At 40.5% G+C, this 72,089-nt stretch overlaps 1 protein-coding gene across 1 annotated transcript; it reads right to left on the reverse strand.

The window, feature by feature from the left end:
- Nucleotides 1–508: 508 nt before the first annotated feature.
- LOC124555461 (transmembrane ascorbate-dependent reductase CYB561) lies at nt 509–50,388 on the reverse strand. Its single transcript, XM_047129384.1, has 5 exons — nt 50,262–50,388; nt 49,388–49,596; nt 12,056–12,264; nt 8,899–9,059; nt 509–919 (listed from the first exon to the last, which is right to left on the reverse strand). Exons 2-5 carry the CDS (start codon nt 49,590–49,592, stop codon nt 760–762), a joined length of 735 nt encoding a protein of 244 aa, XP_046985340.1. The 5' UTR covers nt 49,593–49,596; nt 50,262–50,388; the 3' UTR covers nt 509–759.
- Between the last annotated feature and the right edge of the window lie 21,701 nt (nt 50,389–72,089).

Raw genomic sequence — 72,089 nt, forward strand, 5'->3', positions numbered from 1 at the left:
CCAACAATGTCAAAGTCAACATCAACAAACAGTTCACTGTCTCTAATACCTCATTTTTGTTCCTTTGTTAGAAACACTTACCTCAGCAAAAATATTTATCAGCTGCATTCAGTCTAAAAAAAAGTGCTGCTATAACACTGCAAGAATTTTTACACGAGAGAGAGAGAGAGAGAGAGAGAGAGAGAGAGAGAGAGAGAGAGAGAGAGAGCATATGTCTAAATACACATGTGCACTTTAACATAACAGTTTCATTGGAATTTGCCAACAGTAGTGAATAATGCACCTCTCTTAATAATATGCAGCCTCACCAGATCTGCAACGACTCCTTTTAGGCAATGGTTGATTGGGTCTTCTGCAATCCTGTTTCAAGCATGATCTAAATTTGAATTAATTCTGCAATTGGAACTGTAGTTTCACACATGGTGTATTATCAAGCCAGTTATTTTAGCAATATTGCATTTTTAAAACTACTGTATTCTGAGCACTACATGTCCAACAAAAACTTCTGTACAGCATTTTATCTCTGTTTTATTTCTGCTTTAATGTTTATACAGAACTAAACAGGACAAACATCTGTATTATACTTTCATACTATTTGTTATACAATAGTCAAAAAGTACACAAATAAAAATGAGGTAAAGACATATAAAAAGTAATAACTTAAGTACATGGAATGCAACAGCAAGCACTGTACATTTAAAATTACATAACAGAAAATATCACAAGGTTTAGGCCAACCACGAAAATGTTTACTGCAGATTATTCATAACCTCCACCAAGAAGTATTTCATCTTCAGGTCGTGGCTGGCGTTTGTATTTTGACTCTGTCAAAATAAACATTACCAGGCATGCAAACACCACAACAGCAACACCGATGAAGTTAATTAATAATGTTTCAGATGTCAAGTCACTGTATTTCCTGGAATGAAAAATGAGGTAATTAGAGTACTTTTGTTATTTCAAGACTACTGAATTGAAAAAAATTCAAGCAGTAATAGTTATAATTTTATTACTTGCAGATATGAAATACTCAGGATACTCAAGACTACATCACAATTTCTTGGCTCAAAACTACTAACACTTTGGAGGGAGAATATTAAGTACATGGTAATCTTACATTCAGGTATCTCGGTGCATGGAAACTGAAAAATAAACAACAATCCTGTCTCAAGTTAGGAGACAAAAGCAGATCAACTAAGTTCACTGGAACAAATGAGAGATACCCTTCACCTGTATCAAACAGGCCACCTTGTATAGTAAAATATGTATCTTACTTCCATGAAACTATACTTAGTAACTGAAGGAGAAAGTTTGATACTTTCTAAATGAGCGGGCTGGTATGCAGGAGCAAGCAGTGAAGTATCAACTAGGTTGAAATTCGTTCTACAGTGCAGTGTAACGTAAAGGAGTGTTGGTGCCTTTACTTTGGATGTATACACACGACTCGGGGATCTGAATGCACTGGACATATGTTCCATATTGTTAAGAAATACCTCTACCTTTCGAGTTAGTATTTATTCGTGTGACTGGTTGTCTTGTCCTCTTATTTTTACCTCCAACAGTCATTTTGCTCTTGTGGATATGCACAGAAATTTGCCTCCTTAGGATGCCATTAAAATCTCTGATAAACTTCTCTGCCTGTAGAAGCACAATTTCTGAAGTGTGTCACTGCATTTAATATAATTATACAACTACGCCATAATACTACCTATAACTGAGTTGTGCTAATTCTTTTCACATTTGCAGACCATAATCTTTTCAGGGTAGGAAACTATTAACTTAGAATCACTGAGGGTATTGAAAGTGAGGTCACTGAACTGAAAAACACAAATGTTCAAAACTAAATGGAAAAATGAAGATGATGTAAACCAGTGAAACCAGATATGTTACTATAATTAATACAAACGAGACTCTGCATTTTAATTGTGGTCCAAATTCACAACATGCTCAAAGAAAACATTTTATTATAAACTGAGATAACAGAAGTTTTGCATTAATATTTATTAAAGGTAAATAACAGACTGAAAAAGGATTTCAGTTAGAAGAAGTAACAAATACGCAAATGTCTAGTTAATGCATGCAATTACGATCACTTATACAGCACACACAACTGTTTTTAATATCATTTCAATTTGTTGTGACAATTGTAAAGCTACTTATCAATATATATTATTTGGTATCCAACATGTGCCTCATGTATCATAAGGGAAATGATTACAATGACTTGCCAGAAAATTTGACATTACAGTCTGTTTTTTTAAGCCACAATTAAGATTTAGTATCATGCATCTGGTATATTGAACCTTATCCTCTTAAAAATAGTGTCACATCCTATGCCCACACTAAGAATGCAAATTCAAATGCAGGATTCTATTAAATTTTGAATTTCTTGAGGACATGATGCAAATCTTGATAACTGCTTCAAAACTGTACATGACAATTTGTTCCATTTTCTGGGAAAAAAAGAACCTTCAAGTACTGTATTTAATGATTTGTGTGTAACTAGTCAATGCCAAAATTGCAACTTCGATAAGGGAAGTTAATTCACACAGCACGTTTCAGCCTGCCTTCCCATTACTAAGCATGGATGCAGAATACAGCACAAACTGCTGAAAAAATGTTTTGCACTTTCACGATCTGCAGTTGGCTTTTTATCAGAAGCCTCACTTTCATTATTCTTTTGACGCCACACAATTACTATGTATGGATACCCGAGTAGTTGGGGTAAAAGTAAACCAGCACTCACTGTAGTTTAAACATATTGGGGCATGGACTGCAAACTGCTTCCTAATTCACACATTCTGCAGAAGGATGCTTTGCATTAGTCACATTTTTTATGAAGTTAACCTGCCTCACAGGTCAATAGGCAAATGGCAAATATTTCTGCACTGCCTCGTATGCCTTATCTTCACGACCTCCGATACTCTAACCAGCATGAGATAATGAGAAATGTAGTTGCCAAAATTCATCTTCCGGCATGCTCTGAAGATTGAAGTCTGACACTTGTCGCTGGACCCTGTTTGGTGTAGTGATGGCGACATTTCAAGCACAGTCTGGTTAAGACTGTTGCAAGTGCTAACTGTGCATTTCATTTGCGAGTCATTCATGGTTCTTGTTTTTCAAGCACAATTTCTAAAACTGCACGAATTAGCGGAAGCTTTCCTGGACCCATTGCACTAAGGGATGGGCAGTGTATAGCACACAGAGGCTTTGAAGGGTGCTGAGAGAGTGAGCAGAGGACAATTGAAAAGCCTGCGTAGTCGGATGTACTCTATGCGAGAATCGAAAGCAAACTCCAGGAGGTAACAGACAAAATGGACGCACCCAGTACAGGAGATCAAAGGAGTCATCAAAGAAGGAAGAATAGGTTGGGTGGCCACACATGGCAGACAAATGGCACGCAAACCTCCTGCGGAGACAGTCACTGCAGTAGGACAGTGGTAGTTCAGCAGCTTCTGCATACATATGCTCAACCACACTAGTGTAGAAGGTGTCAGTGACCAAATGGATGCCACAATGGTGGATAGTATAGGGACAGCGTAAGAGGGACAGCGTAAGAGGGACATATGTGCAGATGCATAAACAAACCACCCATAGCGTAGTTTTGAACAGACAAGAGACTGGTACAAACTGAGGAGGGTGACGCAATCTGCACCCCAGGAAGCATCATTGACAACACACAAGATGTTGAGGGAATGCGTACATGGGATGACCAAGGAAGTTTCCTATCAAGCATGAGCCCCACGAATTTCGTAGTTTCAATGAATGAATGAATGAAAGAAAGAACAACAGGCCCAAGATGTAAAGATGGTGGGAGAAACCACATGTGCCACCAGAAATTAACACACAGGGTTTCGACAGTGGAAAAAACTAAAGCCATCATCAATGCTTCACGAGTAAACACAATCGACACATTGCTGAAGGTGCCGCTCAATGAGATATCTGGATAACTGCAATAGATGGCAAAATTTTGAAATGCAGAAGCTTCAAGTGGTTGTGAGGATACAATTTTATTTCCTAAAAGCAGAGTACAAGTGGATGCTGCGATTCTAAAAGCAACTGTAAATCCTCTGTTGGATCAAAGGCCGTGAATGTTCCATTGGAGGAGAGTCACAATGAGAAAAATGGAGGAGTGTCAGATCAGAGGCTGTCGAGACGGATCCTACTCCTTGAGGTCCACAGAAGCACCAGCTGTCTTGTGCTGTCTGTCTCACTAAGTCCAATGTAGAAAAATGGTTGGTAGTGCACACCAGCAACATGGAAGTTGGCTGGGCAAAGGTATCCCGTGGCGATACCGTCAGAAAGGATCTTTGAGTCAGCGACTGAGAAGACCATTTGCCTTTGTTGGACTACTTTGATCCTTTCGGGTAAGCAGAGGAAGACTCAGGTGTTGGTTGGCTGGCTGGTTGGCTGGAGGAACGTAGGAAGTCTTCACGGGACTACTGCTCCTGTCCTTTCTGGCATGCTGTTTGTGTAGCAGATGACCTCACCCCTTGTGACGAGAGTCTGACGGACTTTTTTGCACAGCAGGACGAGGGAACTGTGATGCTACCATGACACTGGACGATTTCACATCCTTTCACATCCTCTGAGCTGAATTTGATGTCATTTTTGCTTGGCCATGTCCTTCATAGAGTGAGATGTAACAAGAACAGTACTGTAAGTGCCAGATTGTAGAATGCAGGGTTTGCGACTAGCCAATAACTTGCAAGTGACTGGGTAAGAAATTTTTTTCCTTTACCCAGATCTCTTTGACAGCCCATTCATTGAGATGCATGAGAAAATCTTTAGAGGTAGCGGCATGGTCAGCACTGCAATTGATACATCGGGTAGGAGGAGGTGGACAATCTAACTGTTGCGCATCCCTACCACAGGTTACAGATTTGGCCCGGTGTCAACTAGACATTCAAGTATGGCTGAAATGACTACACTGGTAGCAGCACATCGGGTTCAGAATGTACGGGCGGACTGTGACAACTTCATAGCCTGCTTTGATCTTTGACAGAAGCACCACTCAAACTTCCTGGCAGATTAAAACTGTGTGCCGGACCGAGACTCCAATGCGGGACCTTTGCCTTTCGTGGCCAAGTGCCCTATCAAAACGCACTTTGCCGCAGAGTGAAACCTCATTCTGGAAACATCCCCCAAGCTGTGGCTAAGCCATGTCTCCACAATATCCTTTCTTCCTGGAGTGCTAGTTCTGTAAGGTTTGCAGAAGAACATCTGCGAGGTTTGGAAGGTATGAGATGAGCTACTGGCAGAAATGAAGCTGTGGGGACGAGTCATGCTTGGGTAGTTCAGTCAGCAGAGCACTTGTCCATGAAAGGCAAAGATCCTGAGTTTGAGTCTCGATCTGGCACACAGTTTTAATCTGCTAGGAAGTTTTGTATCAGCGCACACACTGCTGCAGAGTGAAAATCCCATTCTGGAAGCAGCACTGTATAAAAAAAGTGTGTGGGCACTAAGGAGTCATCTACCTTATTTCCTCACCTGATGGACGCCAATGACACCCTCACCAGAGAGGTATCTTTGGATTTCGGCCTTGGACCGTTGAGCAGCGAAGCAGCAAGCAGTTTTGCCTGAGAATCAGAAGTAGTTTCCAAAAGCAAAGTTCCATTCTGTGAACGAGAGCAGGATTTCACAGGGCTGGCAATTGCATCGACACCTTTCCGAATAATAAACTGATTTACCATCACAATTGACTGTCTTCAGTACGTGAAACCACGAGGTATCTTTGTGCAGCTGGAAGGGTCTGAATAGTTATCCCACTTCGTTTACGTTTTGTAGACGAACTGTGAAGATGATTGGCTCATTGCGAGAAAATCCCCACAATTGCCAGCATTTCTGATGGTGTATTCCTTGCAACTGGGGGCCCCCTTCACAAGGGGGCATACCTGCTGTAAGTGATTGTTCATACTTCATGTCACACCTCCCAAACACCTTACAGAGGGATCATCGGCAATTTTGGAAGCTCAGGCAATCAGCTCTCCCTGGACCTGGCCTTTACCAGGGGGTACATGTGACCCAGGGCTGGGAAGTATGTGTTATCCAGTCACCTGTTATGTGTCAGACATGTTGCCTGGCCTTCAGAAGTGCACAGAGAGGAAGAAAATGAGGAACTTCAAACACTGAAGCAGAGGAAGGCTAGGAGAAGGTAAAAAATGAAAGGAGCAAAAACCAGTAGTGAGATTGTTCTTATGTCAGCTACAGACAATGCAGAACGTTCCCAAAAAAACAACACATGTTCCCAAGGGAGAGGAGAAAGAATAGCAAGAGGATAGGCATGCAGCACGGAGGGGAAGAAAGATGCTGCAAAGGTTGGGGGCCCCGTGTTAGCCAAGCACGAACCCGCCGAGGAGTGGCGACCCCGAGATGCAATTTTGAGTAGTAGCTTAGTTTTCAAGTCTATTACAGTTCATTGCTTAGTAATTTTGAAGTGATAGTTATATAACAAGCAGTGAACACATTTACCTCTCAAGAACTGAGCCTACAAAGCAAGATTTGCCACACTTTTGGTATTTGTTTAGGCATCAAGTATGGGTGGTATTCTAGTGGTGCTAGTTTGGAATGCTCTGCACAAAACAAACCCATCTGCACTTATGAATGTGGTATCATGTGTTTATATACAACAGTGAGATTTCAGGACACTGGAGATTCAGTGAATAATGCATACAGTCGTTTATTTTAGTTGAAAGACCCATAAATTTTAACAAAATTTAAGGGAACATGATCTAATGTCTGCTGTTTGAAAAATTGAGATAAATATAAAAATTAATTAAACCTAATTACAATTAAACAAAATACTCATGACTTAACAATTTCAGAAAGTTATAAATTATTTGGTACCAAAGTTATTGCAATGTTTCTTTGCATTTCATGGGATAACCTTTCGATTTAGTCATTGCCTCAATCCCGCTCAGTATCAAGTCTACCAGGTGTCCAAGATCTTGATAGATAACTATGAACCCTGAAGTGAGCAGTTACTGTACCAGTTCCCTCTTTACTGGGATTCCATAATGTAACCGATTTTCAGCCTTTCAGCCTCAATTATGTTGAGATCAGGGAGAACACAAGCTACACATTTTGAACAGTCAAGATTGCTTTTCTGACAGTTCTTAAAGCAGATTTTGTTAACTCAGTTTCTTCATACCGCTCACAGACTTTTCTCAACCCGACTTTGTAGTGCCTCCATCCAACCCCTCTGCTATTTCTTCATACGTGTAAGATTCTTCAGAGTGTTACTGCCTCATTCCTTTTACTGTTGTGACCAACGGACACTTTGTGGTACAGGAGATATTGTTTTGAATATCTTCTCCTGTCAGCTCAGTTCACTTTAAAGAAACAAAGCAGCAGCAGCAGCAGCAGCAGCAGCAACAGCAACCACCTGAGTAGTACAGTTTAAACAATGACCAGAATTCTTTTCCTCATTGGATAAAGCAATAACAATACTCACACATCGATTTGTCTGGACAGAATGAACTACCTGCAGCTGCACGAGCATGTAAAATAGTGAAGTTTTTAAACCACTGTCAGCTAAATATATTTATTTATAATAAAAATAAAACATATTGCATTTTCTGAAAGTGATAAATATTTCATACACAAATTGAAAAGAAAATTACAAGCATAATTAATTTATTTAGTATACCACAACCCATTTACATCTCATGACATTTGATAAAACTAAGGGGTGAAACTTCAAAATTTATGTGAACTTGCATTAAAGCTTTTACAAAAGATGTGGTATGCTTTCATAGTTAAGAAGATTGTATCTTGTCTAATTGTGAATGATGTAATACAGCTTTTGCACATTGTGCTTTGAGGGGTCATTTCAATTTTGGATGTGCAAATATAGTTGCATAATGACAAGAAGGATTGCAGACATTATGTTCACCCCCCCCCCCCCCTTTAATACCCTTTATTAGTATTCCTAACACATTCATCTCTTCTCAAGAGACAGTAATCATACCATTCCAGTAACTTGTGCCACACCATCAGTCGTGCATTATTTCATTATAAAGGAGTGTTCAACAAATTATCTGCTTCAGTGTCTGTGGGAAATTAACTAAGCTAAAAATCTTCTTTATCCATAGTGTCAATAGATATCAAAGAAACATTAATGTATTAACGTTTCAGATTTCTTTTTGTAACAGGAAAAGATCTGAACTTTTGAGTTAAATTCCCACAAGGAGTCCAAAAATTTCCAGTTATTTACAGTTTTAGTTTTATGTAGACTAGATTATCTTGCAAAATAATAATAATAATAATAATAATAATAATAATAATAATAATAATAATAATAATAATAATAATAATAATAATACACTTCCTGTAGGAATACACAGTATGGATAACACTTAAATGTCCCACCACTAACGTTGCCATTTGATAGCAATGTTTAGTTTATAAAAATGAATAAATCTAAAAGCTAATGTTAAATAATAAATCAAATTAAAAATATATTTACAAAATAATTAGTGACAGCAACAGGTGTTCATGTGACAACACAACAGGAATACTTAGTTACACACCACTTTTCTTCCTTGCATTTTCAATTCCCATGGCTCTATATAAATCAATATTTTTCTTCAGTCATCAGTAACAGTGACAAGTCACAGACTACTAAAAGAGCAAAATTATATGCACATTATTTTTATTAATGAATTTCTCAGTCAACTACTTTTCACTGATATCAACTTTTGTGAATGAAGACTGACTGTCTTAAAGTAACCCCAAATACAAGCTCTTCACATGCCAGACCAACCAGTGAACCTTAACACTCCCAACTCAAAAATATAAATTTCTGCTACTGTGTCACCATGCTCTTTCCCTGGTGTGCAAATGCAGATTTTTAAAAATCATGATTTACTTAACATTCAATACAAAAATTTTACTTACGGAGTCTGCATGAAGAATGCCTTTTCAGTCATACCAAGAAGAGAAGCGGCGACAGAACATACAAAGGCCATATTTCCAAAGTATACATGTATAGGCAAATATGCCGACCTCAGTGATATTTTTAAGCCAGGGAAAAGAAATGTGACGAACCCAGTTATAAACTGAAACAGAATTTGTTAATTATTTGTAGGAAGCTTTTTACTAGTTTGTGTTGTTAAGCTTAGAAACATAAGCTTTATGTTTAAATACACACACTCTTAATTTTTTTTTAATACAAACTAAGCAAGATCATTAACTTCTGACTGCTAAGGAGAGTGTGCAGTATAGATACATTGTGCTGTCATAACCCCAGCATATGAAACAGCCTATACGCAGACTTCTAACAATATGTTAAAATGGACCAGTCCAATACTTTACTTGATAATGTCACCTCATATACATGAAAGTACGTTGCTCTCAAGCCCTTTATATAGTATGCCATAGTAGAATATAGCTTCTTGAATATTAGTAGATGATCATACAAAAGTGAAACTTTATTGATAATTTAAAAGATTTATTCTCTCAAATATGACATCCACAGATGATTCTGAGAGAAAGAGGTTAACTCTTAATAATTCTGTGATGTAGTAGTCTTACTGGTGTTTACTGACAGGTTCTGATATTTAGTTGCTTAGATCACTTCCCGTTATCTTTACTCACAAGTAAAATTCTTATTGTGCTGCATCATACAGGTAAGAAAAACTCTTGTCATTTAATGTTTTATTTTTGCCTATCAAACATGTTTCACCTATGTTCTGATATGTAAAAATACAACTCAGTTGCAGAAAGTGGAAGTTTCTCTTATTGATATCATCATGGGCTCTATAGTAAGAAGTGTGGGGTAGAGGTTAACAATGCTAGCTGGTGTGCTGCAGGTCACTAGTAATTTTTTATGTAGTGTTCCTCAGTTCTGGAATGTTATTTAAATACCTTATGAACGTGATGTCTAAATATTCAAGGTTGGCATGAACACCAGCATTCTAGGATGTTAATAAGAATAGTGGCACTCTCCATGCAGGAGTTCACTTCTGTTCTGGCTGTGTGGGGGTGTCAGTCAGCAGTGCATGTGCTTTCAGCACTAAGTATATTACTTTATTAACAAGTCTACCCTTGGATTTTGACTCCGTTGTGGTTCTGACGTAGAAAGATGATTAAGCATAATTTAAGTAGCAACTGAGTAACAATGGTTGCAAATAATAATATTATGTATAAATTCTTTCAATGGTATGTTTTTTGCTTTTTCTTTATTAATTATATTTTACATTGTGAGAACTGGAATGAGGGTGATTACATATCTACTTTGTTTTCTGGAGGTACCTGATGAGACTTTCCCGTCAATTGGTTGCACTTTAACTGAACATCAAAGTAAACTGTGCATACAGCTGTGTGGAGATATTAACATTGTTATTTTAGTAATATATACAGCCAAAAAATAAGCTTTTATAAATGTCCCACAATGGACTCTAGAATTAGCACAGTTCATGATCTTCCTTCACCACCATTACACTGCTACAGCAATTTCCAACAGAAATCAAACCAGGTAGTTGAGGCAGGAAGGTATTAATCTAAACAACCAATTAGAGGAAGCAATGTATTTAGTCCATCAAAGATGACTTATACAATCTACTTTAAGTTTACAATGTAGAAAGCTGACTGCAAAGGAACAACTGTGTGTTGCTTTCAATTCATGGAAAAGGAAATGGTTGGGGAATCAACAGGAAACACAAGCCAAGGGAAATACATGAGCCATGCACCCAAGCAATATGTTGTTGTTGTCAGTCCAAAGACAGGTTGATGCAGATCTCCATGCTACTCTATACCGTGCAAGTGTCTTCATCTCCAAGTAACTATTTTAACTTGCATCCATCTGAGTCTGCTTACAGTATTCATCTCTCCCTCCCTCTGATTTTCACCCTCCACACTTCCCTACAATATTAAATTGCTCATCCCTTAATGCCTCTAAACATGTCCTGCCAACTGATCCCTCCTAGTCAAGTTGTGCCACAAATTCCTCTTCTCCGAATTCTGATCATTAGTTACATCAACTACCCATCTAATCTTCAGCATTATTCTGTAGCACCACATTTCTAAAGCTTCTATTCCCTTCTTGCCTAAACTGTTTATCATCCATGTTTCACTTCCATACATGCATACACCCCATACAAATACATTCAGGAAAGACTTCCTGACACTTAATGCTACACTTTATGTTAAATTTCTCTTTTTCAGAAATGATTTCCTTGCCATTGCCACTCTACATTTTATATCCTCTACTTCCACCATAGTTATTTTGCTTCCCAAATATCAAAGCTCGTCTACTACGAGTGTCTCGTTTACTAATCTAATTTCTTCAGCACCACCTGATTTAATTCAACTACATTCCATACAACAAAAACAAAAGGAACAAATAACATATGAATGGTGAAAGCTACTTTTTTTAAGTGATTCAACTGAGGATTCTTTGTTAAACATTGTTTATTTTAATAACTAAAGACTTTTAGCATAGTTTCACAAACTAGCATGAAGATAAAGGTGACATGCAGGTGAAGGAAGAACCACCTATGAATTCCAGAAATTGTCATATCAAATGGAATAATTCTAATAACTATCTTTGACTTGCTTATCAAGGTGAATTACCTGTGAATTCAAAAATTTAACAATTCTACATTTCTTCTAACACAAACATACACAAGATACACCTCAAATGTTCATTGTGGAAAGACAATATTGTTCATTTAAAAATAAGTTATTTAGTTTTTCTTATTGTTCAGTAATCTGTTGACAGTTTCACTTTCGCATCGTCTTACACTAGATCAAGCTCTTGCTCATATATCTGTGCCTCTGGGAACAATTAAAAATGACATTTACCAATACCATTCAGTCTTTTTCACAACTGACTGACTTTAAGATTAACACACACTCAACAAACAACTTCCACAAATTTTATAGAAAAAAAAAAAAAGATTAGAAACATTATGTCCATGTTTGAATTCACACACAGCAGTGCTAGTTAGAACTTAATGTGGAAGTTTGCAAAACTGATGACAAATGTTTTGTTACAGTTAAGCTCTGTTAACACTACAAATGCTTCTACGCAAAAAAGTTTATTTTCTAATACCTGGCAAGCAAATAGTATAACAGCTGTCAACCCAATCCAGCTGTGAAGTGAGTACATATTAGGAATTGGAGGTGTAGCAAGGTTGTGTGAATCGAAGACAGCCTGAAGGCCAATCACAGATAATATAAAAGCAATTATCTGCATCACAGCATGGGTCACCTTCAAGTGGTACTTGCGGAAATTTGGATAAGCACGATACACCATAACACCTGTGAAACAAAAAATAGGGATAACATTCATTCATATGCATAAACTGCATCTTAATAAATATTGTTTTATGCCATACAATTTGCACTTGACAGATCATCCAACAGTAGAGAGGTCTAGTTCTTTTTGTCCTTCCCATTCATTCCAGAAGTCTAGACTCATTCTGAAAATTTAAAGTTTCATCATATGAATGAAGCTATGATTCTACTGTTTTTCATTACAGTCTTCTGATCTAGTTGAGCCCTTTCAGAAGTGCAACCAGCACAAATGTTCTTGTGCACTACTAGCATCTAGAAATGCCTTCCAGTAAATAACCCACTGAAATGTTTCAAATAGTTGAAGAAACTGCTATGGCCATTAGATGCCCAAAGGGTTGAACACTGAAGGTGACAACCAATAAATGAACTTACTTCAGAAGTCCACAACTTTACATCACATGTATCTCCTTTTGTTCTGCACATTTTCTGGTGGAGCACAGTGGCATGACTGTACTGAACTGCTTGTCCATTGCTACTAAGTGGATCTATTCTGACGAAGCTTGGTACATTATGCAAAAAAAAAAAAAAAAAAAAAAAAAAAAAAAAAACAGTTTGAGACATAGCAAGTTGGAAACTACTCCATTTTCTGTGTGTTCTGCTCCCATGAATAACTAAAATGTTTTCACTCTTATTCTACATTTAATACAGCTGCACACGCAATATGAAATACATAGAGGCATACATCAAATTGTTACTCAAGATAAACTCCATTTGAATGTATAGTTAATTTTTTATTTTACCTTCCTGATTACAAGGTTACAATTGGTTTTAGTATAAGCCTGAGCAATTTAAAGTTATGGTTAACCTAAATTACAATGTCATCTCATTAGAAACCATTTTGAGCTAATAGGCATCATAAGTGGTATTGTTACCACTCATTAGAAAGCAAACATTTCCAGTTTTTTGGAAACATATTTTAAATTATTTGAAAATAATTTACATATGAAATAACTGACATTAAAAGTTTGAATCCTAATTTCAAATTCCTGTAAGATTCTTAACTTAAAAGCATTTTATTGCTATGTTTTCTGAATCAGAAAACATTTCTCACTAATTAATTTAGTCACTATGATTGAGAAACTTAGGATCATAACAGACTGATTTCAAGCTGGATGCCATACTTGTAAATAGGGGATGTCACACTGCAGATTAATAATAATGTTCTATGTACTTTTATAATATAATAACCTGCAACACTTACCATATACCATATAATAATGATGTATTAGAGTCTGTGCAAAATAGTAAAAACTAACGATTTTCAAAGCATTGAGGAGTTTCACAAATCTCGCCATATGCTTACACCTGTCTAAATAGTCACCCCTCCACCAAAATCATCAGTCTGCCTGGCAACATGTTAACTCCTGTGTGTGTCAAAGTGAAAGTTTGCTGTTGGGAATAACACTGAACATCTATGCAGCTTTAAGCCTGCAACAGGCAAACAATGATGTAATGAGAACCCTGAGCGAGGTATACAACACACAATGTCTTAAAATCTGTGCTGTGACATGTGTAAGATGTAAGTATTGTGTGTGTATCCTCAAATTGTTAATATTTGGCCACTATTATTTCTGCACAGTGTATTTCAGATTGGTGACTGTACAGCAAGTTTTGTTATGTGCACTTATTTCCATGTTTCTGTCACTGTACATTAGGCCATTGTAAAGTGCAACAAATACTGTGCCTCTGACTAATGGTTGAATTAGTTCTCTTCTGGATATGTTTATGAAGGAAGAGGTATGCTCCTCTTTACCTGTGCAAAACTTATCTGTAAAATGGGAACTGACCAACAACAAAGTTATAGTTCAAATAAAGGGGAAGGAGCCATATTTAAAATTCACTTATTGCATAGTCTACATCAGTGGTCTGCAACTGGTGTGTTGTGGCACACTGTTGTGCCACCACAAACTGAAGGGTGTTACCTGAACATTTAAATATTACTGTAATAAATTAAGATAAGTCTATTTTAGACACTACAAATTTTTATGTTTGGAAAGAAGTTTAAATTAAATTATTTCTTTCAGCTGTAAGTAAAAAGGTACTTTATTCTTTATTTAATACATGCAGATAACATACTTTCACACAAACTAAACATTTTATTTATTCAATATTGTTGTTATACCTCGCTTAAGTTGATTGTATTCCTGCCTGTATCAGTATACTGGCTATGCCATTAAGATTGGAGTTCTTTGTAATACCATATTTTCCCCTAAAATTCTGGGTATTACACCCTCTCATTTTTATTGCCTTAGTGCGATATTTGTTCCAGTTTTTAGCCAATTCTTAAACTTTATTGAGCTTTTCATTCACTGCCAAAGGACCCACAAATTGTCAGACAACAATACAGTATTTCAGTTTGACAATATTGTTATTACATTCTGGACTCCTCACAGAGCATTTCAGTTCAGTTTTATTACAGCTGTGCTCTGCACTAATGAATATTGTGATTGCTACACCAGCATTTTATATTACAGTCTTAAATTTTTTTCGATATGGATAAGTTCATTGTATGGTGTCATCTGACCTTGAGTGCAATTGCTGAAACCATTGAGCCCAAAGAAAGCAGTTCAAAGTCAATACAGTAATGATTATCACTCTTATCAGTTTCTTTGATGTGGTGATAAAATATGCCCAATCACAGACAGTGTTGTCTGTTAAAACTAATGCTGCTGCAGTTCCCATTAAATTGAAACATTTGTCAAGAAAACATTCCTCTCTTTTAAGCAAAGATATGAATCATTTTTGTCGGTTGATACAACAAAATGAAAACAAGTGAAACTTAGTGCTACATCAGCACATGTACAGGATCTTACCTTATTGTAAATGCCAAAAAGAATCACACAGTAGCAGAAACACAGTAAATGCCCACATATAAAGAAATGGTAAAAATAGTCCTTGGTTCAGAAGATGCTAATGAAATTTAAAAACCTTTGTCTGCTGACACCATCAGCTGCTGAGCGAGTGACATGTCCGGAGGAATCAAATTATGAAGAAGAAAATAAAGACCAGTTTTAAGTTCTCACTCCAGATCATTTCAAGTAATTTCTTTTTGTGACTAATAAATTTGTGGTTTGCAATGAATTACTGGGGGAGGACTGCATTATAGTTAGTACAGAAAGAGTTGCCTGTATGACATGCTGAGTGAAAGGATTTGTGGGTAATGCACACAAACTGAAGCCTAACAAACTGATCATTGTCTCATTCACTGGGAAGCCACTGTTGTTTGAAGCCTTTGCACATTACAATTTTGAGAGGAGATGGCAAAGTAGTAAAACCCATGGTTCTAAATATGTGGCTTTTTGAGAGACAGACAGACAGACAGCATGTGTGTGCATGCCTGCATGCATGCTTGCATGTGTCCATTCATGTATGGAGCATGTGATGAATGGTTGTTTACATGCCTCTGTGTATGCTGTAATTAATGTAAACTTGTCCTCAAGCACCCTATGTGAGCAATGCATATGGGTTTTAGTACATTCCTAGAGAAATCATTTAAAGTCAGTTATTGGAACTTTTTAAGTAGGCTTTCTCATGACAGTTTACATCTATCTTCTAGAGGCTTATGGTTCAGCCAAACAAGCTAGCAACCATTCGTGCTGATCTCAGCATGCATTCAATATCCCTCGCTAGTTCTATCAGGTATGGATCCCGAACACTAACAATATTTTAGAATGGATCACACAAGTGATTTTTAAGCAATCTCCATTGTATACTGATTGTATTTCCCCAATATTTTACCAATAACTGAATTCTAATCAGCGATTTACTCATGACTACACCTATGTGACCATTCCATTTCATATCCCTACACAGTATTACACCCAAGTATTTGTACGATTTGACCAATTCTAATTATGTCTCACTAAAATTACCATCTTAAGATAAATTTTCATGTCATTAAAGCACAGTTTTATGTTTATGAACATTTAAAGCATGTTCAAAATCTGCACAACATTCAAATCTTATCAAGATTTAACAATATTTATAAAAAAAAATCAATCCAATCACAAATTTCACTTGATACTGAACATGATCATAATTTTGATAAGTGTAGATGATGTACTGAGTCAAATGCTTTTCATAAATCAAGAAATACTCCACCTACACAACTGTCTCTATAAAAAAAACTTTCAGTATCTTAAGGCAGGAAAGTGAGAGTTGGGTTTCGTATGATCAATATTTTTGGAATCCACACTGGTTGGAATGGGGAAGATCATTCTGTTTGATATCTCATTATTTTGAGCTCAGAATATGCTCAAAGACTCTGTGACGAATTGATGTCGAGGATATTGGGCAGTAGTTTTGGGGATCATGTCTACTACTATTCTTGTAAATAGTTGTGACATGTACTTTCTTCCAGCTACTGGTCACAACTTTTGTTCAAGGGCTCTATGATACAGTATAGTTAGAGGGACTAACTTTGCCACAAATTCAGGATAGAATCTGACAGGGATTTCATTGGTCCCTGGAGCTTCATTCAATTTTAATCATTTCAGCTGTTTCTAAACACCACTGACAGTAACACTTTTCACCCATCTTTTCAGTGGTATGATGGGGCAGTTCTCCTGGGTTTCCCTTTGTAAAGGAACATTTGAAAACTGAGTTAAGCACTTGAGCTTTTGGTAAGCTACCCACAATTTCAGTTTGTATCTCATTCCCTAAGGACTGCACACTAACTTTAGTGCCACTAACACTAACAGCCTTTACATATGGCTAGAATTTCTTTGTTTAAGTCCATTTGACAATATTCTGCTACAGTGATCATTAAAGATTTAACACACTAGTCTCTTGACAATTGTGTTTCTTTCAGCACCTCTATCTATAGATCTAAGTTGTTTTACACCTATTATGCAGTAATATGTTTCCTTTAGACAGTTTTCTCTGCAGAGACTGTATACCATGTAGGGACCTTTCCATCATCAATGGTTCTACTGGGCACGTATCTATCCTGTACATGGTCAACTATCCTTTTAAATTTTAGCCATAGTTCCTCTACATGCACCTGTCCTGTGTTGAAAGTTCCTCATTAATATATGCCTATTGCCTTTTTTATCTAGTTTGCTGAACATATACCTCCTACTTTATTTAATTTTCCTTTGTACTTTGGTAATCACTGCTGCCACAACCATGTCATTGTCACCGACATGAATTTCGAAGTGGACATCCTCAAACAGGTCAAGTCGATTTGTTGCCATTAGATCTAATATATTTTCATAATAAGGTAGGTGTTCCTAACAATTTACTCTAGGGAGTTTTCAGAGAAGGCATTTAGTAATGTTTCACAAGATGTCCCATCACACCCACCATTAACAAAACTGATTTTCCCCAATTGATTATTGGATTATTTAAGTCTCCATTGATGACACTATGATTGGTTACAACACAAGATGAGTCTGGTGGGCAATACAAGGCTCCAGTTACCTTTTTATGCCCACCCCTGATACTGCATCTTGCTCAACAATTGCTCACGCAGCTTCAATTTCTATCATGGTGGATCTGAGTTTCTTGTTTACTGTGACACATACACCACTTCCAGTCCTCATTAGCCCATCCTTTCGATGTAAACAAATTTCCTCCCAAAATCTCAGAGCTATCAATTCCAGGTTTCAACCAGCTTCCTGTACTTAGTATTATGTGAGCTTCACTGCTTTTCAGGAGTGCTTCAAACTCTGGCACTTTGTTGCAAATGCTTCAGCACTTAACTACAAGAACTTTAATCCTCTCACTTGTGGGGGAATTCCTTAGACTTCTGCATCCCCTACAGCTGTCATCAGCTGGACTGGATGGAGAGTCATCCAATCTAAGAAACCCTTGTGCACACCCCACACAGAGCTAGCTACCTACGTAGCAGCCTTTGATGTGTAGTGCACACATGACCCATTTTAAGGGGACCCTACAGCTCTCAACTCTATGGTACGAGTTCAGGAAGTCACAGCCTAGCTTGCCACAGAACATTCTAAGTCTCCGGTTCATTACTTCCACTCAACTAAGAAGTGTGGGGGAGAGGGAGCAAGCAAAGTCTGTTCTGCGAAAATGCTGTGAATTGTGATCTTCAATGAAACTCCATGTGTAAGGCTGGTAATCTCAGTCTTAACTAGTAGTCACTAGATGATCCAAGTATGACCTCTTAACTCTGACAGGCATTTGTTTCAACTTGCACCATAATCTGCAGTTGGTTGCATTCTGTCATCAATGGCTGCCAGAATAACCTCTTAAGTACGCTGAATGAGGCACCAGGCAGACACAGAGCACTGTGTTCCTGTCCCTTGGTGTCATTTCCCAAAAGGGTACCATTAGTCGGCAAGAAGTTTGAACTGCTGATGGTTAATTGATACATAAATGTCTACCATTTTGCACTTGCCTCTTACTGACATGGAATTAAGTAAATTTGTCCACAAGTGGAGAGTCCCATTGACTCAGTTTCAGTTAAAGAAAGCAACTTGTTATTGTTTGTTACAGGGATCGATACAACACCCTCAGTCATCTGTCATCTCTATTTACCCCATATAGGATGCCTAGCTCTACCATTGGCACGCCAGTCAGTCAGAGTCAAGTGGACAAGTAGTGAGATTCTATACTTATCACGGAGAACACTGTATCTACAGCAGAGGATAGTACTTTAGGTACCTTTGGTACTACATGATTCTAGGGAGCTCTTCCAACATATCAATTTGCAGCACCCAATTGTTTGAAAATAGTCAGGGAGATTTCCAGCTGCTTGTTAACATCAACTAACTTATTTTTTGTTAGTGAGATCAGCATTCACAGTTGTGCTGCATTGTGGCTGGTGCACTGTTTTACAGGGCAGTGAACAAATAACTTTAAACTACACCTGCTGACTATCTTAATCTGTTGATCTAAAGAATTACTAATTCCATGTAAGAATTTAAGCAAATACACAAAATGAGTTTTATTAAGGCAACAGAAAAAGCTGTGGTAAAAATTACTAGTTTCTCAAAACTTTTACACTAAACTTATGGAACCTGTTGTATATACACTTTTTATATTTAAAACTATTTACAGTTGCTGCAGTCACCCATGCCTAAAATTGTGAAACTTTAAGGTTAATTATAGCCACAAAAATGTAGGTAGTCTTCACTCCTCTTGAAAGGAGAAACTAGATTTAACAGTTTTAGTTATAACATATGCTACAGTAACAATCAAACGCCAATTTATTATGAGTTAGTTTATGCAAAGGACTACTGTTATAAAAAATATTAGAAGAGCACAAGTAAGTTTTAAGCTCACAATTGACTAAAACAAGCATGAGTTTATCACAGCACTTGCAAATGTGAAGTTGCACAATACATCACAGTACAAAAAAGTATTGATAAAATCAATACAAGATTGTGCAGAAAGTACACAAACAGTAAAAAATGCAAATCTCAGCACATGTGGTTTCTGAAGTCTGCTTTTACATATACACAAATGTGTAAACTGAACAAATTTTTTGCGTGACTACACTGGCATACCAAAGATGAACACTACAATGTCAGTCTATATCAGTCAAAGTCATGAAACTGTTCAACAGTAACAAAGCATGTCTTCTGCCTGGAGCAGTAAAGTATTAACCAAACAGAAAAATACAAGGTAGAAACAAAAATATTAATAATGCTTTAATATTATCCATCCTAGTCAGAATAAGTTAAATTTGTGGATACAGACAATGTAAAATTGCCTGTATGACACTTTTCCAACCATAATGCCCTTAACTACAGCTAACAAGGTGTTTATTGATTTTTTTTAAAAAAAAAAAAAAAAAAAAAAAAACGTTCAAATGGCAGAGCACTATGGGACTTAACTTCTGAGGTCATCAGTCCTCTAGAACTTAGAAATACTTGAACCTAACTAAGGACATCACACACATCCGTGCACGAAGCAGGATTCGAACCTGCTACCGTAGCGATCGCGGGGTTCCAGACTGATGTGCCTAGAACTGCTCGGCCACACCAGCTGGCAAGAATTTAAAGAACATTTAGTAATCTTACAGCAGAATTTCAAAAACATTTTGGAGAAAGTGTAGAAGATTTTGACTGGATTTGTGATCCATTTGTGGATTCAAAGCATCTTCCGAATACCTTAGGTTTAGGCTTACAGGAAGAACTGGCAGATCAGAACGCAGACAAAACAATAAAATCAAATTTTTTTTTGAAGTCTCTTTAGATACAGTTTGGTTGTAAATAAACAGTGAATACCCAACTATGTCAGACAGCAGTTAATGTGTTATTAACACATTCAACTACTGTTATTTACTTTAAAATTTGTACTAAAAGGTATTCCACAGTGAATGTTAATAAGTTTTTTAATAAACTCATGAGCCTATTACCATTTAACAACAACAACAACAACAACAACATCCAAATTTATATATACAATTACAGAAATCCATAATTATTGATACATGTTCAATTACCCGAAAGTTCCTAAATGCAATATAACATATACCGAACAGTTAAAAGGAAGTGACGCTTGATCAAGGTCCGCATCATGTCCCATTTTTTTTAACCAGACTTAACATCTGAGAAAGTAAAGAAATAATAATAATAATTATTATTATTCCCGTGGAGGCCCGGGAAAAGAATAGGCCTCCGGTATGTTCTGCCAGTCGTAAAAGGCGACGAAAAGAACAAACCACTAATAGGGCTAACCCCCTTTTAGTTTGATTAGTTGGTTCAGGACAGAACTAAAGAAGCCTCGGACAAGCGCCATCATGGTCGGGGACGACGCTTGAACCCTATGCCCGCCCACAATGGTAACGACACTGCTAGCCAACTGGAAAATGATTCACATCCAAATAGAGGGGTTTTGCAGGATATGCTTCCTGCAACCACCCTAGAAGGAAAACAAAGACACAGTTTGAGATGGTCAGATGAAGTTAATCGACACCTCATGTTCTGTTATTACCAAGCAACAAACCTAGGAACCAACACAACTGGATACAGATCACAAGTATACACAACATTTATTACCAGATACCCAGAATTAAAATTTTTAACAGAACTTATGACTAGCTGATCAGATCCGTGTAATAATCAAAAATAACAAGATACCCCAGTCAGAATTAGAAAACATCAAACAACAAGTACAACAAATACTGGAACAAAATAATGTGCAATCAGAAGAAGAAAATACAGTAATGGACTCAAAGATCCCAGAGCAAACAAACAAAGAACAACACGCATCAATTAAACAGTCAGAGGAAAACGAAATCTTAAGACAGCCACCAGAACAAGCACAAATAGAACACGAAGTGACACACATGTTAGATATAGAAGAAAAATTTCAGCTGACATATATAGAATACAAAGACACAAATACAGACATTAGACCATTCTTGCATTGACCGCCAAATAACCCACAAGTCGAAGCAACAATAAAAACTATCAACACAATCATACACAACAAAATAAATGAAAACACAACTATGGAAGAGTTACAACTACTAGTTTATATGGAGCACTCACTACACTAAATACACACACTAGGCAGAGATCAGAACCAACCAACACACAGAAGAAACCCACAAAACCAGCATGGCAACACAGGCTACAGATCAGAATAGAAAAACTGAGAAAAGACATCTGACAGCTAACACAATTTATAAGAAATGAAATGTCAGAAAAAAAAAAAAAAAAACGAAAAAGGTTAGGTAAAATCTCACAACAAGAAGTGATAGAGCAATTAGATGAAAAGAAGCAGAAATTACAAGCATTGGCCAAACGACTTAGAAGATACAAAAAAAAAAGTGAAAATAGAAGGAAACAAAACCAAACATTCAACACAAACCAAAAGAAATTTTACCAAACAATAGATAACACACACATAAAAATAGACAATCCACCAAACGTAACAGACATGGAACACTTCTGGAGCAACATATGGTCAAACCCGGTACAACATAACAGGCATGCACGGTGGATACAAGCAGAAACAGACTCATACAAGATGATACCACAAATGCCTGAAGTGATAATTTTGCAACATGAAGTCACCCGAGCAATTAATTCTACGCACAATTGGAAAGCCCCTGGAAATGACAAGATAGGAAATTTCTGGCTAAAGAAGTTCACCTCAACACATTCACATCTAACTAAATTATTTAACAGTTACATTGCAGTAATGAAAAACTGGAAAACCACACTTAATATCCAAACAAATTCAGATAATATCACATCACAGCCAATACAGATTAAGCGTGGAATATACCAAGGAGACTCATTAACCCTAGCATTACCAACGTATTTTTTGTTACATGTAATACCAACGGGGGGGCCTCAAATGCCCATAAAGAATACCACAATTTATTTTATCATAAATCAAGTTTATTTACTTCTGATACCTCTAATAACAATTCAAAATGCTTAGACATTGTTTTTGTATACTGGATAATAAAAGATGTTATTATAATAGGAATAAAATGAACAAATCATGAGATTCAGTTTATATATTTTTTGGAATAATGTTTCAAAATAGTGTTTTCTTATAAAAACGACTTTTTTAATTTGATACACTACATGAAGCAAACAAAATTTACTGTCTCATTCTGCAACGCATTTTTCACACAACACTGTCTTCCTGCAGTGTTTCCCACAGACGTGTTTGTGGCACTGAGAGCAGGTAACAGTTGACTTTCCCAGCTTGTTGTACTTGATCTTTTTAGATGCAGCTTCTTGGCAGCATAGGTGGCACCGTCCACGTGTTCCTGGTTCTGCTGTTGAGGATGATGGTTCTACAGAGCAGCTGAGCTTCCGTTGTGTGATGCTTTCCATTGCCATTATTACTGGCTTCTGAAGTCCATACAAATTTTGTGCCCGTTTATCTACTTGAGATCTTATTAGTTCGAGACCTAAGTTAGTGATAAAAACTCTTCTGCGGTTTAGCAAATTCTTTTTCCAATTCGGAAAGTTGAGGAGGAAGAGTGAATATGCATTTATTGCTGCTATGTCAATGAGTGTGTAGAAGAGGGACAAAGGCCATCTTCTTGTTCCTCTCTTTGTGCTGTAGTGTCTTGCCATCTGGTCTATGGTGTCCACGCCTCCCTTTGTAGAATTATAAAAAACATTTATGTTAGTCTTTTTTGAGTCTCCATTCAACACCCCTTCTGAGTGATAAGTTGAAAGCATCAACAGCAGTCGTTTTGGCTTCTCGCGGACTAGTGTTGATGCAAGAGTAACTGGTGGCCTCTGTGTCTGAGGGTCAGTATAAGCAAAGATGGAAGAGTGTAAACTGCGGCCAGTTGTAGTCTTCAGCTCTTCAGGTATGTGTCGTCTGTTAGACTGTAGGGTGCCAACAAGTGTGAGGTGAAAATCATTCCATAGAGTCTCAGCAAGCTCCACTGAAGTATAGTACCGATCTGTGGTAACATTACGGCCTGATTTTTCAATAGGTTTTATTAGTCTCTTTACAATTTCCATCGGTCCATTTGAATGCTGTGTATTTCCTGACTTGCCTGTATAGATGTCCATGCTGATCACATATCTAGTCTCAGAATCAGACAGCATTCGAATTAGAATGCCGTATTTTCCAGGTTTTTCTTTTAGAAACACCTTGAATGGACAGCGACCACGGAACAAAGACAACATCTCATCCACTGTTGTATGTAGACTAGGAATGAAATACAATGAAGAATTGAAGCTTTCAAAAATTTCCTTCATTGGAGCAAACTTGTCAGTCTGGCAACGAATCTCTCTTGTGTTCTTATCATCAAACCTCAATATTTTAGTCAATTCGAAAAATCGGGTCCGACTCATTGATCCATAGTACACTTGTCGGCCCTAAAGCAAAGACCATAAATCTTGGACAGGTATCTTATTGTCATGATTTGAACCCATGATTAGCAAGAGTCCTATATAACAAAATAACTCATCTTCATCTGTGTGCTGAATACCTAGTCGAGAAGCCTCTTCATTTGAGTGTAGTTTTATTAGATTCATAATTTGAGGTGTAAAAAAGAGCTCTATAGCCTCTTTCGGAGACGCAATTCTTCCTTGTTGTCCTAGCCCCATTCTTTCTCGCACTATATTTTGTACAGAACGCCTATATTGTCGAGATGGCTTCGTAATATACTCTCGTCCACTTTTTGCAATGAATTTATCACATTCCGTATCATTATCATCTGGTGGATTGGCTTCAACCTCATCTTCATTCTCAGACAATGAATCAGTTCTAATTTCTTCCACATCATCATCCACTTTCTTCTAAATCTGATTCGTTCAAAACTTCTAGCACTCTTTCAATGGAACTATCACGTAAACGATGTCTACTCATGTTGCTGGTTCAACAGCAGCAGAAACACTGAAAATAACAATGGTCCGCTTCATAATAATATGTCTGAAGGCAACAATGCCAAAATTCGTTTCATGATAAGAATTTGAAACGAGAGACTCAACCTTGTAAATCTTTCCTTGCTATTACCAACGGGTGGGCTTCTAAGGCCCACAGAGAATTAAATCAAGTAAATGAATTTTAATTACATTTTTATTCCGAAATTCTGTAATGACTCAATAGTACATTCAATAACGAACAATTACCTTTGCTTTCAAGTTCATACATCAAAGGGTGTGGATACAACATAGAAAAACTGAGTCAGTGGGCCTACGAGGCCCCACGTTGGTAATGCTAGGGTTAAGTCCTTTCTGGTTCTGTCTTGCTCTGAACCCACTATCCAACATGCTAAATAATACAAATTATTGATATAATATTACTGGAACATACCCACACAAAATCACACATTTGCTGTACATGGATGATCTAAAACTACTGGCAACAACCAATCAACAACTCAACCAATTACTAAAGATAACAGAAGTATTCAGCAATGATATAAATATGGCTTTTGGAACGGACAAATGTAAGAAAAATAGCATAGTCAAGGGAAAACACACTAAACAAGAAGATTACATATTGAATAACTACAGTGACTCCATAGAAGCGATGGAAGAAACAGATGCCTATAAATACCTAGGATACAGACAAATAGGAATAAATAATACAAATATTAAAGAAGAACTAAAAGAAAAATATAGACAAAGACTAACAAAAATACTGAAAACAGAATTGACAGCAAGAAACAAGACAAAAGCTATAAATACTTATGCTATACCAATATCGACCTACTCATTTGGAGTAGTGAAATGGAGTAACACAGACCTAGAAGCACTAAATACACTTACATGTTCACAATGTCACAAATATAGGATACATCACATACATTCAGCAACTGAAAGATTCACATTAAGCAGAAAGGAAGGAGGAAGGGGATTCATCGACATAAACCTACATTATGGACAGGTAGACAATTTAAGAAAATTCTTTCTAGAACGAGCAGAAACTAGCAAAATAGACAAAGCAATCACTCAAATACATCGGCTACACCACTGCAATTTCATAACCACTTCTACAACCCTTTAGATCACATAACATCAACAGATACGAAGAAAGTAAATTGGAAAAAGAAAACACTACATGGCAAGCACCCGTATCATCTAACACAGCCACACATCGATCAAGACGCATCCAACACACGGCTAAGAAAAGGCAACATATACAGTGAGACGGAAGGATTCATGATTGCAATACAGGATCAAACAAACACCAGATATTACAGCAAGCATATTATTAAAGATCCCAATACCACAACAGATAAATGCAGACTTTGCAAACAACAAATAGGAACAGTAGATCACATCACAAGTGGATGTACAATACTAGCAAATACAGAATACCCCAGAAGACATGACAATGTAGCAAAAATAATACATCAACAGCTTGCCTTACAACATAAACTTATAAAACAACACATTCCCACATACAAGTATGCACCACAAAATGTACTGGAGAATGATGAATACAAATTATACTGGAACAGAACCATTATAACAGACAAAACACCACCACATAACAAACCTGACATCATACTCACCAATAAAAAGAAGAAATTAACACAACTAATCGAAATATCCATACCCAATACAATAAATATACAAAAGAAAACAGGAGAAAAAATTGAAAAATACATCCAACTTGCTGAGGAAGTCAAGGACATGTGGCATCAGGATAAAGTTGACATTATACCAATTATACTATCAACTACAGGAGTCATACCACACAATATCCACCAGTACATCAATGCAATACAGCTACATCCAAACACGTATACAACTACAGAAATCTGTAATTATTGACACTTGTTCAGTTACCCGAAAGTTCCTAAATGCGATGTAACATATACCGTACAGTTAAAAGGAAGTGAAAATGAAGTAATAGACTATACAGCCATTTTACACAAATCTTCATAATGGATTTCATCATACTCAAGTAGTTGAGACAGATGCCACTACTCATCTTAACCTAAGCAATTTGTTTTAAAGTTAATCCAGTCACTGCCCTGGTATGATTGAAGTCAGTCATGGTATTCCAAAGTTCTTTGACACAAAGTTATTGTCCAAGTTCTTTATGAAACTTGTGTTGTTGGAACAAAGTGTGTGTTTGTAAGTTTTAAGACTGAATATGTCTTTTTTATTGAGTCTCACCTGCAGTAACTTACTTCTACAGGAACATAATTCACTGAACAACAACATAGTTGCCATCAGTGCTCAGGAGAGTGTATTCATACAGTTAAATCCTGCGAGCACTTTACATGAGAAGGAGGGTTAATAGCGTGCCAGTATAATTTTACTAACTATCCTATTTTGTTCATAAAAATTGCAGTTCGTAAACTGTGTATATGACTGTGTAAGCTTGAATTTTGCTAATTTTAGTCACTCTCATATGGGTAGTATCTGGGAGACAGTAACATGTTACCTGACTTCTCTGAAGGCACACTTCCAGAACTGTGCAACTAAGTCTCCCCCTGAAACACTATGTTTGGGTACTAACTGGCTAGAAATTGCTCAGCAAATGTGTAATCCAACACTATCAGGAAGCCTTCTTGCATTTTACAACAATTATTTAACTACGTTACCGACCAGAATACAATAAATGTGAGCTATTACTAGAAGAGGTGCCAGAATGGACAGCAGTGTCATCTTCAGAGAAGAAACATTGAAGTACCGATTTCAGTATTTAGTCTTCACTGTGTACTGGCCTTAAAATGGAAGATGCTAATAAACCAACAACATTCATCTGACTCTACAAAGTGCCCAAACTTGATAGAATTTTTATTTAAAATAATTTTCAAATATAATTTATTTTTCAGTCCCAGTTTTACATTTCTTTATGCAGTATGACTAGTTTCAATCTCCATGAATTATCTTCAGATTTGTGTAACTACATCAGCAATACACACAGCCTAGTCAACAAAGAGCAGAAAAAGGTCTAAGAAGGCAAAAATTCATTCAGTCCCAAATTTTTGTACAGCTGTAGGAGGGCACACCATGAACAACATACTAGAACTCCCAACCAGTGGAGTTTGAGTGTGTGGGCAGGGGGGCACATTTAAAAGCAACTCTTTTCCATTAGTGCCTCTAAAGTCAGATTGTAGCAAAACTGTTCCCTAGTTCAAAATTAAACTACTCTCTCTTTCCTATGAAAAATATCTACTCATTTCTTTCTCTAGAACTAATACTTTCCACATAGCAGGGGATGGAAAAAATCTGCAGGTTATTAGAATAGTTTTAGTGGTATTAATTTTTTTTAAAATGAAGGGGGTTAAGAACAAAGTGCAGCAGAGCCATGTTTGGGATAAATTATGTTCTGGTGGTGTAATAATGGGGGGGGATTAGATATATTTAGGCATCCTGGTAGGCACTTTTACCGTCTTTCTAGTAAAGGTGACTTCCGTCACCATTACTGCTAATTATTTTTCAGTTTACAGACGGACTATACCCCCCCCAGCATTTCCTGTCTTGTTCTATTATGAGAATACACTAAGTAACTTCCCTGAGTTCAGCTGTATTCAGTGGATTTACTCATTCCTAGTTAACAGAGCTTTTATGTACAATACAAGGTATGTTCCTATAAACAATGGCTGAAAGTGTTTATCTTGTTAGCGTTATGTTCGCAGGGACCTAGGCGCTGTTGGTGGGAAAAGTATTGGCTTGGTTAATGCGGCACTTTGCTGTTGTCTATTGTTGGCAGCATAAGGCAAGTAACCACTCTTCCACTCAGGAATTTCTGGCAACTGAGTAGGCTGCATTGAGTGGAACCACTTACACATCCACAGCCCATCTTACAATGTGGGTGTGAACCTCTAATGGGATGGAACTGGTCACGTTTAAGCCATAGACAGTAATCTCCTGTAACGCATTGTTTGCCTGAAGCTTTAAATATTTATATCTAAGTCCCACAACACCTAGATGACTTCTATTGGTGAGGGAGCCAATTTAAGCCTCTGAGCTACTTCAGATGTTAGGAGGGCTGAGACTGGGGTGATTCATTTGATTGTCCCTCATGTGATAAGTATTCCAGCCAGTGATAGTGTAGACAATAAAATTGGCATTGTTGAATCCATGTTGACACCAGTTTACACTTGGGGCATACTGTTCAGTGTGTTAGACATTTGACAGCTCTAATTGCGGAGTTTGGGATTTTTTGACATAAGATCTCACTTACCAGCTGTAAATAAGTGTTCACTCAAACTCAAAATAATCCCCTTATATGAACATGAACTCAGTGAAGTTCTTTTGTCTGCTGACATAGGATAACTAGACATGAAAAACTGCAGTGGTACAGCTTGTCTATAAACTGAAAGCAAGCAGCACTCATGGTGGGAAGTCTCATTTTCTGGAAAAATTCTGCAACTGCCTTACAAGTGACTAAGTTGGTTGGTTGGTTGGTTTAGAGGTGGGAGAAGGGACCAAACTACAAGGTCATCGGTCCCTTGTTCCTAATAAAACAACGCCACAAATGTGAGAACAAAACAGATGAAACATAACAAAAAACGGAAAGGAAGGGAAAGCCACAAGAACAAAGGGAAGACAACGAACACCAGAAGGAACAAAAGAGGACAAGAAAGCAACAGACACACTAGAAACAGAAGAGAGTAAAACATGAAAGATTACAGTGGCTGGCCAACCACAAGAATAAAAAGGGAAAGCCAGCCACTGCAATACATTAAAACCTCCACCCTAAAAGCACTATGGCGGAGGACACAGAGGAACAAAGGACATGCGCTAAAACCTACATAGAAGTATAAAACCCACTCTCATGCATAAAACTTAAAACTAAAGCTGCTGTGGAGGCAGTTGCCCAACACCGAAGGCTGGGGGCTGGGAAAGTTAAAAGTCTGCCACAGAGCAGCTAAAAGTGGGCAGTCCAGTAAGAGGTGGATGACTGTCATTTGGGAGCCACAGCGACACTGAGGTGGGTCCTTGGGATGGAGTAGGTATCCATGCATTAGCCACATATGGCCAATGCGGAGCCGGCAGAGGACAACTGATTCCCTGCGAGAGGTCTGCACAGAAGACTTCCACACATTCATAGTCTCCTTAATGACACACACAGTTTGTTGTGGGTGCTGTTATGCCATTCCATCTCCCAAAGCCGGAAAACCCTGCTGTGTAAGACAGAATGCAGGTCAGCTTCGAAGATGCCTATCTCAAGGAGCAATACCCTCGTCGTCCGTTTGGCCAGCCTGTCGGCAAGTTCGTTGCCGGGGATTCCGACATGTCCTGGGGTCCACACAAACACCATGGAACGGCGGGACTGTTCCAGGGCAAAGATGGACTCCTGAATGGACGTTACCAGAGGGTGGTGAGGGTAGCACTGGTTGATAGCTTGTAGGCTACTCAATGAGTCAGTACACAGGAGAAATGACTCGCCAGGGCATGAGTGGATGTACTCAAGCGCACGAGATATTGCCACCAGCTCTGCAGTGAAAATAGTACAGCCAACTGGCAAGGAATGCTGCTCAATATGTCCTCCATGAACATATGTTAAGCCTATATGACCATCAGCCATTGAGCTGTCAGTGTAAACCACTTCACAGCCCCGGAACATGCCAAGAATCAAGAGGAAGTGACAGTGGTGAGCAGTGGGGTTAACAGAATCCTTAGGGCCACGCAAAAGGTCCAGGCGAAGCTGTGGCCAAGGCATACACCATGGAGACATATGTGAACAGACCACAAGTAGATGTGATAAAGGGAAGGACTCCAGTTCGGAGAGAAGGGACCAGACGTGAACCACAATTGTTAGCCCTGATCTGGGCCGCCGATGCGGGAGATGGACTGCTGCGGGTGGGAAAAGGAGACGATAATTCGGATGCTCAGGGGAACTATGAATGTGTGCCGCATAACTAGCGAGCAGTTGCGCACATCTGATCTGCAGTAGAGGGACACCAGCCTCTGCCAGTACGTTGGTCACTGGACTCATCCTGAAAGCTCCTGTCACTAATAGAACCCCACAGTGGTGCACAGGGTCGAGTAAATGCAATGTTGAAGGCGCTGCATAAGCCACACTCCCATAGTTAATTCAGGATTGGACAAGCGCTCTTTAGAGCTGCAGCAGCATAGAGCTATCTGCACCCCAATTCGTGTTGCTCAGGCAACAGAGGGCATTGAGGTGCTGCCAGCACTTCTGCTTAAGCCAACGAAGATAAGGGAGCCAAGTCAATCGAGTGTCAAAAACCAGTCCTAGGAACTGATATGTCTCCACTACAGTGAGTGGATCATTAAGGTAAAGTGCAGGTTCCAGATGAATGGTATGACACCTACAGAAGTGCATGACACACGACTTTGTGGCTGAAAACTGGAAGCTGTGGGCTAGAGCCCATGACTGCGCCTTGCTGAGCGGCACCTCCAGGGAGCCATCCACAACAACAGTACGAAATGCAGAAGTCATCTGCATACAGAGAAGGTGAGACGGAGGGCCTGACAGCTGCTGCTACACCGTTAATGGCACACGCACACGCACGCGCACACAAAATACAGAGCCCTGCGGGACTCCATTGTCCTGGATATGGATGGAACTATGGGAGTCACCAACTTGTACACAGAAAGTACTGAGTGACAGGAAGTTTCAGATAAAAATCTTGAGTGGTCCCCGGAGACCCCACTCATACAATGTGGCAAGGTTATGTCGTCGCCAAGTCGTGTCGTACGCTTTACGTAAGTCAAAAAAGACAGCAATCGGGTGTTGCCGTCTGGAAAAAGCCATTCGGATGGCAGACTCAATGGATACAAGATTATCAGTGGTAGAGCGACCCTGGCAGAAGCCGCCCTGACATGGAACCAGCAAGCCACGTGACTCCAGGACCCGACCCAACCCAACTGCCGACATACCATACGTTCCAGTAGCTTACAAAAAATGGTGAGGCTGATGGGCCTATGGCTATCCACATCAAGTGGGATTTTACAGAGTTTGAGCACCAAAATGATGCTCTCCCGCCATTGTGATGGAAAGACGCCATCGCACCAAATCTGGTTGAAGATGACGAGAAGATGTCACTTTTAGTCAGATAAGAGATGTTTAATCATCTGGCTGTGGATGCGATCAGGCCCAGGAGCTGTGTCGGAGCAATGTGCAGGGACATTGAGGAGCTCCCATTCTGAATGGGGCGTTATAGGATTCACTGCAGAGTGTAGTGAATGAGAGGATGTTCCCTTCCAGCCACTGTTCGAGTGTGCAAAAGGCTGGGGGGTAATTCTCCGACAGAGGCTCAAGCAGTGCTCAGCAAAGTGCTTGGCAATCACATTCGCACCTGCACATAACTCACCATTTATGGTAACACCGGGGACAACTGTTGGGGCCTAGTACCCGAAAAGACGTTTGATCTTTGCCCAGACTTGGGAAGGTGATGTGTGGCACCCAATGGTGGAGACTTATCTCTCCCAACACTCCTCCTTCCGTTGTTTAATAAGGTAGTGAACACTGGCACAGAGCTGTTTAAAGGCTATGAGGTACTCCAGGGAAGGGTGCCGCTTATGCCGCTGTAGAGCTTGCCGATGTTCCTTGATTGCCTGAGTAACTCCCATCAGCCACACTGAAATGTGTGGCGGCCCCAGTTATCACCCCACAAGGGGTTATGGGCATTAAAATCTCCCGAAAGTAGGAAAGGTTTAGGGAGTTGATCAATCAGTGCAGCTAATACATTCAGGGGTACTGCACCATCTGGAGGAACATATACATTGCAGACAGTTATTTCCTGTGTCGTCCTTATTCTGACAGCCACAGCTTTAAGAGGGGTTTGAAGCGACATATGTTCACTACAGACTGAGTTTAGGACATAAATGTCAACTCCACCTGACACTATTATAGTCGCTATGGTTCCTGTAACATCCCTTATAGTCAAGGAGGGTAGGGGGTTTGCATTGCTGGAACCAGGTTTCCTGGAGGGCAATGCAGATAGGTGTAAAGCTTAACAGTTGCTGTAGCTCAGCCAGGTGGTGGAAAAAACCACCACGATTCCACTGGAGGATGACACTGTGAAGGCAGGGAAAATTCAATGAGGCAGTTTACACCTCAGTCACCTGCTGCCACTGATTTATTGCCTGAGCAGTCTATACCCATTGTGTCTGAAGGTCTGGCAAGATCTAGGTCATCAGCAGATGCAAAAATCTCCACCCCATCCTCTGCCACAGAGCTTGTAGGTAGCGTTTGTGTGTTTGCTACTGCAGTTTCCTTGGTCTTAGGGGTTTTCTTTTTGGATTTATCTCACTGCTCCTTGGATTTCCCTGGCTCTGAAGACTTCACTGGCTCAGTCTCCAGGACTGAGAATGAGTGTGAAGCCCTATACAAGTGACTAAGAATCTATTTTCCCTCTGGTAGTGTGGAACAGTATGTTTGTATTTACATAGAACCCAACCATATCCATTTCTTGTTCTACTATTATTAGTAGCTCACAGCCGTATTCCATCTAGTGTTTAAGCACACTGCAGGAAACCCCCTCCCCAAGGCATGCGCGTGTAGTATGTCACCTGCAATTAATAATGTGTACTCCAGAATGGTCAGCGTAACTTTGTTAAAAACCCTGTAGTTGCTTCTTGTGACAGTGGGGAATGGCCTACTCAGACTTCAGTTTGCAGGCCTATGAAGTAAATAAGTACATGACCACAATCCAGTGACTTTTCCTTGTGCTTCTATGACCTCCACCTGTCCTCCCTCCTCCACCCTGCTACACCTGCAGAATACAATTTATTCCTTAATATGGCTATAATGCACTTATTTTACATACATTCACACTTTTGTCTTAACCCAATTCATTTAAGAATAAACATCAATTCTATATTGTTAAAATATTATTCTTAATCCGAGGTTCTTCCATTTCCTCCTCGGCAGAAACTATAAGCCCTAGAGAAAAATGAATAGGCCCTTTTTATAGCAAATCTAATGTAATTTAATTTTGGACTAGGGAACATTTTTTTTCCTAGAAACTACAGTTTAAACGTGATCTTTAAATACCCCACAAATCCATAATCTCCCCTCCCTCCCAAAGATTTTTAGTATGTTGTTCATGGCACTACCTCCCACCAGTGTACAAAAATTTGAAGCACCACCAATTCCTCCATCCCCTTGTTCTAATATCCTGAAGCTTACTATTTAACACTAAAATATCATTTTATGATTCTTCATTTTCTTCAATACTGAGAATTAGTCTCACTTACCAGAAGACTTTTACAGTCCATTACCTTTTGCAGAGCTTCCTAACGCCTCAAACAATTTTGTGGATGAGGAAGTTTAGTGAATTGGCTTGTAGAAAATCATGTTAACAGGTCAACTGAAGATACCCTCAAATTCCCTCAACCACAGGGTAACTTGAACATAGCCAAACTTACACTCCTGGTCAGGGAATCTGTACATTGAAATTAACGACTTGGCAATAAAAACTAAATCTTCTAGTCTTGCTCTCACACACAAAACAGTAATCTAGAATTAAACTTAAATGGATTTAAAATCAAAACTCTTACACCTAATTTATCTAAGCTCCCACTAAAACTTCTACTCTTTTTAATCATGGTATCTATGGAAAATAAATCTTCAAAAAGTGAAAGTAATAAAGAAGTAGAAAAGCAATTATGAAAACTGTGCCTGTGTACTACGCCTTAATAATTATCATTAACATAGATGTCCCTATGTCACAGAAGACTAACTACATTATGCAGTCTTATAAAATGGTAGTCCATAACATTTACCAGAAGAAAGGTCCCCACTTTAGAAAAAACCTGCCACTTTTCCTTCAAATTACAATTAATTCTTGTGTTTCATCATCTTCAACTAAGTATAACAGTCCTTATCGAGAGGAAACGAGGTACAAAACACCGAAAGTTATTTTGCTATGTACACTACTTTCATATTGTTAAGTATTTGCAATCACCAACACCAAATATTTCTGATTTACAGTGAGTGAGATTAATTGTAGATACTTAGTTTTGCTTTTTAATAATTAGGCATTTCCAATTCTTACCTTATTTGTGTGATCAACAGTCAAGTATTTTGTGCCAGAATACTGGAAAACTCTGAACTAGATATAGGGGTGCAATGACCATACAGAAATTGTGTCTTCTGGTGTGGTTTTATCTATTACAGATTTTAAGTGACCATTATTAGAGTGCTGGATGTTCCACACTACAGGCCCCTCACTATTCTCTCCCCCTGATGACTCAACACTGGGGTATGCTCTCAACAAAAAAGTTCCTGCTTCTGAATGTCAATGGTTGGTTGGTTGGTTGGTGTTAAGGGACTAAACATTGATGTGGCTGGTCCTGCAGTCAAGAGGTAGTTCAACTTGAGTTAGTGACTTCCATCAGAAATGCATTCCAATGTGGATATGTAGGAGCCATAAAGATTGAGGCACTCAAGGCAACACTGATGCTAGAGTTGTGAAATAATTTACAGAGGAGTAGATGGATTGGGCTGATATGTACATCAGAGCAGACATGGGATGCACCTATGGCAAGTGAAACCCCACCCACATCCAACCCCCACCAACTCTATCTAGAGATACGACAGTTACACAGGGAAGACTGTCTTTTAGTCAAAGATTCAGAACAGTAAATGTGAGAAGGCTAAAAATGTAATGGACATCAACAATAAATACAAGGGTAGTAGGTAAGACTGTCCCTTGAGCTTTGGATGCAATGGTGGCTGTCCCACCCCTGATCCATTATTGATCACTCAGTATGCAGCAGAGTGCTATTCCTAAAATGGGGAAACAGCATGTGAAAGAAAAAGAAGCAAACAATCTCAAAACCAATTAGAACAGTAAAAGAGGGCTGTAAGAGGCAGCTTGCCAAAGGAAGTAGGGGGGTGAGGGTCTACCCAGACCAAGCATGCAGTGGGAGACTACCTCAACTCCCGCCACCCCAAAAGTAGTTGGGAACCTTCTATCCGAGACTACGAAACTCTGAACCAGTTCAATTGTCTGTGAATCAACTGCCAACATTAGAGGCAAAGTATCCTGAAGATCTTGCTCAGAATGGAGGGCCAGAAGGAGGAGGAAATTCACCAGGATGTGACCTATTTGTAAGGCTCCACAACTAGTGTAGGGTGGTTCATTATATGAAATACAACAATGTGTTCGTCTGATGGATTCCTTCTGTCACTAATGGAAACGGTGGCACCAGGCTGCAATAGTATCCTTGACAGTGTGGAGATTATCATGAGGCAGCAGCCGACAATATGTTGTCCTATCTCTGAGGGAGCAGAGGCCTTATTTGCAGTCAAATCTGCATCTGGGATCACCAAAGTGAATGTGGGGGAAGTAATCACTTCCCTAGCCAAACAGTTTGCCAGTTCATTTCCTGGGACACCCATATGATGGGTCACCCAGAGAGCACTCAGCAGGCAGTAAGACTAAGGTCAGAGGCAGATCTCTCAGAGGGGCAAGAGTAACAGTGATTGATTGCCTGGAGAATGCTCACCTAGTCACTGCAAATTAAAACACAATCAAGTGAGGGTTGTCTGGTAAAATTTAGGGCTCTTAATAGCTATTAGCCCTACTGTAAAAACACTGTGTCCCCAGTAATAAATTTTATTCCTGACTGGTGGGAGGCATAAAAGACTATCTTGTCCTTTCCATAGTTTTAGAACTGTCAGTATAAATCATGGTAGCACCCCAACACACTCTTAACTGAAAGGAACAGATGCTAAAAGGTCATGGGGCAACAAAGTTTAGGACTGTGGAATAGATCAGACCTAATTCATCACCTGAGAACCAACTAAAAGGGGAGGTGAGAGGGTGAGTGCATTCTAAGGTTAGACAGAGATTCTGGCAGAGGGCTGCGAGGTGCATTCGAACTGGTAACCCCAATCGAGAGCGAGTACCAGGAAGGTCAATGTCCTTTGTATCCAAAAATAATGAGATACGTTGTACGATGAAACTGTGTTATGGTTATTGTGTAAGTGAGCAATAAACTGGGAATTGCAGTCCAACTAAGACAAGACTACAGACTAGTAAATACAGAAGAGTAGCACGATATGCACCCCATGAGGTGTGTGCAAGGAAGCAGAGTGTGCTTAGCCCTGAATGCAGTTGACTAAAAATGGGGCAGCGAAGTCCATTTTTTATCAAGCAGATGGCCCAAAAAGTGAGACTCTGCAACAATGTTTATGTGCTCTATACCCAAGTAAAATCCTGCGTCAAGATGGACCATAGTATGACAAAAATGCATGACCAACATTTTACCAGGAGAGAACTCCAGACCATGGGATAGCATCCAAGTGGAGGCCCTTCAGATGGCTCCTTGGGGCTGGTGTTCAGCTGAGGCTATGAACTGGGAGCTGTACCAAATGCAGAAGTCATCAACATACAGTACAGGTTGAATAGTGGCCCCAACAGCAGTCACTATCCCACTGATGGCAAACTGTGCCAGTCCGCACAGAGCAATGTGGAATGCCATTCTCACGGACCCATAAAGAGATGAGTGAAGTACTAACTCCAACCTGAACAACTGGTGAGATAAAAAAACAGATGAAAATGAATAGGGAGCCTCAAAAGCTCCATTCATGGAAGGTAAGTAAAATGGGATGCCTTATGTATGTGGAAAAACATTGAAATTTAGAAAAAGACAATTGGATTGTCATTTTTAATCTAACCATATGGTCAGTTGATGACCATCTCTCCAGGTGGTCAGTTGATGACCATCTCTCCAGGAAACCACACTGCACACTGGTATGGGGAAGAAAAGCCTGATATTTGAGAACCCAGCATAATCTGAGGGTAGACATTCTTTCAAGCAGTTTGCAGAGCATGTTGGTAAGGTTAATCATTGGATAGCTATCAACAGATATTTGTTTTTTGCCTAGCTTAAAGATTAGGATGATATTTCACCACTGCAATGGGAAGATGCCTTCGGGCCAAATATGGTTGAATAACCTACATAGATTGAGCCCTTGAGTAAAATTCAGATTTAGGAGCATCTAATGAACTGAATCCAGGTCTGGGGACCAAATCGTGATACAAGGCAAGAGCATGAAGCAGTTCTCAGTCAGTGAAAGGTTCATTATATAATTCGGCTCTGTGGCAGTAGGGTGAAACATAGGGGAATGTCCAACATCTATAGAAAGCTTTCATGTACAGCAGCTTAAAAGCGAAGATGGCAGCCTGTCAAGAATGCCATTTGAGATGCTGCAGGACCCTACGATGATTATGAATAACTGTTGGAATGTCTTTGGTCCATCATGGGACTGGCTGGAGCACATCTAATGAAAGAGGAACAGCATTCCCTGCGGCATGGCTGTGTTTGAGACATCTACCTCAACCTCGCCAATGCAATTTGATAGATGGAGTGGAGGAACAGCAGCTTCCTCCTCCTGAACTTTTGGTGTCCGAGATTCTCATGATGGCTTATTTGCTGTAGGCATGGGTACATTTTTTTTTTTTTTTTTTTTTTGTAGGGTTTAACGGCGCTCAACTGCTGAGGTCATTAGCGCCCAGTCACTGGTGTTAGAGCAAATGGAATCTGCTAAAACTCAAGGGGATGGGGGGACACCAGAAGTACCTGACAAAGATGCAGATAAAATAAGTAAAAAGGTTAAATGTCTTTGGACAAGCCAGTTAAAGTTATAAAACGCAGAATACGAGCAGCTGCTCGAGTGTCATCAGCTAAAACATCCGGTAAAGTAGATGGCAGGGACAGGATAACACGAAATTGACTAAAACGGGGACACGAAAATAAAACACGGCGCACTGTTAATGCCTGACCACAAGGGCACTGCGGCGCTGGATCACCGGAGAGCAGGTAGCGGTGGCTAAACCGGCAATGTCCAATCCGCAACCTGGTCAGAAGGACCTCCTCGCACCGAGATGGTCGGGAGGATGTTGTCCAAGCAGTTGGGAGCGGTTTTACTGCCCGGAGCTTGTTTCCTTGGAGGGATGACCAAGCATCCCACCACAACGACACAAGCCTCTTACATACATCCCCACGAACGTCAGATGACGGGACACAATGGGAGGCTGGCCGAGGCAGGAGGACTGCAGCCTTGGCTGCAGCATCCGCAGCCTCGGCTGCAGCATCCGCAGCCTCATTCCCAGGCACTCCTACATGTCCGGGAACCCACAGAAAGCTGACAGAACCACCATTATTAGTGAAAGAATGGAGGGACTGCTGTATCCGTTGAATCAAGGGATGGACCAGATAGGGAGCTCCAAGGCTCTGAAGAGCACTGAGTGAGTCAGAGCAGAGTACATACGATGAATGGCGGTGGCGGCGGGCATACTGAACGGCCTGATGGAGAGCAAAAAGCTCGGCCGTAAAGCTGGAACATTGGTCGAGGAGCCGGTATTTGAAGGTGGCGGCCCCGACGACAAAGGCACAGCCAACACCATCGTCAGTTTTGGAGCCATCGGTGTAAATAAAGGTGTGACCGGCAAGTCGAGCACGAAGTTCGACAAACCGTGAGCAATACAGTGCAGCCGGAGTACCCTCCTTCGGGAGTGAGCTGAGGTCGAGATAAATAGGAACCGGAGCCTGGAGCCAAGGTGGTGTCGGGCTCTCACCCTCTCTGAAGGTGGTAGGGAGGGCAAAATCCAATTGTCGAAGCAGGCGACGGAAGCGGACTCCGGGGGGCAGCAGGGCAGACACATACAACCCGTACTGACGGTCGAGAGAATCGGCGAAGAAGGACTTGTAAGAGGGGTGTTCGGGCATAGACAACAGCCGGCAGGCATACCGACACAGCAGTATGTCGCACCAGTAGGTCAATGGTAACTCGGCAGCTTCAGCGTAAAGACTCTCGACAGGACTAGTGTAGAAGGCTCCGGTCGCAAGACGTATCCCCCGATGGTGGATGGAGTTGAGCCGGCGTAAGAGGGATGGCCGAGCGGACGAGTAGACGAAGCTCCCATAATCCAGCTTCGATCGGACTATGGACCGATACAAGCGAAGCAGGACAGTGCGATCCGCTCCCCAAGATGAACCGCTAAGAACTCTGAGGACATTAAGGGAACGTGTACAACGGGCCGCCAAATAAGAGACATGTGGAGACCAACACAGTTTCCGGTCCAACGTGAGCCCTAGAAACTTAGTTGTGTCCACGAATGGGAGAACAACGGGACCGAGATGTAAGGATGGCGGAAGGAACACTTTATATCGCCAAAAGTTGATACAAACCGTCTTCTCTTCAGAGAACCGGAAGCCATTTGCCACGCTCCATGAGTAGAGGCTGTCTAGACAACGCTGGAGGCAGCGCTCCAGGAGGCATGTTCTCTGGGCACTGCAGTAGATCGCGAAGTCATCGACAAAGAGAGAGCCTGAGACATTAGGTGGAATGCAATCCATAATTGGATTGATCGCGATGGCAAAAAGGGCTACGCTCAAGACGGAGCCCTGAGGCACTCCGTTCTCCTGGAGGAAGACGTCGGACAATACGGAACCCACACGTACCCTAAACTTTCGATCCGTTAAAAAGGAATCAATAAAAAGGGGCAGACGACCGCGTAGGCCCCACTTGTGCATAGTGCGGAGGATACCTCCTCTCCAACAGGTATCATAAGCCTTCTCCAAGTCGAAGAACACGGCTACCGTTTGGCGCCTTCGCAAAAAGTTGTTCATGATGAATGTCGACAAGGTCACAAGGTGGTCAACAGCGGAGCGGCGGCGACGAAAGCCGCATTGGACATTAGTAAGTAGTCGTCGAGATTCAAGAATCCAAACTAACCGAGCATTAACCATGCGCTCCATCACCTTACAGACACAGCTTGTAAGAGAAATGGGGCGGTAACTAGAAGGAAGGTGTCTATCCTTCCCGGGTTTGGGTATAGGAACAACAACGGCGTCACGCCAACGCATGGGGACCTGACCTTCGGTCCAGACGCGATTGTAGGTACGAAGAAGGAAGCTTTTGCCCACCGGAGAAAGGTGTGCCAGCATCTGAACGTGAATGGCACCTGGCCCCGGAGCAGAGGACCGGGACAGTGCAAGCGCACGTTCGAGTTCCCGCATAGTAAAGGGGGCATTGTAAGTTTCCAGATTCAGCGAGTGGAAGGAAGGTCGCCGAGCCTCGTCTGCCTCTTTCCTGTGAAGGAAGGCAGGATGGTAATGGGCGGAGCTTGAAACCTCCGCGAAAAAGCGGCCAAAGGCGTTGGAGACAGCCACAGGATCAACAAGGACCTCATTACCTGAGGTCAGGCCAGGTACTGAGGAGTGGGCCTTAATGCCCGACAGCCGGCGCAGGCTACCCCAAACAACGGAAGAGGGAGTAAAACTGGTAAAGGAGCTCGTGAAAGAGGCCCAGCAAGCTTTTTTGCTGTCTTTGATGACTCGACGGCATTGCGCTCGGAGTCGTTTGTATTCAATACAATTCGCCAACGTAGGATGGCGGCGAAAGGTGCGTAAAGCACGTCGTCGAGCACGGATAGCATCCCTACAAGCCTCGTTCCACCAGGGGACGGAAACGCGACGTGAAGAAGAAGTAGTACGAGGAATGGAACGTTCGGCAGCATTGATGATAACAGCCGTGAGGTATTCGACCTGACTGTCACAACTGAGAAAATCGTGGTCCGGAAAGGTCGCCAGGGAGGAGTACAGTCCCCAGTCAGCTTTCAGTATGTTCCAGCTCGAAGGACGTGGGGATGGGGTGTGGTGCAGGAGACAAACGACACAGGGGAAGTGGTCGCTCGAATAGGTGTCAGAAAGGACATACCACTCGAACCGACGGGCAAGAGTGGCAGAACAGATCGAGAGGTCCAAGTGGGAGTAGGTACGAGTAGAGTCCGAAAGGAAAGTCGGGGCGCCGGTATTGAGGCAGACAAGATTGAGATGGTTGAAGACATCTGCCAAGAGTGAGCCTCTTGGACAGGACGCAGGAGAGCCCCAAAGGGGATGATGGGCATTGAAGTCACCAAACAATAAAAACGGCGGGGGAAGCTGAACGATCAGGTGCAGCATGTCGGCCCGACTAACAGCAGATGATGGTGGAGTGTAGATGGTACAAACTGAAAAAGTAAAAGCAGAAAGAGTAATGTGGACAGCTATTGCTTGGAGTGGGGTGGTCAATGGGATGGGATGGTAATAAACATCGTCCCGAACGAGCAACATGACCCCACCATGAGCTGGGATACCGTCCACAGGGGTGAGGTCATACCGCTCCGAGGTATAGTGGGTAAAGGCAATACGGTCAGTCGGGCGCAACTTGGTTTCCTGGAGACCAAGGACGAGCGGACAGTGCAGGCGGAGGAGCAGTTGTAATTCCTCCCGATTAGATCGAATACCTCTTATGTTCCAATGAAACAACGCCATCGCTAGTCAAAAGGTTGGGGGAACGAGACGGGGGAAGAGCTGGTCACCTTGACGGCCGCGGAGGGCCAGGTTGCAAGGGAACTACACTACAACCGACGGGAGGCGGATCCGGTTCCATCGACTCGTCGCCAGCTGCGGCCGCTGTCCCTGGTTGTGTAGGATGGGCCGCATCATTTGCCAACGAAAGGCCGGCGGAGCGCCTGGCAGCAGAGCGTCCCGGCGAAACTGAGGACAGCCGGGAGCAGCGACTCACGGATGGAGCGTCAGACGAAACGCGCCCGGCTGGAGAGGGGGATAGAGATTTCTTCTTGGAGGCCTTCTTGGAAGGCCGAGGAGGCACAGGGATGGTGGGCTGGACCCGAAGAAGGTCCTCACGCGCGGGGTCCGTTTTGGAACACTGGACCTCGGAAGCTGGGGTCCGGAACGTTTCCCCGATGGACGCCTGAGAAGAGGATCGCTTCTCAGGTGGGGTGGGGGGAGGAGGAGGAGGAAGGGTGGCCCCTGGGGCAGAGGGGGTGGGGGCCACGGGGGAGGAGGATTTGGAAGGGAGGGATTTGGGAGGCGGAGGCAGAGCCCCCTGATGGGTGGAGGAGGCGGAGGGGGGACAGGATAGGGGTGAGGATACCGCGGAAGGAGTGGACACAACTGAGGCAAACGAGGTGGTCAATGGCACGGGATGGAGGCGGTCGTACTTCTTCCGGGCCTCAGAATAAGAGAGCCGATCCAAAGTTTTGATTTCTTGTATCTTCTTCTCCTGATATGCGGGGCAGTCTGAGGATCTAGGCGAGTGGACGCCAGGACAATTAACGCACCGAGATGGTGGGGTGCATGTATGTTCCTCACGAAGAGGACGTCCACAATCGCCACAAAGGGGCTCAGCCTCACACCGTGATGACATGTGCCCAAAGCGCAAACACCTAAAACAGCGCATAGGAGGCGGGACGTAAGGTCGCACGTCACACCGATAGCACATCACCTTTACCTTCTCCGGGAGAACGTCCCCCTCGAAGGCGAGGATAAAGGCCCTGGTGTCGATGCGACGGTCTTTGGGGCCGCGCTGGACTCGCCGGACGAAATGCATGCCTCGGCGCTCCAGGTTGGCCCTGAGCTCCTCATCAGATTGTAGCAGGAGGTCACGATGGAAAATAACCCCCTGCGTCCTATTTAGTGCCAGATGTGGGACAATGGATACTGGGATGTCCCCTAGGCGGTCGCACGCCTGGAGCGCCGCCGACTGTGTGGCGGAGGTGGTCTTGATAAGGACGGACCCTGAACGCATCTTGCTGAGAGCCTCGATTTCCCCGAAGACGTCCTCAATGTGCTGAACAAAGAACATGGGCTTGGAGGTGGCGAACGTCCCCCCATCGGTTCGAGAACAGACCAAATAGCGAGGGAAGTACTTCGCCCCAAGCCGGCAGGCCTGTCCCTCCTCCCATGGAGTGGCCAAGGGGGAAAGGGCAGGAGAACCAGAACTAGAAACGGTACCTTTTCTTTTGAAAGACTCGGCCGCAGAGCGACCTGATACATGTTGACGTTTCATCTGCGAAACGTCCGCCCCGATACCACCCACTCCGACCAGGGGCTCTCCCCACGGGCGCCACCCAGTCGCAGCAAGGGTCACCTGGCAGGATGACCATTGCCGGGAGTCCTGATGCCCCAAGGAGACGGGCATCTACTCCTTGGCCGACGTGGGGAGGGTGCAGCTCAGGTATCGGCAGTACGATCCCTGTGTTGTCAGGGGGCTACAACCTAGAGGGTACATGACGACCCCACCACAACGGGCTGGCTACCGTGCTGGATTTCTGGTGCCATGGAAAGTCCATCATGATCGCTGGTGCAGATGGAGATGCACGATGGGCGTAACTTTGACAACCCATCACGCGTTTAGGCCCAATTTGAGGAATAGTGGGTATGGTTACAACGCCAGTGCAATGCTGAGTGCCAAGGTCTTAGTGCACTTAGGACCAGTGGTACACCATGTAAGGTGTCCTTCCCCAAAAGGCTCGTACTTCTGTAGAATTTTGAAAAATGGAGGTCAAACCCCAAGGGGGACCATCACATAGAAGGCCGAAACGGTTGAAACTCCTTTTAGTCGCCTCTTACGACAGGCAGGAATACCTCGGGCCTATTCTTACCCCGGACCCGCAGGGGGAGGCATGGGTACAGATGAAGAATGAGCAGATGTGGGCCCTTTGGGCTGTGCTCCTTCTGCCAATGGCTAGTGTCTAGTCTTTGCTATGTGGGTTCTGGGGAGAAGGGTCACCTGTAGACACTAAGAGGAAGCTGCTGCTCCAGATGGGTGTGGGAAATTGTTCCAGCGGACTGTTGCAGGAACTAAGAGTGGAGGGTGGTGGTAATCTGGTTTGGAAAAAATTGAGATGGGGAGTAACTGCAGTCATTTTTTGCATAATTGGTCATCACATCAACAGGATGCAGGAACTTTTTTTTCCTTGCCTCAATATGCAACAAGCAGCAAGTGATTTTATTTCCATTTTTGATTACTGAGCAAACCAGTAAATGTAGACGATGTTCAGTGCAAATGACACACAGGCAATTATGATCAAGGACAAGTTTCATGGAGTTATTGTCTGTAGTTTTCGCATTTACATCTGCTGTACAGCATGATATATAACCAAATCTTAAACGTTGGAAACCTCATGCGCACTGGGACATAAGGTTTCACTTCACACTTTTACACCATAAGTAGTTTTTACTGGGAGGCTATTTTCTTATTTTGTGTGTCAGATTTTACAGCTTGCTACCCAAGATTTGCTCCGAGATTCTTTTGTGTCTGGAGTATAAGGTCTCTACGAAAGGTAAATCCTAGCATCATACTCAAAGTGCTAAGTGGGACAATAGTCACTGGTATGTCACCTAATCATTTAGGTGTCTGCACAACTTGAAACTGCAGCAGAGGTGGCCTTAATAGTGATCCAGGGCACAATTTTTCCAATGAGTCAACTTCTCTAAATTTGTCATTTGTTTAATAAAAATTAATTCTTTTGTCACCATAAACTTACCTCCATCTGTTCTGCTACACACCACACATTAAGCAAATTATTTAACTCACAGTAGTCGGGTCTGTCCCCTGCCCCATGGGGAAGCCAGGCAAGGAAAGCAGCAAGATTGTAACTGCCTGTGTTGAAATATCTAGACCTGTGTCTGGACAGCTGAAGCAGAATGGCTACTGTGTTAGTTCAACTGGATGTTTCATACATGAAATGCCCACTCTGATACCACCTACTCCAATCAAGGACTCTCCCCACAAGCACCACCCAGTTGCAGCATGTGTGAGAAGCTAGCAGTTCTTGCATCAGAAGTGGTGATGCTGCATTGTTAGGGGGCTCTACTGAAAGGCTACATAATGATCCCACCACACTGGATCCGTGTTGGCCTTTAAGCACATGAGTTGATGCAGTTGCAGTGTGCAGAAAGTCATCTAGGCAGTAGACACTATTTAAGGCATTTTTTCCCCAGGAAAAAATTTTGAAAATTGAGGTCAAACACAAAGGGTGACCAAAGTTACTTCAGCCAAAAGTGATGTAAGGGAAATGAATAAAAATGTTGAAAATGGAACGTGGGGAAATAAACAGAACATCAGAGGCTGCCAACATAAGAAAGACAAAAAGAGGAAGGGTAGTCTGAGATAGGAGATTTCAGCACAGGAAAAGAAAGTAGGTGTTGCAATAGGGCGTCCAAATTTAAAAATTTGGATAATGTCAGTACTACCACCATTGCCAGTTAATCCAATAGTAGATGTCTTTGCAGTATGTTATTTATAATGGACACTATGATGGCTAATTATCTTTACTACGCATCCACAAATGTGGACCAAGTTCTTTGAAAGTATCTGCGAGATGTTCAATATTCTTACTCTTCATACATTATCAACACTTAAAGCTCCTTTGTGAGAACTGAAAAGATCACCACATCTGACAACAGAGAATGTACCTAAAATAAGGTAACATTTTGTCTGCAAATCAACAGAGTGGAACATACTTCCAAGTGGAAATCAGGCTTGTCAACATATTCATTGACTTTATAGAATTACCCATATGGACAGAAGAATTTTGCACTCTTCATGTGACAAATGACGCCTTTTCCAAACCCACATGGCTTTGGCTCAAACAGATTACAAGTCAAAAAGTTAATTTGTCTGCTGTAACCTTATTTAAAGTAGAAGACTGCTTTCATCTGTACTGAAATTTTTCTGCGACAAATTTTAATGAATAACCTATCAACCATCACATGCTACGAGAAGGTAGCAGGCACAGTCTAGGTTCAGACAAACAATTGAGGAAGAGCTGTAGGCTAGCATCCAAAATAAGAATAATGAAGGCCTCCAACTCATGCGGCTCACTACTTTAACCTCCAACTGACAGGTTCCAGTACCTTTTTGGTTATGTTAACTACACAGTTTCAGACTAGGCAGAGATGAAAAACCAATATTCAGGATGTAGCTGTAAGCAATGTCTGCATACACAGGCATTCTAGCACATTTGAGACTTCAAATGTCCACCCTGAAGTCTTCTACTCTTTATTACCCCACCTGACTGTCAATAATGGCAAGAGGGAACCTCTCAGCCATTTTAAAATCCATAACAGCGTCCCTCATTTGCGACTGAGGTAATTTTTTTAATAATAAAAGATTGCAAGATTTACCAGTCTTTCAATCTTGTTTTATGGGGATTATACCCTATTCCAAGACATTTCTCTGCCTAACATTTCCTCTTCCAGTGCTAGACAAGATAGATGCTACAACAGTTCAGAAATCAATTACAATCTCAAATAAGCTCAGCATGCCAAACAGTTTACACATGCCCAGCCAACAGGTGGTTCATAACATCAGACCAGTGCCTCAGATTGTGGAGTTGAGCCCGTGTTACTGAGCTTTATGTAGTACTTTGGCCCCCCAACTTCCCCAGTTTCAATCCTCCTCCTCCTGTTTACATTGCTTTTGTGTTTTTGAATTTCTATGGCTCCTCTGTACCTCCTACCATAGTAATGATACAACTTTGATAAAATCATGGCATCAGATAAATGAATTTGGTTGTTTCATGATATATTTCAATACCATTGGTAAAACTGCGACTGTGGAACAAAAACAAGAAATAGAACATGAATACCATTGTGTATGTGCCATACCTTTCATCGATGGAAGTGCTTTAAAATAAAGCCAAATGCGCCGTGTGTATATAAAACTTTTATTACAGTCGCGAAAGATGGAATATTTCTCAATATTACATATGACACCTATGTGGTACTTAAATTAAATGAGATATTGTTATACAGTAAATATTATATGAAATTTAGGTATCTTGTCCTCATTTCATTCTCAACATTGTGGCAACTAAAATCGACCATACGGAAAGTATACGCTATGGACTTTTACCTCTGCAAACTCTTCAAAATTTCGTGCAATGGTTTACTACATTTAATGCTGCACATCAAAACAAAATTAAGTCATTTATGGGGGGAAGGTATCAGGCAAGAAGACGTGTAAAAATCAAATTTTTTGGCCAAATAGTTTTTGTGAAATCGAATGATAAGTGTGTCAAAGCAGTGGGAACACCATGTGTCTGGACAGGCGAGAAGTGCAGCGATGACAAAATCGCGCACAGCACGGAATGCGGGGAGCACGTGTCTGCAGCAGCGAAAAAGTTAATGAAGAGGCAAAGCACTAGAAATTTAATTCAAACGAATAAAATTCGTGAAGTAAGGCACTCCAATATTGTTTTCAAATAAAGAAAACATTAAGCACCGCACGAGGTTTGAACTCATAACCTTTCACTTGGCAACCCAACACCTTAACCGTTCCGCTACCTCAGCTCATCGAACAGTGTAACTCCATAATGACTAACACCTCACGCAACTACTTATAAACACTGTTGGTATAACTATGAATTACTCACGCTTCGTCGAAGTACAATAGGAAATAAACAATTACCACATGGTCACAGCTGTTATGGCTAGGAGGACCAAGCCTTTGAAGTATCTCAATCAGCTGAGACATTTCTTCATAATGTACACAGAAAATAGAATGTACCACACTGGAGTGCACATACACTAAAGAATTTGCTTTTAAGTCTCTCTTATTCATTAAATGCGAAGTACATTAAAAATAAGGTACACCATCTTGAAGTTGAAGTAACTGAAGTCCTGGAAAGTGCCACAGCCCCAAAAACTAACATAATAATAATATGGGGAGATATGAATATTAATGTAATGGTTCAGAGTTAAATTAATAATAAACATTTTGAGCAATTCTGGTCTGGCATAGATAATAAACACTGAAACAAGGGTATCAAGAAGTTCAGCATCAGTTTTAGACCATCTACTTATAGATATTGACAGGGGAAAGTATTCATAAGAGATTGGCCTTTCAGATCATTACCATCAGATAATAATGCTAAAGACACTTTGTAAAACCTGCTAAATTGGAAGACCACAAACGAATCTTCTTAGAACATAAGAAACCTACTTTTTCTAGGGCACTGGCAAAACAAACATGTGACAAAATGTACATGGAAATTACTGTAAATGCAAAGTTCTTTAAATTCTGCACATTGTTAAAATTAATTTTTGAAGAGAGACAGGACTGAGAAGCATAGCTGAATATGTACAGGCACGAATCAGTTTTCTGACTAGGTGAGTTGGTGCAAAGGGCACAGTAGCATCTTCATAGTCCAGGAGTCTCCAGCAAGTGTCACTGTGTTCAGCAATGAACAAAAATGTGTTTAAGGAGTTACCCAAAATAAACTCAGTAACTCAAGGAAAATTGTACAATTGGGACCAACTGAATGTGGAAGTACAGCTTTCACAGCACTGACCTCATTTGAGAGGCTGGAGTTTCTCTGTCCAGCCATCCTGATTTGTCTTTCCTAAGTCATGGGATGGGTCCTGAATCAAGCCGACAGCCCACTACTTGCCTTATCCTCAGACCAATCTGTCCTATCCCAGTAAAGGATGTGTTGCATATTTTGAGCTGTTTATTTTCATTTTATTACCTTCACAAAACCTGTATCACAGACGTGGCCCTTTGATGCTTAAAGATTATAAAATGTGTGGTGCTGTGGCATCTAAATCTTCAGTGGTGGTACATTTCAGTTTTCATCAATTTCACCAATTTGTTTTGCATACAGCACAAAGCCATTCCGATTGTCTAGACAGAGGAATAATAAAAGAGAAATTCAAACAGCAATTACATTTAGTCATGTAACCACTGTAGTACATGTCCTTGGGTGATGTACAATGTATGTTCACTTACTAATATGTAAGGTGTCGCATGGAATAACGCCTTTATTGAAAACTTAACCATCAACGTCCTGTAAGTTTAAAATGGATCCTTCAGTTGATTAGTAACATTCTCATCTCTTGTCACTTTCAGTAAGTTGATTACATAACTACTGATGTTATGTCATAAGGTACATAGCATAAAAGTAAATATTTACAGTAGCTGCACCAAACACACTTACCATTTCCAAGCAAAAAAACCATTCCAATCAGCATCAACACTGGGTGCCAATTAAATTCAACTGATGGGTTTGAACGCCATGAAAATCCTCCTTTGTAGTAACCAGCCCAAACGACAACCATTACAACTGCTGCCGTTCCTGTAAGCTGAGCCAATCCATAAGCTAAAGTGAAGCCTTCTTTGTGATCATGATGAAGTGCCTCCATTTTTCTGTAACAGCAAAATATGCTTGAACCGCCAATTTACACGTTAAAGCAACTACAATAATGGCCTATGTTACGTCACAAAAATGTATGACGCCGGTACCGAAAGCACTCTAAAATACCGTAAATCCTATTATTTATTTAAAGACTGCAATCTCAAACCAAAATTAAGAAAATCTGGACATGCGAGCTGATCCTCAAAGGTTCCGAGTTACACTATACGTACCACGTATATTTCATGTAGTGAAAAATGTTTTTGATGATTTTAATAACTCTAAATGGAGAACTGCACTGCAGTTTGTACCTACAAGTTCATCAACAAATGATTCATACCGTACACCAGCATTTACAAGTGGCGGCGACTATGAGATAACAGCACAGAGAGTACATGTTTACTGAAGAATTACTACCAAAACAGTACTGTCTGCACTATACATATTTCGATAATCATACTACCAAACTAACTCTTGACTTTCAAATAGGGCTGTTGTTCAAGACATGTTACACATGTGATGAACTAAAGCTTATGCTATCTCTGTGGGCAACAGGTAGTCTATTGATCATACTGGTTTCAAACCATCATCAAAGAACGCGGGACGCTTCTCATTCAAATTCACGATTTCCAGGACTATCAAAACAAATGACAAATAATATCGCATATTATGGCCATACCTATCACACGAAGTTTAATGCCCTTCTGCTCCTCACCGGCAACAGCTGGCGAACTGTCAATACTCCTAGACAGCAATGACATTAAAAATCGATCGAAGCACTGGCTTCTCTAACTTCGTTTTTTCTGAAATGTCGTAGCCTTCTATATGACTTCTAGGAGGCCGTGACGTTAGTAGCTCTGATTTTGTCGTGAGAATAGCGGAGTTTTAAAGTTTAAAATCAATGTTCACTGGCAAATGACTTTTGTGTTTGCTGTGAGAAACTAAATTGTCAAGTTCTGTTATTTATCAAAGGTAAAGAATAGATTTGCTTCGCTGTGCAACAGATTGAAATCAATAGTTTGTAAAGAAAGGCTAATTTTTCTTCCAAATCCGTATATAATGCTTGGGATATTTATGATGGTCGAGATACGCATATAGGTTGAATTCTACATATAATGATTTAACCTAAGACTCAAACTAAGGCTATGACACGACCGGGAAAGCGTCTGGCACAGTACTTTTTTGAAGTTGTTACGCTACACACAACTGAAAGTTCAGCATTGGATTTTAAACAATGTTATGTCATATGCAATTAATAATGAAAGATTAAATTGTTACACCAACTTTCACTCTGCTAAAAAGTGCGAAACTATATGCAACTGATTTATGTCCTACAGTCATCTGTCTTGGTTGTCCTCTAAGGATTTCTTCCGAAGTATTATCTGCACAAATGGAAGATGTCTTTACGGTCACTCACATCAGCCACCGCGCCGAGTGTCAGCTTGGTTTGTGCGGATGATAAAGGAACTAAGCTACAGACAGTCCCTCGTGATGCTTCTTGCTGAAAAGTGCAGCCGTTCAGAGGATAATGAGACCTGTGGCCTCATGTTACACCTATGTCACATAAGTTAACTGGTAAAATTCTTACTCTCAAAACATTCCTCTAACACAGTTTCATATTTCAAAAAGAATACTTCCCTCTTGTATTTTCACTAAACCCTGTTGACCTACATTAACTTTTTCTTTGTCTTACAATTTTCAGTTCTTTTTCATCGCATAAGTGATATCCACAAGTCTCATGGCTGTCTAGTTTTTATATCAACGCGAAATTTTTTTAAAACCAGAATATACTGTATCTAACAGAGATATTTTTAATACTAGTAGTGGCAATGAGCAACATGGAAACTCATTTGCTGCAAATCTTCATATTTTCTCGAATTTGTGTTTCAGGATGCTACTAGTTGTTAATCTATCACAGGCAACACAGAAATAGACACTGGCGTGTTTCAATAAAAACAAATACCTAGCGCATTCATTCTGGTTTGTAGTTTCATGCACGAATAATTGGTGTGACGAAACGAAATCAATATTGCAATATCTTCAGCCTCAGTTCCATGACACATCACGACAAGCTTCAGTGGAACCCCAGAAAACCGATGAAAATTACAGCACTTTAGCCAATCAGCACTATAGTTATAGCTTCACTTTTACCGAAACATCCTCTATGGTTCTGCTACTTTGATTATATATTTACAGTACTGTTTAGATGTCTTCCTGAGGTCAGTCGACAGCCTTCTGCCAAATTAAACTAGTCTGAAAGCTCAGCCTGAGTGCTCCGCAAACTCTGAAAACAACATTAAGAGAACTTTGTTCTCAGCTTAGGGCAACTCAATAGTAATACAGCAATGACAGTATTATCAGAGGTTCAGTTTGCACCTCCAATCATGCCACTTCTAGTTGCTGCAGTAGCATGATGATGTCACTTTCGATAAAAATCTCAGGAAAATTCAAAATGTGAAACTAACCCACTTATTCTATGTCAATGAGTTGGGAAAAATCGATAAGGAATTAGATGAAGCCTAATTGTCTTTAGTTAAAATGTCAGAAAAATATTCCGAATGTCTTCTCTGATCAGTCCCATTTGAGTGTATGAGAACCGTATACAAGAGAGGGAAAACTAACAGCTCTTCCTGTCATATGAGAGATATCAGTCAGCAATGACCGGAATTTCTGTGCTGACTCCAGACATGAATGCGGCAGCTAGCGACCAATTATATAATGACAAATAGATAACTTACAGAACTGAAATGTGGACAATAGTGCCCCTTTATGCACAATTAAGAAGCAAAATAGACTCATACGCTCGATTCATGCAAAATGTAGCAGGTTTGGAATTAATTAACTGTTAATCATCTATACGAACGTGTTCCACGCCGTAATACAACAACAACCGACGACAGGGGACAAAGACCACTATAAATAAACTGTAAATATCTTACACGATTTTTCCTATTTACATTGCAGTTTATGTTTTTAAATCTAAAAACTGCTTTGCTCTATCACGTTAATTTTTGTTGCGTACGGTACATAGAAATATTTTCAAGGTTAATTGCCGTCAGCTGGGGGTAACATTGCCCACTGGAGTCACTCTAATGGCTGCAGGTTAATTCTTTTTATCGATGTTGACGATGAGTCGTTTCTAGTGGTTCACAGCAACAGCAGTACTTCTGTTCTCATTCGTGTATAAACAGATGATTTTGAGGCCTACATACTTTTGCTGCTGCAGAATCGTACATTGTTTGGTAAACTACACTGATGATACTAATTCATCACGTATATAATCATGACTGAAATCAGAAATGACTCTTTTATGCCATAAACGAATGTAAAAAGAGCACTGTGTAGTTTCACTTCTGTTGACAGTTTTTTTTTCGTGTGTGTGGCCGCGTAACAGACAAATTTCTTGAAAAGAGTTTCACACCGTTTCTGAGGAAAGTGTGTGAACTGTACTTCTTTGATATGAAGATAGGCAGTGGTAAGGTATGGGTACCAAGATTTATCTACTTGACATGTGCATACAATTTGCGCAGTTTTGAAGAAGAACAGTCCCTTGACATTTCGAGTTTCAGTGGTAGGGCGTGAAGCAAGAAACCACACCACCAACTGTTATTTCTGTTATGACAGACACCACGACAATCTTCATCAAAACTCATGTATCTGTAAAATACCCAGAATCTCCCCAGTTTATAAACCAATTCAAAATGATCTTGTCACTTCTCCAATGACATCAACAACCGCAGTTGACGAAGAGATGCAAGGAGACAAATGATTTTATACCTCTTTTCAACGTCTGTAACTCTAACTACTGACCTTTTGAAGATATTCAGGAGATAAATTATGCTAAATTTCGGGATCTCGTATGGGATTTAACACTAACAGAAGGCCAAGCAAAACAACTCTATTCACGTCATAAAAGAGATCAAGTTTTATGTGCACCAGGCACGACTTCGTACTTTCGACACAGCCGAAGAGCTTGTGGCATTATTTGCTGCTGAACGAATGCGCAAAGTCGTACGTAAAGCCTCAGTGAGAACATAACGTGGAAGTGTGCGGCTGTTCATTGATTCATCTGAGTGAGACAAAACTGAAGGCGGTATAACTCCACAAGGGAAACATATCCATCAGCACTAGTTGGAGATTCTGACCACCTAAAAGCGAAATACGAAAGCAAGTTGCTAGGTCACTTTTTTGACAATATTACTATCGCTAGTATTTGCGGTGACCTGAAAATAATGACCATTCTCGTCTAGTGGGAATGCAGACAGTACTGCCGTTCTATCAGAAAGTGGGACAGCTGAAATGGAAACCATCCAACGTAAAGCAGAAATGGCCAATCGGAGATAAATTGCAGCCAGGGAACCAAAACGTCCATCATGCGCTGCTGTTAATTTCACCGGTGCGTATGAGGTTGGGGCTTATGAAGAGTTCTGGAAAGGAGCTAGACAAAGGCTTAGATGGATTTCGGTACCTGTGCAACAAGTTTCTGGGGTTGAGCCATGTAAATGTGAAAGTAGGTGTGTTTGTAAGTCCTTAAATTCGGAAAATCATTGCCGACAGAGCCTTCCAAGACTTACTGAGTGGCGCTGAAAGTCATGAATTCAAGTCAGACGTAGTCAGCTTTCCTGGGAAACGTAAATGTGAAGTGTATTAGTGCTGAGTTGCAACTCGTCGCTCAGAAGACATCTTTTTGACTCGCATCTTGACTTCTTCCTTGAGAGCATAGGTTGAGGCAATGATGAACATAGCAAGCGTTTCTTTTGTGGATGGTTATGGAGTCACGTTATCACAATTGATGAAGTGCAGCGATATTGGCTGACTACTGCTGGACGCACCAGCATGACATCCCAAATGTTCAGTACGAACGCTAGTTTATAGTCAAGAAATTCAAACCAATAACACCTTAAATTGACGAAGTATGTGTACACTATCTGAACACACCTGTGTGCCCCGGACACACACGTGCAATGCGAAATTGACCACACGATGTCACGAGAGACGGACCCGCCAGTATAAGAATACGCTAGAACTGTTGTGTTGTCAGCAGAGAACCTGGGCCAGTTATTGGGCATCATCTCATCTGAGTAGCAAATCCATTAGGGATATTTCAACCTTTCTAAAGCTTACCAGAACGACTGTTGGTGATGTGACTGTGAAGCGGAAACGCGAAGGAGCAACCACAACTAAACCAAGACCAAGCGGACATTATGTACTGAGCATAGCCGAGGGTTGTTGTAAAAAAATCCCTTGAAATAAGCGACAGGAATCACTCGCCTGTTCCAAAGTGCTACCAGTAATTCAGCTATGACAACGACTGTGCATACTGAATTAAAAAGAATGGGATACAATGGGTGAGCAGCTCTTCATAAGCTACACATTTCTGAAGCCAACGCTACGCAACGCTTGAGGTGGTGTAAGAAACGACATCACTGTATCGCGAATGACTGGAAACGAAAGATTTGGAGTGATGAATCACGCTATGCCTTGTGCCAATGTGAAGGAAGGGTTTGGGTTTGGCGAATGCCTGAAGAACTTCACGTGCCATTGTGTGTAGCGCCAACAGTGAAAAATGATGGATGGTGTCACGGCATGGCGGTGTTTTTGGTGCTTGGGATGCGGTCCCCTAATTGTGTTTAATGCAACGCTAAATGCGGAAAGAGATGAACACATTTCACATATTGCGTACTACGTACAACAGAGGAAGAGTCTGGTGACAATGATTGTATCAGCGTGACCTGCACCCTCTCACAAAGCACCACGCGTGAGGCAATGCTTTGTGGACAATAAATGAAATGACCTGTCCATTCACACACTCTGAACTCAATGAAACACTTCTGGGATGAGTTAGAACGTTAGCTTCACCCTAGACTCCAACGTCACTACCTTTTCTGGTTTCGGCTGTTGGAGAAGAATGGGCTGCCATTCCTCCCCAGACATCCCGACACCTCACTGAAAGTGTGTCCAGCAGAGTTCAAGCCGTCATAATGGCAAAGGGTGTACACACCCCATATTAATGGCTACTAACAGTCATCTGCATACATTTGAGCAGATGGTATATGTATCTATTTTCTGTGTGTATTACACGCCACGCCACGTTAGTTAGTATTTCATTTAGTAATGGACTGAGTCGCCAATAGTTACAGAAATAATTGTGTTGTGGCGTGATGCAACTTCACGGTCACTGATCACAGGTAATATAACAGTTACACCCGTATGAGTCCAATACCTAGAACTAAGTCCAGGCACAGTGGCCGGTAAATAGCAAGCGAGAATCCAGCCAACACAGTAACCCGAAGAGTGTATGTGGAGTATGCAAGAGTGATCATCTCGTGATGCGATAGGAGCGCATCAAGGTAACAGCGAGGGAATATACACACGAATCTGTCTGTAATTTGCTGTCCCAATCTCCTTATGACGCCCCAGAGGCCACTGATTGGCGTCATGATCCCCTACATAGAGCCAGAGTTTGTTGGGTTGGGTTGGGTTGTTTGGGGGAAGAGACTCATCGGATTAGGGAAGGACGGGGAAGGAAGTCGACCATGCCCTTTCAAAGGAACCATTCCGGAATTTGTCTGGAGCGATTTAGGGAAATCACGGAAAACCTAAATCAGGATGGCCGGACGCGGGATTGAACCGCCGTCCTCCCGAATGCGAGTCCAGTTTGCTAACCACTGCGCCACCTCGCTCGGTGGCCAGAGGTTGTGTCCGCCGCCTGGAGCACCGCTCCCAGTGTAAGCTGGCGGTGGGGAGGGCAACTTGTCGAAGAGTCTCTATCGCTGTCACTGTTGGATAAGGCATTTTGCCCCATTTGAACACGTATCAAGTATGATATTCTAATGTTGCCGCTAGATGAGATGCATGGCACAGGTGTAGACACGATATCTGAGCGGATTTTACACATAGGTGTGTAGTAAACATTCCAGCACGTCGTGGGTTAACCGACTTTAAAAGTGGAATGATACTCAATGCAAAACGCATGGTTCATAGCACATCAGAGATCTTTGCAGGTCGGCTAGGAGTATTACATATTTTTATTATATATCTAATTTTTTGATCTCAAAAAAATGGTTCAAATGGCTCTGAGCACTATGGGACTCAACTGCTGAGGTCATAAGTCCCCTAGAACTTAGAACTACTTAAACCTAACTAACCTAAGGACAACACACACATCCATGCCCGAGGCAGGATTCGAACCTGCGACCGTAGCGGTCACGCGGTTCCAGACTGGAGCGCCTAGAACCGCACGGCCACTCCGGCCGGCTTTTGATTTCAGTATTCCCCTGCAGTGTTCAAGTTGTCGCTTACATGCCAACTAGGATCGTTGCTTCAGCAAAGGTTGTTTGTTCCTGTAGAACGTGCTGACAAACAGTCACCATGCACCGCTGTGAGTACCAATAGGGAGCATGGGAGAGAAATCACGTATTGGCTGTCGGCTGTCACATGGAGCGTTGGATCCAGATGGCACTCTCTCTCTGGGACTGGGTTTCAGGTAGCAATGACGTCAAATCTCTCCTGATCTCCCAATTTCTCACACCTAGTTCCTACATTACAACATGTAATGTGTGGTTTTCATGAGCAATAAAAAGAGCGGAAATGATGTTTATGTTTATCTCTATTCCAGTTTTCTGTACAGTTCCGGAACTCTCGGAACCGAGGTGATGCAAAACTTTTTTAATGTGTGTTGAATCCTGTACGCTGTCTTGGATGGTGAATGTTCTTCAGAGACAAAGGTATCGTCAGGAGAACCCCATGGAAGTATGATAGAGCAGCTCCTGTTTTCTGTATACATAAATCATCTGACGGATATTGTGAGCAGGAATCTGCGACAGTTTCCTGAAGGCACTATAATGAACGGGGAAGTGTAGTCGCAGCTGTGCAGAGTGATATGAGGGTTATTTCTATTTTTGTGACAAATCGCAACTTGCTCTAACTGCATGAAAATGTAAGTCAATGCCGATGAATAGGAAAGGCAATCTTGTAAGGTTCGAATACAGTGCTAGTGCTGTGCTACTCGACACAGTCACTTCGGTGAAGTATCTAGGCGTAACGTTACAAAGCGACATAAAATGAAACGAGCACTTAAGGCTGGTTGTTGGGAAGGCGAATGATCGACTTTGATGTATGGGGAGGATTCTAGGGAAGTATCTGTAAAGGAGAACATATACAAAACATTTGTGCATCCCATTCTTGTGTACTTCTCGAATGTTTTGGGTCCCACCAGATCGAATTAAAGGAAGACATCGAAGCAATTCAGAGTCATAATGTACAGATTGCGGAACGATTCTGCCGCTACCATCGTATATCTCGCATAAGGACTGCTAAGCCACCATAAGAGAAATCAGACCTTGTATGGAAGCATGTAGACAGTCGTTTTGATCCTCGCCCCATTCGCGAGAGGAACAGGAAAGGAAATGACCTGTCATGGTTTGAAGTGCCCTCTGCGATGCACTGTATGTGGCATACATATGTAAGTAGGCTGTTTATGTTTTCTTATTGGCAACGTTACGTAGCGCTCTGTATGAAAATCACTGGCTGTGCTATGTAAGTAGGCTGTTAATGTTTACTTACTGGCAACGTTACGTAGCGCTCTGTATGAAAATCACTGGCTGTGCTGTGTGCGGTCTGTGGCTAGTTTGCATTGTTTGCCATTGTAGTGTTGGGCAGCGGCAGCTGGATGTTAACAGCGCGTAGCGTTGCGCAGTTGGAGGTGAGCCGCCAGCAGTGGTGGATGTGGGGAGAGAAATGGCGGAGTTTTGAAATTTGTAAGACTGGATGTCATGAACTGCTATGTATATTATGATTTTTGAACACTATTAAGGTAAATACATTGTTTGTTCTCTATTAAAATCTTTCATTTGCTAACTATGCCTATCAGTTGTTAGTGCCTTCCGTAGTTTGAATCTTTTATTTAGCTGGCAGTAGTGGCGCTCGCTGTATTGCAGTAGTTCGAGTAACGAAGATTTTTGTGAGGTAAGTGATTTGTGAAAGGTATAGGTTAATGTCTGACTTTCAAAAATTCCTACAAAAGAATGGCCCTCATTCTTTTGTAGGAATTTTTGAAAGTCAGACTGCGTTGCGCTAAAAATATTGTGTGTCAGTTTAAGCACAGTCATGTATAATTTTTCTAAGGGGACGTTTCATATGTCCACCCTTAGCCGAGGATACCTCACTGGAATCTTCTGATTTTTTTTCTTGTAGTTTGTGCAATTAGTGCAGCCTTTGTTTATTGCTAGCGCGTAATTGTAGAGAGAATTTCCTTTGTAGTTGCAGTCTTTCATTGTTGTTGTGGCATGCATGTAGATTTGCACCAAGTATTTCGCAGCTGTGCTTACAATTAACTAGATATTATTTTCAGTGCTATGTTAATGTGTTTTCTTATTTTACTCTTCCAATTGTGTTTTTCTGTGTTATTGTGACAATAATGGCGTGTGAAAAACGTAATACTAGCCTCCAAAGTAAACTGAGAAATGACAGTGAAGACGAAAGCAGTGTGTTAGCGCCACCGAGTAATGAATTAACTAATGTTCAAAGTAGTAATTTGGTAATTGTGCATAGGGAAATGGAGCGGGTGGCAAATAATGGTGTGGACATTGAAACAATTAGTGAACAGGGAAGCACTGTCGATCGATCGGTCAGCAACAGTTCGCCTCAGGAATCCGAAATGACAGGACACAATATTGCAAATACTGTAGATTCAGGTTTTGGGTCCTCACCGTTTTCTCAAATAAGTGAAGACACATTCTCTGCTTGTCAAAATGTGAATGTTGACGGTGCAACTTCACTGTCGAAAAGCAATGAGGAACATGTTTCAGACACCAGTGCCTTGTTATTACAGTTAATGCAACAAATGGGACAAAGACTACAAAAGTTAGACACAACGCTTGAACAAAATCAGAAACAAATAGGACAAAATCTTCAGAAGTTAGACACAATGGAACAACACCAGAGACAAACACAGCAACTGTTAGACGCAATGGAACAAAATCTTCACACCACGTTTGAACAAACACGTGAAGATTTAACTACTGAGTTACATAAAATCGAATCGAAATGTCAAAAAGTCTGTAATGATGTAAAAACACAACCTATTTTTCGCGTCATGAAAATGCATTACAGAATCACGAAGCAGCCATAAAAGAACTGCAAACTATTGTTCATGAAAATCATGAGACCTTGCAAGCTAAAATTGACTCAGTTTCATCTACCGATTCAGTTACGCAACTTGCAAAAATCTCAGGAAAACTTAAAGGACACAGTAGATACTCTGAAAATTGGTTCAGAAAGACACATGGAGGAAATTAGTTCATTATCAGAGAAAGTAGTTGAACTGTCGGATCAGCTAAGTAATTTATCTACGAAGGTAGATGATAATCTGAATGACACAAAACCGGTAGTCTTTAATGACACAGAAGAGTGTGAACAAATTAGGAAATTCAAACAAAATCAGAATCAAATTAATACGCAACACCAAAGAGAAATGCTGGAAGTACAAGATCAGCTGACACAGGTAATATAAGAATTACGTATTTCAGAGGACACTCGCGCCCCAATACGGGAAGACACACACTCAGATTCGGCATTATTACCTGGTTAGAAACAACATACTCTTCAAACGCTGCACTGTTGATGACAAGCTATGGGTACTTTGCATTCCAGACGATTTTGTTAATAAGCTCATTTGGTACATTCATTTCAGCTACGCACATTTTGGTCCACGAAAATGTTATCATATTCTTCGAACGACTTGTTATTTTAACAATATGGAAAAGAGAACTCAAAGAGTCTTATCTATTTGTAAACTTTGTCAAAAGGCGAAACCATCTACTATCGCACATCGTGCTCCGTTGTTTCCTATTATTCTTTCTAAATTAAAAGAATTTGCTGCTGTTGATCTCTTGGGACCTCTTGTCAGAACATCTAATGGATTTTCGTACGTTCTAGTCGCTGTTGAACTTACTTCAAAATTTGTTTCTTTCACACTGTTACGTAAAGCCACTGGACGGTCTGTATCCAATGCCTTTGTTAAAAATTTCTTACGTGAAGTTGGACACGTTAGTAAAGTCATTTCAGATAATGGACCACAATTCAGATCTGCTGTTTGGTCACGCATGCTTCGGAACCATAAAATCAAACCTGTTTTTATTTCATTGTACTCACCACATTGTAAGCCATCTGAACGGATTATGAAAAAATCAATAAGCTTTGCAGACTTTATTGTCACAGAAAGCATCAGCATTGGGACAGATATTTACACTTATTTCAAAATGTGCTGAATGAAATGCCTCATGATTCCACTGCTTTACCACCTACTCTTGTACTGAAGAATGAAGAACCACCCAACAGAATCAGAAAGCTTGTACCTTTCCCGAATACACGTAAACTTGCAAAGAAATTGTATATTGGTCAGAAAGTTCTCATTAAAGCTCATTCATTGTCACATAAGAAGAAACACTTGAGTCACAAATTCTTTCTAGTTTACAATGGACCTTACAGAATCCGACGTATACCACATGATAATTGCGTTGAAGTTGAAACTCTGCGTACTAGGAAGAGTAAAGGTTTACACCACATTTCACATGTAAAACCGTTTATTGAAAGATAATCTACTTTTTAACTTTGTCTTTGCCATAAAACTTTTCACTTCACATTTCTAGTATGCATTGTCAGACTTAGATACTGTTACCATGCAACAATGTTTGAAGTTAAATATCCAATCAAGAACCAAGAGAACTTATTTAAACAGAAATTACGAATGCATTGTTATAGTGAACAGACGTCACAATGTTATTGTGTGTGTACATTCTTGCTTGTTAGTTGCACGATTACGTAACGACTATAAGGCTTAAATACTTAGAACATATACTGGTACTGCTAATGAGATTTTAATGCAACATTTTGGTTTACTTGAAAATACATTCTGGATTTAAAGTACTTTCTGTGAGATACCAGGTGACACAGTGGTTAGTTTATGTGACAGCTACACGATTGTATCACGACGCTACTAATGAGTGACAATTTACAATGTTGCTTTTGCGGTGTTTCTGTTTCATATCTGCACAGTTTTTCTGAATGATTCTGGAAAGTAAAACATATTTTAGTAGTAACTTTTGTGGTATAGCTACAATGAGACAGCCTTTTCCGTAGCACAACAATACATTACAGCACAGTACTTTCTTCATCACGGCAATAAGCGTAATAACTAAGATATCTATACGCAAAGCATTTCACTTTTGTTTATCATGAGGTAAGTACATTGGCTTTTGCGGAACTTAGCTTTTGGAGGACGATAACTACGACACTTCCACAGAGATTATCTTACAGCAAGACGCACAGATTAGCGCTACAGTACACGTATTTGAGTCATTAATTTTGTACTTAAAACATTAATTTTTAAAGATATTTGAAGTACAATGATACAAAGGTTTTCCGTGATACATTTCATTCCATTGCTGTAATCTGTAACACCTGAGGGTATAATTACATTAATCCTCAGGGGGGGTACACGCTTACTTTGTGTACCATGTGTTTGGCAAGCACAAGGAGCCCTAGCTAATATGGTATTGTCTTATACAACTTCACACATCGGTACCATATTTCTCTAACACACAAATTACACAGCTATCTGATCATTTAACTGAGAGATAAACATTTTTTTACTACATCAGTGACACACGTTTACGCAATTACGCAGTTGGGTAACTTCACACTTATGAAATTGTATTTTGTCTGTACTTTGTGAACTGTTCATATTTTTTTGGAACCATTGTGATACTATGAGAGCTTTGAATGATGTATTTGGTAAGGGAGCATGATTTTAAAGTACGTTTGAGGTAGATGACACTATTGAAATGAGCAGAGAATTTTTTTTAGGTTTTGACATTATTGCAGAAAGCTACGACGTTTTTGAGATTTGACTGAGGTGTTATGATGTTATTTTCACGACGACGATGTGTATTATGCTGATGAGGTATGTTTATGATCAATAAGCTGATGATATATGAGGAATTTGATAATGCTATGTATTTATTATGATGAAATATTGAAGAAGTGTCGACGAATATGTATATGTGTAATAAGATAAGGAATAATGAGTAGTGGTTAGGGACTCTGGTTTGTGAAAAAGGATGTTGGAAACCAAGAATCATACTTTAAGAGTTATGAAATGTGTGTAAATGCGTGAATGTACCACAATGCCGATGAAAATTTTTTGGACACTGTTATATTTACAAGATTTTGTTTCTACAGATTTGTAACGCAAATATTTCGACCTGTGAAATTTTATTTGTATCCAACTGTTATTGTAGCGGAAACTGACGTCGTAAATATTTCGGTAGGTCACTGTAAGCACCCAGCTGCGCGAGAGTCGCCTGGAAAAAAGCCATTAGTGTGTGCCTTTCAGAGGCACAGGTGGAGAAAAAAAAAGAGGCCATTATCCTCGCTATTGACATTTCTTTGTAGAAAGCATCGCAAATACGACACGTCCAAAATTGAAAACATATGATTACACTGTGGAGCTCTTAATTTATGATATTTACTAAAATGCCTAAAGAAACGATGAGAAACATTTCATGGCTATTGTCTTGCTAGTTGAGAGAAATGCCATATGGCTTGCTTTATATATTTATTTACTCATTTTGGTTAATATCTAGTTTCTAGCTGCACTACAGCATTGGTTAAAATAAAATTTAATAGATGTGCTAATATAGTTATTTTATGCCTACAGATCCAGTCCATAAGAAATTTATGATCTACTTCCAAGAAAACGAGGGCACATAGACATTTCCCTCCACAGGAATTGCATAAATAATTTTTTTACGATTTGGTAACTTATCTGCTAGTGTAAGTTCTCGTGATGCATCACTCTAGTGTTAAGATGTGACATAGGTATTAAACATGGCCATTTTTACTGTAATATTTTTTCTGCTTGAGCTTTGTCATGTTTAGATATAAGTTATTGCATTTGCTGCTGCTTGCTTTGCCAATTACCATTTTTTTTGTCATTGCTGTTTGTGTTAATTGTTCTGTGCTGCTGCATTGCCTCGTCCCTTAGTTTAGCATCTGAGCTCAGTAGATTTAAGTTAGCTTAAGAGGGGGTAGACTACATAAGAGAATGAGTTGCGATGAATTGGAAGAAATGCATTGAGAAGTCATACGAAAAAAGCACAGAAAGCAAGTATAGATAGGACTTTTTGGAAATAATGAAGAACGAAGGGAGATCTCCGAGAAGTAAAGAAAGTTTTGTTTGCAAAATACTGCAGTAAAACAAACCCTGTCCTTTCCTTGTGTTATCCCACTATGTGTTTGTGTACCCTTGTGTATTTATGTTCTTCCTGTCTTTATATGTTTATCTGATAAGACTTATGTTGTAGAATTTTTCTAATACTCAGCTACATGAACTATGATGAGGAATACTGTTATCCTCAAATATAATTTGCATTAATAATATGTTATTTACTTTGTAAAGATGTTAGACATTATTAATTCTGTTCTGTTTTAATGCTCATGTGTGAAGTTGATGTTTCAATAATTATTCTGATCTTTTATGTATTTACTTATGTCATATTTCTTGTAACACTGATGTATATGTTATTTCGATTCTTTTGTAAAGCCCGTGTTACTACAAATGTTGTCTGTATTGTTATGTTCTTTAATGATGTATTTTGTACCTTTGTTATTGTATTCTTACGTTATAAAATTGTAATTGACACCAGTTCATCAAATTAAGTAGCTTGTAAGTTACATTTCACTGCACACGTTTCTGTTGGTCATAGTATATGGACAATATGTGAGAAGTTGGGACTGTTTGTGCTTGCACATGTGTTAATAATTCAGCAAGGGACTGGTTAACAGCATTGCTGGTTCTAAGGACAATTCAAAAACTTTGTGAGTGCACAAGTGGTGGTTTATGGATTTGCTATATTCTCCGCAAGACTCTTCGATGGTGATTGTGCACCTGCACAGTCACAACAGATGGCTGTTGGCCGTCTCTACAAGGACTGCAGTGGGTCTGCACCTCTGGTGGCCCATCAGTACCGTAAAGTCTACCAGGACTAAAGTGGGTTTGCTCTTTGATGACCTACCTACCAATACTCTTCAAAATTTCGACTGACTCTGCTGTGGGTTTGCTCTGTTGTGGACCAATACCTGTCTGCATGTCAAGAGTCAGCACTGTCTTTCCGTTGGAAGGACAACACAACTTCTTCAAGATTACATGGAAATCCACTACTTCCGTGTGCATTTTCTTTTAATGCTCAGACTTTGAGAAAAAAAAAACACTTCAATTTTGCTGTGATGGATGATCAGGACTGTCTTTATGGACTGTGAGAAAATTTTAGCTTTTGACCAACATTGTATCAATAAGTGTGTGCATTTAATATCTTTGTTATTGTAACTATGATAAATTTTTTCAAATCCGTATTGGCCACTGCCCAAAACAATTTGTAAAATCTTTTGTGCGGAGCATGGGGCCTATGTAAGTAGGCTGTTTATGTTTTCTTACTGGCAACGTTACGTAGCGCTCTGTATGAAAATCACTGGCTGTGCTGTGTGCGGTCTGTGGCTAGTTTGCATTGTTGTCTGCCATTGTAGTGTTGGGCAGCTGGATGTTAACAGCGCGTAGCGTTGCGCAGTTGGAGGTGAGCCGCCAGCAGTGGTGGATGTGGGGAGAGAAATGGAGAAGTTTTGAAATTTGTAAGACTGGATGTCATGAACTGCTATGTATATTATGATTTTTGAACACTATTAAGGTAAATACATTGTTTGTTCTCTATTAAAATCTTTCATTTGCTAACTATGCCTATCAGTTGTTAGTGCCTTCCGTAGTTTGAATCTTTTATTTAGCTGGCAGTAGTGGCGCTCGCTGTATTGCAGTAGTTCGAGTAACGAAGATTTTTGTGAGGTAAGTGATTTGTGAAAGGTATAGGTTAATGTTAGTCAGGGCCATTCTTTTGTAGGGATTTTTGAAAGTCAGACTGCGTTGCGCTAAAAATATTGTGTGTCAGTTTAAGCACAGTCATGTTCAATTTTTCTAAGGGGACGTTTCACATAGTATGAATGTAGATCTAGATGCAAAACTTCAGTATCGCAGGGACAATGTTTCCATACCTGTAAACTGCTGCAGTGGACAACAAGTTTTTGATGATCGGAAGTCACGTCATCCCTACAGAGTGATAGGGGGCTATAAGAAGACTGATGTGAGGAGGAGTTTGATATTACTCGGATCGCTGACAATTTAAATGTGGAGCAGAAGGAAGTCGGAAGGGTGGAAGGGAGGGTGCAGGGGAGAGAAAGGGAGAGAGAGGGGAGATGGAGGAGATAGGGAGGAGAGGGGATAAAGATAGGGAGGGGGAGGTGAAGGAGGGTAGTGGGGGAGCAGGGGGATTGGTAGAGGGGAGAGAGACAGGATGAAGGAGATAGCATCTAGAGTTAAGTATAAATCACTGTAGGAAAGAAAATTAAAGATTATTGTAAATGGTTGGCTTGTTGTCATATGTTTCACTGAGAAAGTGTATTATATTTGACAAACTGCCTGTTAGCGTCTGTCTCGGATTCTTCGGCCGACGTTCCTCTGATTATTTTTCTGACGTTTCTCCAGCACGAGTGGTTGGCATTGTCAGAGTTTCACCCTCCATTGCTGGTGGTGGACTAGAGCCGAGCTCGCGGCCACAAACGTTTGAATGGTCTTTTGCCAGAACGAACTAAGTGACAGTTAGTTAGTTTTGAGAAATAAATGATTGAAGTTATGAGTTTGCAGCAACTTATTTATTCAAAAATATTTATGGTTACACATGTGGTATGGTGCATAATGTGTGTGAAAAACTTTTACAAGCATTTTGAGCCTTGCAGCACATTATTTAATTACAGTATGAAACTTAATGCTGCAGAGATACAATGTAAAATATCCATGTACGTCAGTTTATTTTGTTTTCACACCACATTAACCCACTTCAAATACAAGACATAAGTAAAGTTTTCTTGTTTTTGTATTACATTCATACATGGATCTATCTGCCAACGGAAACACACAGAAATAATTTAAGTATTTATGTAATACAGCATTATTAAACAATTTTTGGAATTAGGAAAGAACATTATGCTTCCCTATTATCCATATAGGTACTGTATTACTCATCTTCTTCATTACTGTCATTGCTCATTTCTGTTACTTCAGCCATTTTGAGACCCTTATAGAACTCATGGTATACTGGGGGTACATACATTAGAAGGCTCTGAATATCTTTCAGTTTCTCAGGGCGTAAAGAGCGCGCCCTGGTGAATACAATGTAGGCAGTGCAATTTGACTAAGAGAACAGTAGCGAGCGTTTAGTTGTTTATTGAAATTCACTGAAGAATATTCTTCCATGTCATTGTGGCTGTATTTGTACTGCATTACCCCGGCTTCTCTTCTGAAAATCTCATTTCCTTCATCCTAAGCCACTCAATTTTTTCTCAAGAAATATTTACTTTTCTGTTAGTCATTGCTTTTTCCAGTACCACAGCACTTTTGAAGTCACTACATTCCATTTTTACAACATCAAATTTACCTTTCTTCACTCTGGCATTCTCAATAAAACAAGAAAGTGGTTGTGGGTCAAATATTTCTGGATAACGTCTTAGTTTCCTCTCTATATCCCCAAAATTACCGTCATTCGAAAGATACAAGTGACCAGGTTCAGCAAATTTTTGGGTATTTTGTTCAATGTAATTTTTGTCACTCTGAAAAAAATGCATCCAAATTGTCACAATTTTAAAATTCCTATTTTGCCCCCCACACGAATGTGACCATACTAACATCCTTGGACCAAGATCATGACATTCCATATACTTCAATACACAAGAGCCCCCTCTGTGGCTCCTCTTCAGGCTTTGATTCCAGCACGGAGTGGCCAAGCGGTTGTAAGCACTTCAATCTGGAACCACGCGACCGCTACGGTCGCAGGTTCGACTCCTGCCTCGGGCATGGATGTGTGTGATGTCCTTAGGTTAGTTAGGTTTAAGTAGTTCTAAGTTCTAGGGGTCTGATGATCTCAGAAGTTAAGTCCCATAGTGCTCAGAGCCATTTTTTTGATTCCAGCAGTGCACTGCTGCCTTTCCACTTTTAAAGTCATGAATTCCAAGATTAAAGCAAGAGAGATGACGTTTATAGTAGTTAACACCTGTTGTCAATTTTGGCAGCAGTAATGCTTTCTGCAGATCAAATGAAAAAAATTGTAAGATTATCTTCTGCCTTGGAGTTCTCTATATCCCTTTTCAGACAATCTCTTGCAGCTTCAGCTTTCCTTTGGTGCAATTCGTGCTCCGTTCTTAATCTTTGTAGCCTCTCAGTGTCTACCTCACCAGACATAAGTGTCTCCTCTGCTTTAATTAGCGTATGTAGCATGTCGCAGGTTTGACATGCATCCTTTTGAGGCGGGTTGAAACTGAGATTGAAGCCTCATCTAAATACTTTTTCGTACAGTGATTGTCTGGGAGGTTTAACGTTGAGATCTTCTTCTTTCAGCTTGTCAATGAATAATCTGTACATCAAACTAAGATTACGTCTGCTGTCCAAATACTTTTTTGACAAATCTCTTCTGCAGTAGTGACTCGATGTAGTGGGAAAACTGTTAATATTATTATGTGTGGTATCGATAGCTACGATGCCACGGCGTAGGTGCAAGTTCTTAGGCTGGCACTACGACAGACACCGACGACAGCGCCCTCTAGCTCTACGAGCGCCGCTCCGGATTCAACCCATTTGATTCCGAGTAGACGATCAAGCAACATTGTTTCTATTTCATAGTGGGTGAGCCACTACAGATTTTGCCTTTGCAACTTGATGTGCAGCTTCGCACCTACGTGCTTATCTCAGCCAATGTTAAGTACAATTGATGTATTGAAGTTATTGTGTGGTGATATAGTAAGACCACTTTTAATTGCAGTACCAAGTGTTCTACTTCACCTGCTCCTCGTAGCTTCCTACATTCGGCCTAACTTTCAGATTTCAGTAGCAGACCCACGCGCCGCCTTCCAGGCGGGATACAAAATTATGGATGTGAATAATCATTGAGTCAGCACTTTTATTATGAGGTACGTGTTTTTCGCTCTGGTCGCATAAAGAACTTGCCTATGCTTTGGCTATGGCTCCATGCACTCTGCTGCCAGAAATCTGCAGAGTCTTTAGATAAGTTTCTTTGTATACCTTCACATCATTTCCATTCGCACTAGAAATATAATAGTTTCTAGAAAACTTCTCCTAGTCTGTTTTAGAACGCTTCCTTTTGATGGGAGCATTTTTAGCTGAACCATATATTCTTGATGTCTGCACATTCCATAAAATGTGTCAATAACTTTCTTTTCTCCTCACAATTTGTTTTTTTTTGCCAGCGTTTTTCTCAGCATGAACAATTAAAATCAACAAATGTCTTTCCTGGGACAGTCTCCCCTTTGCTCTTAACATAAGTTTCCCCACTATTTCGGTTCTTCTTCCTTAGGGTTTTCTTCCATTGTTCCCTATTTCCTTCTCTTCTTTTATTGCCAGAAATTACATGATCATCTGAGAAACAAAGTACTTAGATCTAGAAATTCGTTTTAAAAATTGACTTATTAAGAGACTAAGTTAAGATAATCCATTTCATTACTTTGGTTGCTGACGAACTCTTTTGACAGAGTGAACCAGCTCCATGTTAAATCTTATTTCCCGCCCTAAATAAAGAGGTATTTCTTTCCAGAGTCAATATTCCTCTCCCTTCATTATTGTGTGGCAGCGCTATCGATTGTGCAGTGACCTTAAAATGGCTCTGAGCACTATTGGACTTAACATCTGTCGTCATCAGTCCCCTAGAACTTAAAACTACTTAAACCTAACTAACCTAAGGACATCACACACATCCATACCCGCAGTGACCTTAGATTTTCCGCTCCTGGTCATGGTACATTCTGGGATGTGAAATAAACATCGTAACCTAAAACAAACGAGTTTATTCTACAAAGTAAAGTATAACTGGTTATTAAAATACACTTACCACCTGATGACTGAGAGGGGCCATCACTAGGTTTATATCATCAGAAGTGCTCGTCTTCACAATTAGTAGCGACCGAGCTATGTATCGCGGTAGCCATATTGTGATGTCCCATGGTTCAGTTTGGAATAAGATAATGAAATGTACCAACCTTCTGCCAAAGAAATCCCTTGCCTCAACAACGAAACGGGGCGAGTTGTCAGAAAGTTCGTTTTGGCCTAAGACAAAATGAAGCCCCACCATTTTAAAACTGTGAATAACACAGCATTTTTTAAAATATGTCTCTTAGTTTATTCTGGCATAAGACCACTCTTTTGTACCTGGCGCGCCAACATCCAAGGGCTTCTCCATGATCACTTAGGGTGCGGTTCTCTTGGTGCTTGATGCAGTCATTCGCTGCAGCACGGGAAGCCAGGATCCGTTTTTACTTTGAGGCTTTCTTCGTTTTTGTTGAAGATATTCTCGTGTTTATGTATTTTTATAGCTTCTCTGAACAAGTGGACGTGATAGTTCTTCACTACAGCCAGAACTTTCATGTCTGCGAATTCCAGTACGTAGTCCATCTCACACAGACTGTGCTCTGTCACAGCTGAGTTCTCCACCTGCCCCAACCTGCAATGTTGCTTGTGTTCTGTGAGCCTGGTGTTGATTGATTGTCCAATCATTCCAACATAAACATTTCCGCATTTGCATGGTATGCGGTATATTACCGGCATTGTAAGTGGGTCCCTTTTCTCCTTTGCCGATCTGAGACACTCTTCGATCTTGTTTGTCGGTTTGTAAATAGCCTTTGCGCCGCGTTTGCGCAATATACGGCCGATTCTGTCCGTCACTATGGGAAAGTATGGTAGAAAGGCCGTACTCGAAATTTCATTTTCTGATTTGTCACTTCGCCGAATGTTTGTTATACTTCTAATATAACTTATAACTTGTGGAGTACCCATTGCTCCTCTGCCCCGGGTGGCAGATTTTTTTTGGGGGGGGGGGGGGAGGCGGCAAATTTTGGGGGGTTCTATTTATTTTTTCTTAGGAAGCTCCTTAATGTTGCATTCATGCTATTGTGACTATCTAGCAAACAGTTCTTTTGAATGAAATGGGCAGATCAAGATGCAATACATACAGTGCTAGTGCCTTTTAGAGTTCTATTACAAGTTTACGTTATTACAATGCCAATTTGTTGAAAAACCGTCCCATAATCAAATACTGGCTGCGCCTATGAAGTGCGATAGTTATTCGAGAAACCACTGTTGTCGCGCTTCAGCCTTATTGCACCAGGCGTCACACAGTTGGCAGCAACAATCAGAATACTGACTCAAATAATGTATTAAGCTATCTGTTCTAATGGTTCATTCAAAATATTAATACCATTATTAACTTATTGGAACTCCATGCTTGAGTGTTAATATTTTAATAACAATGTGGATCAAGTAAGTTAAATTAAATTATTTAATTGTATGTGCAGCAATACAAGAAAACTGCCAGAATTTCAGCTGTCGACTATCAAAAACATTTTCCTTAAATCGGCGAGCACCAGCCGAAAATCGGCTAAGATGTCAACACCGGCTGACAGGGAATAGTTTCACACTAGAGCTCTCAGACATTATGCACGCCCAACCTACCTTCTCCCGTCGCTATTTATTGTTGGGGCGCGACGGCGTTACATGGCGCATCATTGTTTTCTGTTGTATTAATATCTATTGTTCTTGTGTTGTGTATTAAAATTTGTTTAATAACTTGTGTAGTAATGGATGGTCGAAAACGGAGTAGTGGGGCGATGTATAGAAAAATAGCAGAAGAGAAGAAGAAAAAAAATAAGTGAGGTGTTATCTCAGACAAGAAAATTGGATTCCTTTTTCACAAAGCCTGCTGTCAGCAAAGAAAACAAAACATCAGGTAAGATTATATAATATAAATTGAATTTAGGGTATTTTGTGTAATGAACAATGTTGTAAAGTAGCCTTTTCTAAAAACAAGTGTACCAATTGCAAAGTTGTAACTTAATCCCAATCAAAGATCTGTAAATTATCTCTAACGTCTCCAAACTGGAAAATCGTCTTGCACTTACAAATAAAAATGGCCGCCATTGACTAACGGGGCAAGGTAATTTTTTAAAGCTGTTTTGAACTTCTCAATTATAGGGTGATCACATAAAAAATTAAAATATTTAAAAATGGTCAATCAATCCTCACTGGACCACTTCATATTGATTGATTCAGGGATCAATCCCTTACAGTTACTGGAACACTACCACAACAGAGAAGGACGTAAACAAATTACTCAAAGACAGTAAATCTCTCAAGTTCAGTATCATTATATATTTTTTGGTTTCAGGTGAAACCGAAGATGGCCCGTGTACGAAGGTAATAGATGACACTGTGAAGAAATGTGAAACACTACTTCTTGGAACATCAGCTACTGTTCAGCAAAAGGATGAAACTTCTGAGTTTCACTTTGAGTTTAACGATCCTGGTACATGGCCGAAGAGGTTTTCTGACTCTGAAAGATGTAAC

Source organism: Schistocerca americana, chromosome X, assembly GCF_021461395.2.
Source record: "Schistocerca americana isolate TAMUIC-IGC-003095 chromosome X, iqSchAmer2.1, whole genome shotgun sequence".
Taxonomy (NCBI): Eukaryota; Metazoa; Arthropoda; class Insecta; order Orthoptera; family Acrididae; genus Schistocerca; species Schistocerca americana.

Bases quoted from the DNA above. Each gene is read 5' to 3' on its own strand.
- LOC124555461 (XM_047129384.1), bottom strand. From the start codon at position 49,592: ATGGAGGCACTTCATCATGATCACAAAGAAGGCTTCACTTTAGCTTAT. The intron at 9,060-12,055 runs GTATTAGAAAAT...ATTCTGTTTCAG, and splicing joins TTATACTATTTGCTTGCCAG to TTTATAACTGGGTTCGTCAC. The intron at 920-8,898 runs GTAAGTAAAATT...TTTTCATTCCAG, and splicing joins GCATTCTTCATGCAGACTCC to GAAATACAGTGACTTGACAT.